We start from the raw sequence: 70,623 nt of genomic DNA on the forward strand, positions 1-70,623 counted from the left end.
TGAAAAATAATATATATAGAGAGAACAGTCTTTCTGAGCTAGGATTTCTATGTCATGCCCTTTAGTTTAGCCTATTTACGGAATTTGCAACCAGCCTTTCAAAGGTGTTTTGAATAGAATCATTCCAGCTTTTGAATACTCCCAATGGCATCTGTGTCCCGTTCACCCCTTCCATGTCCTTTTTCTCACTCTGCCTCTCAGTCAGTTGCTTCTGGCCCAGTTACGAAATGTTACTGTGTGTGCTGCTGTCCAAGGAGACATGGTCATTTCTGCTTGTCTGCCTGGTGTTCTGACCCCAGCAACGGGAGGAGACATACTAGTGAGGAGAAGGAGCCACAAACATGTTTTCATCAGCTGTTTTTATTCTACATTATGGGTGTGAGTGGGAACAGGGCCAACCATCTACTTCTATTGGAAGCTGACTGTGTTTCTGGAAGAACAATCAGGAGAAGTCCGTCCACCTACAGGGGTTGCAGGACTAGGCCAAATCTGTCGGGACGTGGTTTCAAAGCTGCAGGCTTAAGCTGCGGCAGCCAGGCCCAGCTGATTGTTGGCTCGGTCGAAGACGGTGAAGTACTGGCGGATGAAGACGTCACCCAGGATCCAGAGCTCGCCAGTGTAGGTGTCGAGGTTCATGCCCTCAAAGCCACTAATGCAGGCGTCATCTTCCTGCAGAGCAGAGAATAGCACAGGAGATGGGGAACAGGGTGAGGGTTATAAGCACTGGGAGATAACCATGAATGGCTCCTGCCTCTGGCTGCAAGTGCCATGCCAAGAGGGGATTTGTGGCTCATTTTCCAGGGATGTGGCTGTTGCTGGGCTGGGATCAGCCTGCAGAAACCAATCCCTGCACTCTTGATGGGACGGATTGCCAGGCATTGTATGCTGCCATTGGCAGACACAGGAACCCTGACCTCAGTACCGGGGTTTAGGCAGAAGTTGAAGTCAGATTCTGGGAAGGAGATTTGGATTCCCTGAGGGTGCAGCCACTTTTCATTATTTCTGTTGCCACCCGTGGCACAGCTGCCAGCCAGGGGTTCCTCCTCCTTCCTGTGTTACTCTGCTCAGCCTTGGCTGCAAGGCTGCACTTGCCTAGAGAAGGCACCAGGTGTGAATACTTCTCACAGAGTAAGCTCAGTGCATGTAGTAGGAAGCAAGGAGTTTCTTGAAGGTCGTTGGACTGAATTGTGCTCAGTCTTACCAAACCCCCTAAGTGCACACATGGGGGGATGAGCTGACACCTCCAGTTTTAGCTGAGGAAATGAATGCTGAGAGGACATGCACCTTGATCAGAAATGATGGGCAGGAGATTGGGACTAGGGAGTCAGATACAGCTCTAAATATCAGAATCCTCCCCTTTTTTATTTTTTGACAGGCAGAATGGACAGTGAGAGACAGAGACAGAGAGAAAGGTCTTCCTTTGCCGTTGGTTCACCCTCCAATGGCCGCTGTGGCCGGTGCACCGCGCTGATCCGATGGCAGGAGCCAGGTACTTATCCTGGTCTCCCATGGGGTGCAGGCCCCAAGCACTTGGGCCATCCTCCACTGCACTCCCTGGCCACAGCAGAGAGCTGGCCTGGAAAAGGGGCAACCGGGACAGAATCCGGCGCCCCGACTGGGACTAGAACCCGGTGTGCCGGCGCCGCAAGGTGGAGGATTAGCCTAGTGAGCCGCGGCGCCAGCCAGAATCCCCTTTTCACACCATCATCTTTTGCCTCACTTTTCCTTTAGGGGCTTCCTCCAATTCTCGCTCCTGCATGGATGTGATAGGCTCTTTTTGTCTACTGGCCATGCAGAGCAGGGGTCAGTCTGCCTCTTGGCATCAGCAGAGAGAAGTGTGAATTCCCTCCTGCAGAGGGCAGTGTGCAGCCTCCTTTTGTGTGGCCCGTCTGGCGCCTGGCCCAGTGCTCCCTTACCTCCAGGATGTAGGCACTGGCGGGCACAGGGTACTGGACTCCATTGATGGTGAAGACAATGTTGGGCAGGGAGTACATGGATGAGCAGCTGACGATCATCTGGAAGGTGTGAGTGTGGGGGTTAGAAGGGGTTCATTCCTTGTGCATGACACTCCCCCCACCTGAGTCTAGAAGAGAGCATTTGGGGCTGGACTTGCCTCGCCATCAGAGTTCTCAGAAGCTCCAATGTAGCTCTGGATGTTGGAAATGGCACTGGTGGGGCCAGCCAGCAGAGAGGTGCCCGTGTCCACAATGGCCTGGCAGCCATCAGCACAAGCGATGGTCTCTCCATCCATGGTGATGCTGAGGGTGAGATGCAAGGAAAGGACCCTTGAGTTCTCAATGGTTACACATGTGTCCCTAGTAGACCCTCTTGAGGGGTCAGAACAACTGGAATTCAGGCTTTAAAGGGCCAGGGCATGCTTGTTCTGTGAAAATTTTTCAGTCATTCACCCTAATACTGGACAGCCAAATGCAGTCTTGCTATAACGGCAGATTGTGTGCTGCTTTCTAGGTCCACTAAATACTGAGAGGTATGGACAGGAAGGTTTGTTAACCCTTCCTGGGTGTGCTGTGATGTGGTCATGTTCTTAGAACACAAGGAAGTGGTTGTTCCATCGTTGTTGTGGAGCTGGGCTCCCAGACAGCCCTCTCCTCCACTTCAAGTGAGGTGCCTTTTCTGGGCTCTCAGTAGCTTGACCAGTTTCCAGCTCTCCCCTGTACTGGCTGTTCCAGGTAGATCTGGACATCAGATCAACAACAAGTCCATAAAGATGTGGGATCAGGGCTCAGCCCAGGATAACATGCAGTGGGGCTGTCTCACCTGTCCAGAGTGATCTGCCAGTAGCCTTCATAAGAAACAGGCACCCAGTTCAGGCTTCCAGTGTAGTAAGAAGAATCAATGCCACCAAACATCACAACGCTGCCACTCTCGTCATCACTGTGGAAAAAGGAGGGGTAGGGGAGAAGACAGGAATTCACTCATTCATGGTTTGCATATCTGCTGTGTACAGCCTACGAGATACCCTTGATGGGGATACTATTCAGTGCCAGCTGTGCTGAATGTGTGACTGATGTGGATTCTTTCAATGTAACACCAGGTCCACACAGTGGTCTGTATCATTATTTAGACTCTATAAGACACTGTGTCTCATAGAAGTAAGGCAACTTGCTCGAGTTCACATAGTTGTGTAGTTGCAGTCAAGCATAGAACCTAGAAATTTGGGTTCCCTCCTGTATGGTTTGCACCCTGATACTCATTAAGTTTCCCTGGGGTCCACAAGTGAAGTGAATTCAGGCAGTTTGGGTATGTGAAGACTTAATGGTGGCGATCACTCTTTCTCAACCAGGGCTAGTGTGGCTAATATCCAGAGACATTTCTTCTTATTGTTGTTGGTTGGAGGCAGGGGTGCTACTGAGGTACAGTAGGTCAGGGTCAGGTCCATGGGACTGCCCAACAACATGCAACTACCTGCCCTAAAAAGGCCATAGAGCTGACTTCTAGAATCTCTGTTAGCTGGGGAGATACAGTGACCCACAGAGATGCTTAAGTACTCACGAAAGCACGTTATGTTTAAGAGGCACCTGAAGATTGAGTGGCCAAGGGCACAAAGGATAAAAGAACTCTCACAAAGGAGCCTTTGATATTGCAGAGTCCATTGGCTAAATCTGATGTTTCAGGTTAGATAGAAAGCAGGTATAGATGGTAACAAGAAATTAGTCAAAAAATACTGACCATTTCTAAGACTCAACCTCACTCACATTTACCCACCCAGTTTATAGTAAACATGTTAGTGCACAGTGCAGCACCTATAAGAATATTAATGCCTGAAGCAAAATATGACTGTTGGCCAATGGTGTCATGGGGAGGCTATGAGAGACAGAGAAAAGTTGAAGACAGCCTCGGCTACAATTTGGCAAAAGTGTACACAGCAAAACCCACCTTGGGTTATTCTTCTATCATTTTTAGAACTAACTAAATAAAAAGAAACTTGCTTTCCTTAGTTTGAAATGTCATTGTTCAAGATATATGAGGGTATTTCAAAATTTTCTCAGAAAAATAAAATTTAAGGGAATTTATATTGGTGCAAAATATTTTGGAATCTGTACATACAAGGAGCTTGTAAAATGTTCTTGGAAAATGCATGCTATTTGACAGTGAGTTTGCAAATCTCATTCTTCTAAGATCCTCCCAGCCCACCCAAACTCAGTTAGGTCCCTTGCTGGACCAGGTGAAAATAGTCCATGTGGGAAAGGCCCCAGGCTAGCCAAAACCTACGAGCTCAAGTAGACGGAGAAGAGGTCCTCAGACACCAGGCCCTCGTTCCACATGTTGTCAAAGACAGGCGTGGCATCAGAGGAGGAAATGCTGGGGTAGGCAAGACCCAGGATGCCATCGAAGGGAGCGTAGTACAGGAAGGAGCCAGGCTCTGACTCACTCAGCCCAAAGATCTGGTTGGTGTCCTCGATGTTTCCAACCTGTGTAGGGGGCAGAGAGAGGAGGTCCACAATGAGCACCTGTTCATGGAGCACTTCTGGGCTCCAGCCCTGGACTCAGAGCGATCCTGCTTCATCTCTTGGAGGACTTAGCTCCCAGGGAACAAGACAGAAAGCAGGAAGAGGGACAATCCCCTGAAATTCTTGACTCTCCATTGGGCAGAACCTTGGCAGCTGCTGTCAGGTGGCCACAGTGTGTGACTCACTGTGAGATATTGCTGCAGGATGGATAGTCACTGTGCGTTTGGATTTCGGTTGGGCAGATGGAAGGCAGACTCCAGCAACCTGGAGCACTTTACCCCTGCCATGCCCTGGAGATTTGTGGAGCTCATGTGACTAGAGGAAGGAGGAGGCTGTGGAGGAGATGCTGAAAGAGAATTGAGCGACTGTGTCCCCTCTCCCCACTTCCTCCATTCAGCACTGAGCGTGGCTGAGTTTCCCAGGCAGCACTCCCATTATGCTCATATGGTTAACCCCTGAGTGTGTGTGACAGCTCTGCCACCTCCTCCCTGCACTGCCTGTTAGATTTCTGGTGTGATCTCTGAGATCCATACTGTTAGAGTGAACTTGCTTTGGGACATTTACTGTGGTCCCCAAGTCCTTGGAAAATGGCCCGAGGCACAGGCTGTGTGAGGGTGCATAGCCCCCAAGTGCTCACTTTCACAGTGTCGTATCCCAGGAAGCCTGTCATGCTGCCAGTGCCATAGGTGATGGAGAGAGACTCGCTGGTGGCCTGGAAGGTGGAGGAGTCCTCAGGGTTGAACTGGTTATGGACGCCTGCAAAGGTAAAGGGTGACATCATTAACTTCCAGAGGGCAAACAAGGGTGGTGGAATGGGCATATCTTCCTGGGATGGGATTTCTTGGCTTGGGTGGGACTATGGAGGAGAAAGATGACCTTTGCTACAGGATGACCTTTAAGGTGGCCTTTGGATGGCAGAAATTCCAGGTTCCAATCGCAAGTTTTTGGCAGTCAGCACCATCTCTCTGGTGGATGATCCCAGCCTACCACAGTTCCTCCCAAGGCACCCAGGCAAGCACTGAGCACTGCAGTGTGGCTGTCCATGGTGCTGAGTGCTTTCACAGCCAAGGCTCTTGTTAGGGCACCCCTGATTCTACTGACAACTCTTCTTAAAACTCGGCCAGAAAGCAGGAAGAGTTTGGAACTTTAAACATTGTGGTGAATTCCAACGACAATGTCTCCTTCATTACCAGAGCAGTGATTTGTCTCTGTGTTTTTAATTGAGTTACACACTCATCTCAAGAGTCTCAGTCCAGCTTTTAGCCCACTGTGTCACATGGGACTCGGCATGGCTGGCCAACAAGCAGCACTTCATCCCTTCCTTGCTTTAAAATTCTACAGGCTTTCCAGTAGAAGATGGCCCAAGTGCTTGGGCCCCTGCACCTACATGGGAGACCAGGAAGAAACACCTGGCTCCTGGCTTCGTATTGGTGCAGCTCCTACAATAGTGGCCATTTGGGAAGTGAACCAATGGAAGGAAGACCTTTCTCTCTGTTTCTCCCTCTCACTGTCTGTAACTCTACCTCTCAAATACATAAATAAAATAAAAAATGTTTTAAAAAATACTATATGCTTTCTCCTCCAGGAGTCTAACTCTCCATTTCTGAGTCATCACTTTATGCCCTGAGCACCTGTGCCTACTGCTAGCTCCTTGAAGCTGCCTGGGGAAACCTGTGCCTTGAATCCCTGAGTGACTCCTTCAGGCTTGAAGCGGGTGCTGTGAGAAGTCTCTGAGTGGTCAGGGAAAGCATGGGAAAACAGGACAGGGCATGGCAGGCACTCACTGCAGGCAGCACTGGAACAGTAGACAGAGGGCACCCACAGGTTGGAGGAGCCAGTGTCAAAGATGACGGTGAAGTCCTGAGCGGGGGTTCCGATGCCGATGGTGCCAAAGTACTCTGTCTGCAGGGGACGGGAGAGCACAGTTCAAAGACCTGCAACTCCCCATCTGGGCCTCCCTCCAGAGCAGCTCCTCATCCAAGTCTCCATCGTCTCTTCCTCTCTTCTCACTTCCCCATGAAGTCCACACTCCTTCAAATCCCAGCCCGCCTCACACCTCCCTGATATCTTCCTGCTCCCTGATTGCCTCTGATGTTCTCTGCTAAGAACATTCATTCCCCAGGCAGATCTGCTGTCCTCTCTCCGCAAGTGCCCTGCCCATGTCAGTCTCACCCTCCTGGGGAGCACACCTTCTCAGAGGGTAGGGTGTAACCTATGGCACCCAACCAGCTAGGCCTCAGATGCTTGTCCATTAACTTGCTGATCTGGAGACATGCAAGTCAGTTAAACAAGGGAACCCATGGGAATCTCTCATTCCCAAACTTCAGTGTGGACAGCAGATTTTAAGAAAGGAAACTCAGTGTTTTATTCTCAATGCCAACACTTTCCCTTTGGTAGATCGTCCCCAGTTTCCATATTTCTATACTATTCTTGGACAATGACAAGCTCTATCCGACCCCAGGGACTTTGCTCTGGCTGTTTGTTGTGCTGTGAAAATGTATGTTCCTGGACCATCCCTTGGCTGACTCCTTCATCATTCAGAGCTCTTGTCCAGTGTCACTTTTGCCAAGAAGCCTTTCCTGACCACTTTAACCAAAGTGTCCCTCCCCTTCTTCTCCTTTTCCCACTAGTTAATTAAATAATCATGCTTTATGACCCCTATCATGATCATAATTCATCTCACATGCTGGTTTGTTTGTCTACCTTTCTTGAATATAAGCCCTCAAACTTTGGCTTTCTTTCCACAGCAAATGTTGAGCCTCTGGCATTTAGTATGTCTTCATAAATATCTGTATGATGAATAAATGGGATGGTGTTTCTGAGCTCTACCAAGAACCAGCTGGGGCCTGTGGGAAGCACACCCAGAAGCTCTATGGTGGTAATGATTTGCAACCACCCATGGATGGTGACCGTGAGTGGGTCAGTTCTGTAGACGAGGATGCTGAGGCTCAGAGAACATGAACAACTTGCTCAAGATTACCAGGTCCATATGGACTAGAGCCCCCTTTTGTAGTGGGTCTTATGTATCTCAGAAGTGAAGCCCTTGACCACAGGAAAGGCAATGTCTATTGTAGGCCAGAGTATGTCACTGGTTCCAAGTAAGAGTCTGAGTGTACCACTCCAGTGTTTTTGGTCAATCTGTGGCAATTAGGGTCTCAGCTATGTCAGTCCCTGGCTTCTGTGTGACCGGTCCCACTCAAGGCCCCTAACCTTACTTGGCACACCCTCCTTCCTTCACTATTATCACACACTCTTTTATTCCTTCCTCAAATGCACATAGCTCACTATGGGAACAGACTGAGTACAAGCCCTCCTGTTCTAGAATTTCCTCCCTCCTCTTGGAGATACCTGTTATTCTTTGGCAGCTCCCAGGAGGACTTACTGTCCTCCAGGAACCTCTCACTCAACAAGTAACACCTCCTTTGGTGGACCTCTTCCTAACCGTGATTGTCACTAGGTGTTGATGCTAAGTGAGTTCATATTTCTCCCCCTATGGAACTGTGACTTTGCTCCCTGCTGCCCCCTGGAACAGGCGCAAGGCCTGACACCTATCAGGACATTCAGGATAAATAAACATTGAAAGAACAAATGAATGATGAACAAATGACAGCAACAGTTATGATTCTGAGTTTCCTCGACTGCCATGGGCTGCGAGATCCAGGGAGCAGAACCTGGCTGTCATTCGTGTCCCCCAGACACCCTCTCTGTTCCTGGCTCAGTCCTTGGGGCTGCCCCTTCCACCTGCCCATGACTCACATCCAGGTAGTTCTCCAGGGTCTCAGTGGGCACTGAGTCGAAGGCAGCTTTGGGCAGGTACTTGGTGGCCAGGTTGGGGGTGTGAGTCTTCAGGTAGTCCTTCAGCAAGCCCTTCTCAATCAGGTTCTTCCTCAAGGACTTCTTTCTGACCAGGGGGACCCTGGGGCAGAGCATTGGTGCATGCATGGTTAGAGAAGGTGAGGTTAATGGGCAAGGGTCCAGCTCAGAAGATGCTACAGAAGCCAGAGAAGGACAAGGAAACTAGTTTAGGAGAAGTGAAGATAGGAGGAGGGGAGAAGCTCCGTACAGTGCAGAGGCAAGGTTACAGATCACCAAGATATGGTTGAAACCAACCACGGCTGCCTCCCCATGGGAGTAGAAACAGATACAAAGAAGGGAGACTGCAGATGGGAAGAAGAGAGAGTGAAATATGATAGATAGGGAGGCAGCAGCGGGCTGGGAAGTTGCCCCTTGAGGCATTCTTCCCATTGCTGGTCACCAGGCTCACTTGTGGATGATGCACTCAGAGAGTGCCAGCAGCCCGAGCAGCAGCAGCCACTTCATGGTTCTTCCTGGCTCCCAAGACACTGGAGAAGGCAGGACAAGTGGAAGGTGTGCAGAAGCAGGCAAGAGCTGCTGCTTATATATGGCCCTTGTCCCGACTGTAATAGCCCTTATCAGCCTGTAAATGCTACCTGTTATCACAATCTCAAACAGAACTCTTCCTGATAAGATTCTTCTGCTCAGAGTCACGTTCTGAGAAGTTGCTAGTTGAGTAGCTTTCCACTAACACTGCATCGCACAGTTGGAGTGCACCTGGCAAGAGCTAGACATCCATTAAGTGGTGGCTGAGCCTTATGAAATGAGAGGGTCCATGTACAACTTCCCAAGCTCAGTGTTGTGGCAAGATTGGTCAGCAGTGCTCGGAACACAGCATTGATGTTGTTGCTTGCTGGCTGGGGTTCTTTGAGAGCAGCTGCCCACTTAGCAATGGTTTGGGTTGCTGTATGTACCACTCCAGATCTTGTGAGCATTTGGTTATTTGGGGATCAGGACTCATCCCTCTCTAGATGACTTCATTTGGATGTGATATTATGGGACCTGACTATTTGTAGATACATTTGGTTTCTTCTCCCTGGTTCCTAGTTCATCACTAACTCCTCAAGGCACAGAATCTAGACTTATTCTTCCCGTGGTGGGTCATAGTAACTCTAATCTCCCTGCCTTTTGCCAGCCATAATGAAATTCTCTGCTATGTGATTGTAACATAGTAGGTGCTAAGACCCACCTCATTATAGAGGGTTCCTGTGAGTTGGGTGGAGGGAGTTTGAAGAATCCATGCTGAGATATCCACTCAGCCTACCAATAATCAAGCCAATGAAGACCCAAACACTTCCCCAAATAGAGTGTTTCAGGGTTCTGGACAATGGGTTATTGGGAGTATGTGAATGTAAACAGAAAGTTATCCCTCTGCTGGGAGGGGGTTCCCCAATCCAGATGGTTGGGCTTTGTGCCCCTTCCAGCCCTTGCCCTCTCCATCTTCTCATCTGGATGCCTATTTTTATCCTTTAAAATGTGCAGCAACAAGCTGACTTACCTCAAACGGTAGAGTTAGAAAGATACCAGGGGATTCCAATTCAATCCCATCAAGGTGGCATGTACCAATGCCATCTCACTAGTCCCAGTGATCAATTTCTGTTCACAATTGATCATAATGATAGGACTAAGAACCAAAGGGATCACATAAACAAGACTAGTGTCTGCAAATACTAGCTGATAGAATCAAAAAGGGAGAGAATGATCCAACATGGGAAGTGAGATACACAGCAGACCCATAGAATGGCAGATGTCCTAAACAGCACTCTGGCCTCAGAATCAGCCCTTAAGGCATGCGGATCCGGCTGAAAAGCCCATGAGAGTATTTCAGGCATGGAAAGCCAAGACACTCTGGGGGAAAAAAAAAACCTAAATGAAAGATCTCCGTTAGTGAGATCCCAGTGGAAAGAACGGGTCATCAAAGAAGGAGGTACCTTTCTCTGAAGGGAGGAGAGAACTTCCACTTTGACCATGGCCTTGTCCAAATATGATCAGAGTCAGTGAACTCAGGGGGCTTCCATAGCCTTGGCAGCTCATGACAAGTGCCTAGGATGATTACTGATGCCATAAAGAAGAGTGTCAATTTGTTAAGTCAACAACAGGAGTCACTGTGCACTTACTCCTCATGTAGGATCTTTGTCCTTAGTGTGCTGTACATTGAGATTTAATGCTATAACTAGTACTCAAACAGTATTTTTCACTTTATGTTTCTGTGTGGGAGCAAACTGTTGAAATCTTTACTTAATGTATGCTAAACTGATCTTCTGTATATAAAGAGAATCAAAAATGAATCTTGATGTGAATGGAAGGGGAGAGGGAGTGGGAAAGGGGAGGGTTGTGGGTAGGAGGGCCGTTATAGGGGGGGGAAGCCATTGTAATCCATAAGCTGTACTTTGGAAATTTATATTCATTAAATAAAAGTTAAAAAAAATTTTAAAAAATTAAAAAAAATGTGCAGCAAAATGGGTTTCCCTTAGGCCCATGAGCCAATGATCAAATTACTGAACCTGAGGAAGGGGCTGTGAGAACACAAATTTGTAGCTTGTCAGTCCTCAGCCTGGCCCTGAAGTTGGCGGGCTGGTGCCTTGACCCTACTCATTGGATCCTGTGCACTCCTCTGGTCGATGGGGGCAGAACTGAATCCTGCTGAATGGGAGGTCACCCAGATTGTGTCAACTGCTTCAGAACTGGTTTCTGGGGTGTGGAGGATGTCTCTGTACATCTGGCTTGACTGTGAGCTGTGTCTAGAGAAAGCTCTAGGAAAACCCAATTTGAGACCTTGCGAGGGTCTTTGTAGGCATTGTCTGCACACAGTTGGTGTCAGTAGAGGGGTCTACCAGACTGGCCTTGACTCAAGAGACTAAGGGCTTGGGAGGTCAGAAGGTAGGGGAGGAACATGTGGTTTCTGGGTTGCTACACACTCACATTGGGTTTGGCAGCAGTTCTGTCTCTGCAATTTCTGGATGCTGAGTCTTATTGGAATTTTATGGTGGAACCAATCCCTGCAGAGCTGGTTCACTGGATGTGGAAGAAAGTGCAAACCTAAAAACAAAACAAAACAAATCTTGCACCATCCTATGGTTATTAATCTCTGTAGCAGATCAGAATAACAGGTAAGAGACTCCTGCTTGCACAGGTCACTCATATTCCTATGGCCTAGTTGGGTCTCTGGACACCACTCACTGTCCTTGGAAGAGCATGCCCAGAGAGACAGGATCGACCCCAGTGTCCTCATCACATTTCCCTGACACAGAGTCAGCCATGATGAAGCCAGAACACACACCTGTGTTCACTGCAGATGTCAAGGCCAAGAGTTCAAGGCCAACTGACTACATAGTCAGTTCAAACTGACTATGAAGAAGCTGCACTGTGACACTGATGTGCCAAGGTCAACACCTTCATGAGGTCTGATAAAAGGAAGAGTGCACAGATTCCACTGGCGATGATTATTATATTTTTATGTTGCCAACGTAATTGGCATCATCTATTTTTTTTCTTTTTTTTTTTTAATTTATTTATTTTTTTGACAGGCAGAGTGGACAGTGAGAGAGAGAGACAGAGAGAAAGGTCTTCCTTTGCCGTTGGTTCACCCTCCAATGGCCGCCGCGGCTGGCGCGCTGCGGCCGGCGCACCGCGCTGATCCGATGGCAGGAGCCAGGAGCCAGGTGCTTTTCCTGGTCTCCCATGGGGTGCAGGGCCCAAGCACCTGGGCCATCCTCCACTGCACTCCCTGGCCAAAGCAGAGAGCTGGCCTGGAAGAGGGGCAACCGGGACAGAATCCGGCGCCCCAACCGGGACTAGAACCCGGTGTGCCGGCGCCGCTAGGCGGAGGATTAGCCTAGTGAGCCGCGGCGCCGGCCACGTAATTGGCATCATCTAAATGGAGCACTGCTGGCTTATGATAAATACATGTTGTTTCCCCATTTATCAGTGGTTTTAGAACAACACTGGGTGGCTAGAAGTCCCCAAGGAAACTCTTACAGGTCATCTGACATTGGATGATTGCAAACAAGTTTGCTGCAAGAACTCCAGTTGGGAGCTTTAGGAAGTCAGAAGATCCAATGGGAAATCTATTGTACCATGGTCTGGGGCAGCTGTTGGTCATTTCTTCAAGACGTGATGAACAAAAGAGCCAAGGTCTGTTGGCTCCCAGTGGGGTTGGAGAAGTCTATGGGATTGGAACATACAGACATGCACCTGTGATAGGACATGGGATGTGCAGTCTTCAGACAAGCTTTGGATGAAGTTGTTTCCTTTACCTCAAGTTGTTATGAGAGCAGATACGATATCTGTCTGGGGAACAAGCCCTTCCCTTATGTGGTATTGTTGCCCAGAACCTGGTGATGAAGTTCTGCTGGAGGCTGCGGTCAGTAATGTGCAGGTTGCTGGAATCAGAACAGGCTCCCTGCAAAGTGGCCACCTGACTTTGCTCGGCTATGTTATGGGATGGATGTTGGTTCTGACTCTAGCGTTCCTTACATTCTGTTCTAAATCAGGAGGCAGGGGAATCTGCTCTTCCAGAGATTCCACTGGAGGTACCACCTGGGAGCCAGAAACTTTCCTTGAGCCCACAGAGTGTGGCTGAAGTGCTGCACTGGAGGAACACCCTCCCTGTGTGTTGTTTCCATGTGCAGCCTCAACTGGAGCTAGAGGCAAGAGCTTATGAGCAGCTCCCAGCACCTTGTTGTGGGTCTTGACTGGAGCTACCACTGTGACTATTACTGAGGAACCTGAAATGATCTTGACCCCTAAAATACTGTAAATGCCCAGGATCATGTTAGGGAATCTATAATACTGCGGCCAGGAACAGAAGGTCTATAGTAATATGGACATGCCTTGTACAAGGTCAGGCTATAGTGGTAAACGTACCGAAATCTTTACTTATTATAGAGTTGGTCTTTGTATATAAAGATAAGTAAAAATGAATCTTAATGAAGAATGGGATGGGAGAAGGAGTATGAGGTGGGACGGGAAGGAGTTGGGAGGGTGGGTATGGGGGAAAGAACTGCTGTGTTCCTAAAGCTGTACCTATGAAATTTGTATTTATTAAATAAAAGCTTTCTAAAAAAATAAGTAAATTACTGTTTCTGCTGTATCACCATCTTGTAGTTGAGGGGATAGGTGGTCAGAGCAGGTTCTCATAACCAAGTGTGAAACTGTCAGGACTGGACCTTGGGTCTCAGAAGAGCTCTTTCCTTAGAAGAATGTCCTATCTGGTTTCTGCCCCTGGGTCAGAATGTATTTGGTCATTATGTGATGACCACACCAGGGGCACCCAGAGAAGCTGTCTTCATGGTTCTCTTTACCTGAAATCTTGGGAGACAGAGAGGAATCCTGATTCTGGGCTATCTGATGCACCTCCAGGGTTGATCTAGTGTTGGTGGCAAAGAAGCCACCCAATCTCACTGTACCAGGCTGGCCCAGCAAAGAGATAAGACAAGAAAGTTTACCCTGTCATTAGCCCTGCCTGGCACTCAGTGTGCCAGTGCCGTGCCTGGCCTTTGGGGCACTGAGGATAGAGTTTCTAATACAGGCCACCAATGCCAACATCCCATGTGCTCAGCAATGTTCCATGAATGTTTCAGGTTAAGCAAAGGAATGAGGTTGAACAAATCATTCCTGGCAAGCCAGAGATGGAGTCTTGTGGCAGGTACTATGGAACTTAAGTGACTGGCCTTGCAACAGCTGGTCCCTGGCACTGTCCAGCTTGTTCTGAGCCCAGGGCATGGTCTTCCAACCACACAGGAGCACTGTGTGCTCTACTTCTCAGCCCCAAACCTTCTGCTCTTACAGAGATGTAGGCAGGTGTTAGGATTCCATTTACAGGCCCATTGGTTTTGGTTCAAGTGTGCACATAACATGAAGGGACTTCAACTAGTTCATGGAAAAAATAGAAGCAAAGATACATTTATGTGAGTCAAAAAATTTTGAGTTATGTGTATAGTTTTTCGTAATACAGTTTTCCAAGAATATGTTTTATCAGTAAATAAAAATTGGGGGAGCAGATGTTTGAAGCAATGTTTTTTTTTATCTTTTATTTAATGAATATAAATTTCCAAAGTACGACTCATGGGTTACAATGGCTTCCCCCCCAATACCGTCCCTCCCACCCACAACCCTCCCCTTTCCCACTCCCTCTCCCCTTCCATTCACATCAAGATTCGTTTTCGATTATCTTAATATACAGAAGATCAGCTTAGTATACCTTAAGTAAGGATTTCAACAGTTTGCTGTTGGTTCCAGGTCTTGGCTATTGTGAATTGTGCTGCAATAAACATTAGGGTGCAGACCGCTTTTTTGTTTATCAATTTAAACTATTTGGGTAAATTCCAAGGAGTGGGATGGCTGGGTCGAATGGTAGGGTTATATTCAGGTTTCTGAGGAATCTCCAGACTGATTTCCATAGTGGCTTGACCAGTTTGCATTCCCACCAACAGTGGGTTAGTGTCCCTTTTTCCCCACATCCTCGCCAGCATCTGTTGTTGGTAGATTTCTGTATGTGAGCCATTCTAACCGGGGTGAGGTGAAACCTCATAGTGGTTTTGATTTGCATTTCCCTGATTGCTAGTGACCTTGAACATTTTTTCATGTGCCTGTTGGCCATTTGGATTTCCTCTTTTGAAAAATGTCTATTGAAGTCCTTGGCCCATCTCTTAAGTGGGTTGTTGGTTTTGTTTTTGTGGAGTTTCTTGATCTCTTTGTAGATTCTGGTTATTAACCCTTTATCTGTTGCATAGTTTGCAAATATTTTTTCCCATTCTGTCGGTTGTCTCTTCACTCTCCTGACTGTTTCTTTTGCAGTACAGAAACTTCTCAATTTGATGCAATCCCAATAGTTGATTTTGGCTTTGACTGCCTGTGCCTCCCGGGTCTTTTCCAGAGATTCTTTGCCTGTGCCAATATCTTGAAGGGTTTCTCCAATGTTCTCTAATAACTTAATGGTGTCAGGACGTAGATTTAGGTCTTTAATCCACGTTGAGTGGATTTTTGTGTAAGGTGTAATGTAGGGGTCTTGCTTCATGCTTCTGCACGTGGAAATCCAGTTTTCCCAGCCCCATTTATTGAATAGACTGTCCTTGCTCCAGGAATTGGTTTTAGATCCTTGATCAAATATAAGTTGGCTGTAGGTGTTTGGATTGATTTCTGGTGTTTCAATTCTGTTCCATTGGTCTATCCATCTGTTTCTGTACCAGTACCATGCTGTTTTGATTACAACTGCCCTGTAGTATGTCCTGAAGTCTGGTATTGTGATGCCTCCGGCTTTGTTTTTGTTGTACAAGATTGCTTTAGCTATTCGAGGTCTCTTGTGCCTCCATATGAATTTCACCATCATTTTTTCTAGATCTGCGAAGAATGTCTTTGGTATCTTGATTGGTATTGCATTGAATCTATAAATTGCTTTTGGGAGAATGGACATTTTGATGATGTTGATTCTTCCAATCCATGAGCATGGAAGATTTTTCCATTTTTTGGTATCCTCTTCTATTTCTTTCTTTAAGGTTTTGTAATTTTCATCGTAGAGATCTTTAACGTCCTTGGTTAAGTTTATTCCAAGGTATTTGATTGTTTTTGTAGCTATTGTGAATGGGATTGATCTTAGCAGTTCTTTCTCAGTCATGGCATTGCTTGTGTATACAAAGGCTGTTGATTTTTGTGCATTGATTTTATATCCTGCCACTTTGCCAAACTCCTCTATGAGTTCCAATAGTCTCTTAGTAGAGTTCTTTGGGTCCTCTAAGTACAGAATCATATCGTCTGCAAAGAGGGATAGTTTGACTTCTTCCTTCTTGATTTGTATTCCTTTGATTTCTTTTTCTTGTCTGATGGCTCTGGCTAAAACTTCCAGAACTATGTTAAATAGCAGTGGTGAGAGTGGGCATCCCTGCCTGGTGCCAGATTTCAGTGGAAATGTGAAGCAATGTTTAAGATGCTGCTTGGGATGCCCAGACCCCGTATTGCAGTGCTTGGGTTCCAGTCCTTGTACTCTCAGTTCCAGTCTCCTGAAAGTGCACAGCCTGAGAGCCATTCGGTGATGCATCAAGCCCTTTGGTCTTGCCACCAGTCTCTGATTTCTGGGCTGCTGTCTTCAGCCTCGCTCAATCACAAGCATGAACCAATAGAAGAAGAATCGCTCTCTCTCTCTCTCTCTCTCTCTCTTTCCATGTGTGTGTGTGTGTTTCTCAAACTGACTCTTTTTGAATAATTTAAAATATATTTAGCACCAACGCTGTGGCATAGTAGGTAAATCTGCCGCCTGCAGTGCTGGTATTCCATGTGGGCATCGGTTCGAGTTCTGGCTGCTCCACTTTGGCTACAACTCTCTGCTATGGTCTGGGAAAGCAGTGGAAGATGGCCCAAGTCCTTGGGCCCCTGAGTATGCCTGGGAGACCCAGAAGAAGGTCTTGGCTCCTGGATTCGGATCAGCTCAGCTCCAGCCATTATGGCCATTTGGGGAGTGAACCAGCAGATGAAAGACCTCTCTCTCTGTCTCTCTGCCTCTGACTCTCTGAAACTATGCCTTTCAAATAATCAATAAATAAATCTTAAAAATGTATTTAAATATCTTTTTAAAAAATCCATTAAAATTTATTATCTCAGAATTCTGTCAGTGATCAAAAATCTAGGGGAGCTTGATTGATTTGTCTTCTTCAGTTCAAAGCTGAAATCAAGTTGTCAGCAGTCCTAGGCTCTTATCTGGAGGCTGTGTGTCTGTGTGTATGGGGGAATCACCACATGCTCATTAGTTCCGTGTAGCATGGCTGTGGTCTCTGTTTCATTCCTGGTTTTCAGACTGTCTGTTAGCTCCTTAAGGTACCTGTATTGCTCTTCATTGTCCTCTTTTCATCTTCAAGCCAACTATGGTGCCTTTTATAGTGTTTCTCTTGATCTGAATTCCTTGAATACCTTTTTTCCAAAGAAAACTTTTATTTAAGGAATACTGCTTTCATATATTTCATAACTACAACTTTAAGAACATGGAGATTCTTCCCACCATACCTGCCCTACCCACCCCACTTTCTCCTCCCTCTCCTATTCCCATTCATACTGTTTACTAATCTTTTTTTAAAGATTTATTTATTTGTTTGTTTGTTTTTTTTTTTTGACAGGCAGAGTGGACAGTGAGAGAGAGAGAGAGAGAGAGAAAGGTCTTCCTTTGCCGTTGGTTCACCCTCCAATGGCCGCCATGGCCGGCGTGCTACGGCCGACACACGGCCATGCTGATCCGAAAGCAGGAGCCAGGTGCTTCTCATGGTCTCCTATGGGGTGCAGGGCCCAAGGACTTGATGTGAATGGAAGGGGAGAGGGAGCGGGAAAGGGGAGGGTCGCTGGTGGGAGGGCAGTTATGGGGGAGAAAAGCCATTGTAATGCATAAGCTGTACTTTGGAAATTTATATTCATTAAATAGAAGTTAAAAAAATTATCTTCCCTTAGAATAGAGCAGTAAGAACCCTCCCTATTCCACCATCTTGGAAAACCATTTCTAAAATGTCTTAGAGTGACTCAAAACCCTGTTATCCAGTACAAATGTTGTAAATAAATTTATTTATTTCCCTGTAAATATGGGACTATACAGTAGGGGACATACTTGCCTCCTGCTTTTTAAATTTTTAATTTAAAAAGCTTTTTAAAAAATTAAATTTTCATGTAATTTCCAAGTGACTTTATAAGTCTAAATCAGCATGGCAACTTTTAAATATTTTTAAAATACATTTTCTAAAAATCAGAATGATCGTTGTGTCAGGAGAAATCATTGATCTGCTGGTTCACATCCCACATGGCCATAATGGCCTGAGCTGGCCCATGGTGAAGCCAGGACACCAGCCCCACTGGGGTCTCCCAGGTGGTTGGCAGGAGCCCAAGTACCTTTTCATCTTCCACTGGTTTCCTTGGCACATTAGTAGAGTGTTAAATGAGAAGTGGAGCAGCAGGGACTTGAAACTCTGCTCTGATATGATCTATCAGTGTGAGAGCTTTTGGCTTCACCCACTGCCCCTCAACACCAGCCTCGAAACTTTTCTTGAAATATAGTATGTACACAGGAAGATGAATGTTATAAGACTTAGGTACTTTCTCTTTAATAGATTTAAGTTGTATTTATTTGAAAGAGTTACAGAGAGAGAAGGAGACACACACACACACACACACACACACAGGGCGGGGTAGTGAGAGAGAGCGAGAGAGAGCGAGAGCGAGAGAGCTCTTCCATCTGCCGATTCACTCCTCAGATGGCCACCACAGCTGAGGTTCTGCAATGCAGAAGCCAGGAGCCCAGAGCTTCTTCCAGGTCTCCCATTTTGGGGCAGGGGCTCTGGCACATGAACCACCTGCTGCTGCCTTTGCAGGCACATTAGCAGTGAGTTGAATTGGAAGTGGAACAGCCAGATCTCAAACTGGCTCCCTATGGGATGCTAGCATCACAGGCAGTGGCTTTACATGCTATGCCACAATGCTGGGCCCAGATTGATGGGTTTTCACAAACTGAGCACCTCTATTCATGTTAGTCAGGTTTCCATTATTGTAACAAAATACTCGAGGCAAGCTAACAATAAAGGAAAGGGATGTATTTTGGCTCATGGTTTTGGAGATTCATAGGCCAAGGTTAGGCAGGCCCATGTTCTCAGACCCTGGTGATGGAGTCCTCAAGAACTTGGCTTCTTGCCCCCATATGGGAGACTCACTGGATTCCCAGGCTCCTGCCTTTAGCCTGTCCCAGCCACAGCTGTTGCAGGCATTTGCAGAATGTCTCTGTTTCTCTCTGTGTGTCTTTCACATAAATAGAAGTTAAAGTATATAAAAAATGATGCATAACCCCATTATCCATAACTAACCACTTCTAATTTTATAAGTGAATATTAATTTTTTTACAAAAATTGGGCCACATCATGTAGAACACAGTCTCACACTTGTTTGTTCAATTTTGGTAGATTGTATGTGTCCAGGAATCTATCCATTTCTGATAGATTTTCCTGTTTGCTGGCGTACAAGTCATTGTAGTAATTTTTGATGATTCTTTTTATTTCACATAAATAGAAGTTAAAGTATGTAAAAAATGATGCATAACCCATTATCCATAACTAACCACTTCTGATTTTATAAGTGATATTAAATTTTTTTACAATAATTGGGCCACATCATGTAGAATACCATCTCACACTTGTTTTTAAAAGGAAAGTAAAGTGGTTTATTATTTTCCAAATGATTTCTTGTAAGTCTATATCAACTTTTAAACTTTTATTTTTTTGTATTTATTATTCATTTGAATGGCGGAGTGATAGGGGAGAGAGAGAGAGAGAGAGAGAGAGAATGTTCAATCCACTGGTTTACTCACCTAGTGGCCACAATGCCCCAGGCTAGTCCACCCTGAGTCAGAGCAGAAACTATACCTTGATCTCCAATGAGGGTAGCAGGATCTCAAGTATTCATGCTTCCTCCACTACTTTGCCAGGCATACTAGTATGGAATTGAATTTTAAGCAGAACAGCTGGGACTTGAACCAGCGTAAAGATAGCATTCTGGCAACTCAGGAAAACCACAGTCTAAGATGGGGTAGTTCCCACTGGCTTAGCCCTAGTGATGGCGTATTCTCTGGCAGGGGGATTTTTCCACATACTTGTCCACACTCTTTGAGGTCTGCAGTACTCATCTGGGTTTTATTACTCTAAATAAAACCCCGAGGAGAGGTAACATTATACAGGAAAGAGGTTTATTAGGTTCACAGTTTTGCAGCTTAAGTTCATGACCTATGAATGGTCTCGGATCTCACGAGGACTTTCCTGCTGGCAGAGACCTGGCGCAGCACAGGTGTGGCACCCTGAGAGGTGACATGCAGGTCTGTGTCTCTATCTGGGGTCTCTTCATCATCTTAAAAGGCCTGGGGAGTCAATCACAGGTGCTTTCCCAATAACTTTATCAAAACTGAATCACTTCCCAAGGGGTCCCCTCTGAACACCAAATCTGAGTATGTCTCTACCCCTTTCAAATCTGGGACTTATGACTTGGGAGGGTGAAACTGCATGTGTGAGTGGGTGGCGAGAGGTATTCAAACTGTATTCAAAGCACAGCAGTAGCTCCTGGGCTGCCTGCTTGCCAGGCCTGTAGCAGGGACCACCCAAGGACCCTGCTGGCATCCTGTCTGACTCCTCCCTGGCACAAGAAGGCTCATGGAGAAGAGGAGCAGGAGCCATCTGCAGAGGATCTTCGGCAGGGTCAAGGCCTCCCAGGGGAATGGAACACCTGTTCTGCCCATAGCACACCTCTGTGTACATGGCTCCCTGCCCAAGTCTGGCTACCACCAGAGGGCGCCAGACCATCATGAGGACCATGGCTGGGCATAAACTGCTCTTCCTGAGATGAGCTCTAGTGTGAATTCTCTACAGCCTGAACTCAGACAAGCAGAGTGCTGAGGTAACCACTGTGAGGGAGGCTTGGGTAAGGGGGGGGTCAAGTGTGGCAGGGAAGGTACAGAAGAAACAAGAAATCCAACTGAAAATATGTTGTTTTGTTCCTAGTGCAATTGCAAGGCATTCATTGAAATTTTAAGCAAAGGAGGGATTTCATCAGCTTTACGTTTCTGCAATATTATGTACCTGTGCAAATGGTAGAGATGATGGGACTGACACTGACACTTGGCATATGGGTAGAGTTGGTGGGACGGACCCTGGTACGGCCTGGGTACTGGTTTGCAGAGTTCACACTAGCACATCCCAGGGGCCAGCAGCAGCCCTCAGATAAGCTTCTCTGGCAGAGAGCCTGGGTCATAGACAGCACGTGAGGGAGCTGTATTGACTTTTCCAGTGTAGTTGCCAAGGGGCACAGGACCAGTTGTGTAGGTTTCCTAGCACAGGAGGAAGAAGTGAACTCAACTGAAAGAGAGCTAACATGAAACAGATCTCGGCAAGGCTTCTTAGTGTTTGGCACCTGTGCCTTGAGAGACTTGAAGAATGTAGGATGTTCCATACTTATTTTGAAGCTGTGTTGTTCATTAAATAGTTTGCTAGAAAGCCCACTCTAAGAAATGTTACTCTAAATCCCTCTGGTTTATGTTTCCCAAAGAACTTATGCTAATGAACGTCACTCTAAAATCAAAAACCTACCCCGGGAAGTGGAATCATCTGCTTTACATTATTGCTTCCTACTTTTTTTTCCTTTCTTCCTTCCTGTTTTTTTTTTTGAAGGATTACAGAGAGAGAGAAGGTGAGAGAGGGAGAGACTGAGCCAGAGACACAGAGACATACATTCCATCTGCGGGTTCACTCCCCAAATGCCTGCAATAGCTGAGGATCTGCCAGAAGGAAGCCTGAAGCCTGGACCTCAGTCTGTTTCTCCCCTGTGGGTGTCTGGGACCCACGCACTAGAATCACCACCTCGTGCCTCCCAAGGTGTGCGTTAGGAGGAAGCTGCAACTGAAATCATAGCTGTGTTTTGGACAGGCACTCTGCTAGGGGATGCTGTATCCCAAGAGGCATCTTACTGTTGTACCAAATACTCACCACAAACTGTCTTCCTAAATTACAGGTGAGAAAAGGATCAGTTTGTGGTCTTACACTTGGAATCTTAGAAGTTTCCACTTGTTCTCAGTGCTCATCTCAAAGTGTAGCCTGGAAGATCTTGAGTGTTGGCTCCTGTGCTTTCCTGGCCATGTCTTAGAGACAGCACAGCCTCCTCCTGGCTCACGGGGACCATCACCATTGTAGCTCCTCCCCTTGATTCCCGAATTTGCTCATGGTGTCTGGTGTCTCTGTGAGAATTTGACTCCCACATGCACAGGCCTACGTGCCCTCCTCTATGTGGGGAAAATGAGCCCAGGCTTTCTGGTTCCCAGGTCTTTTTCTGACACTCCCAGCAGGACCAGTTAATGCCCACTTGTCGTCCTTCCCTGGTATGAAATGTCACTGTGGTTGACCATGCCTAGAGGACATGTTTCTTTCTGCATGTCTGACTGGTGTAGTGACCCCAGTGATGTGAAGGAGACGTACTAATGAGGAGGAGTCACACCCACATTTTCACGAGCTGTTTTTATTCTACTTTATGGGAATGGGTGGGAACAGGGTCAGCATCTACTACTATTGAAGGTGACTGTGTTTCAGGAAGGGCAGTCAGGAGAATTCTGTCCATCTAAGGGGTTCAGGGCTGGGGCCAGATATCTCTGGATGTGGCTTCAAAGCTGGAGGCTTAGACTGCGGCAGCCAGGCCCAGCTGATTGTTGGCCCGGTCGAAGACGGTGAAGTACTGGCGGATGAAGACGTCACCCAGGATCCAGAGCTCGCCGGTGTAGGTGTCGACGTTCATGCCTTCCAAGCCACTGGTGCAGTCGTCATCTTCCTGCAGAACAGAGGGCAGCACAGCAGTCAAGAGGGAGGGTCAGGGTGACAGGGGCTAGGTATTCAACATCACGGCCTCCCTGGTCTGACTGCAAGGCTGAGGCAGAGGAGGGCCTCCTGGCTCTGTGTCCCGGGCTGTGGTTGTTGCAGACCTGGGGTGTAGCAGCAGCTGCTTACTGCACTGCTGGTGCACAGGGATTCTGGGTGTTATCTGGTGCCTTTGGAAGACACAAACCCCTGACCTTAGCAAAGGAGTTTAGGGGAAGTCAGCTTCTGCTAAGGTTGTCTGGGAACACTGATGATGCGGCTGCTTCTCAGTATTCTCCTCCTGGCCAGAATCAACCTGGGGAGAGGCCTGCTGGTGAGTCCTTCTCACTCAGGCGAGGCAGTTCACTGGGAAGACTGGCTTTGCATGTCACAGGAGAGTGGATGGCAAGGAGAATTACTGTGTCTCGTAGGATTAAAATGTGGTCACTCTCATGCAGTTACTGCAATTGCCCTAACCACACTGTGAGAGTGGATGGAGCTGTCATCGCTAGTTTTAGAAGAGGAAATGAAGGATGAGCGATGCTGCAACTTCTCAGAAATAATGGACAAGACATTGAGACTCGGGGCTCATACACAGTTTTGTAGGTGGCCATAGTCTTTTTTCATGCCATCCTCTTGTGCCTTATGTTTCCCTAAGAGGTTTTACCAAAATTATTCATGTATTGCTTGTGCATACACTGCAGACCATGTTTTGCGGGTATTACTCTGCCTCTTGGCTTCAATTGGGAGAAGTGTGCCTTCTCTCAACAGAATGGCAGTGTGTGTCCACCTGGGGGTAGGCCACTCCTGGGGCTGGCCCAGGGCCACCTTACCTTCAGGATGTAGGCACTGGCAGGCAGAGGGTACTGGATTCCGTTGATGGTGAAGACAATGTCAGGCAGGGAGTCTATGGCAGAGCAGCTGATGACATTCTGAAAGGTGGGAGGGTGGGAGGGTTACCAGGGGTTCCTTCTGCTGCATGGCACTCCTACCACTTGATCTAGAGAAGAACATTTTAGACTTGACTTGCCTCGCCCAATAAGTTCTTGGAAGCTCCGATGTAGCTCTGGATGTTGGAAATGGCACTGGTGGGGCCAGTCAGCAGAGAGGTGCCGGTGTCCACGATGGCCTGGCAGCTATCAGCACAAGCGATGGTCTCTCCATTGATGGAGACGCTGAAGGAGAGATGCAAAGAAGCGTCCCCTGAGTCCCCAGGAGTTACACCTGTGACCCGGATTGTCACTCCTCAGAGGACAAAGCAGTTGGGAAGTCAGACTAGAACAGGGCCAGGACAGGTATGTCATTTGTTCCTAATCCTAGTCCGCACTGACATTCATCCTAGAGAGTGATGTTGTTTGATGCTTCCCAGGTTCCCTAAATGCTGAGATGTATGGACATATGGGTTTGCTAAGCCTCCCCATGGGTGCTGGGAGGTGGGCCTGCCTCCTGGAACAAAACAGAATGGCTGTGTGATCCTTGTAGGAGAACGGGGCATCCGGTCAGCCCTCCCTTTCGACTCCTCCCAGAGGTGACTTTCCTGGGCTCTCTCTGGCTTGGCCAATTTCCAGCTTCCTTCTGTGCTGGGTATTCCAAGCAAATCCAGACAGGGCCTCACCTAAAAAGAATGGGACCAGGCCCAGGACCGGATGTCATCCAGCAGTGAGGTCTCACCTGTCCATGGTGATCTGCCAGTAGCCCTCATAAGAAACAGGCACCCAGTTCAGACTTCCAGTGTAGTAAGAAGAATCGATGCCACCAAACATCACCAGGCTGCCTTTCTCATCATCACTGTGGAAAGTAGAGGGAGACAGACAGGAATTCACTCATTCATGGTTTGCATAGCTCTTATGTACAGCCTAGGAGCTACCCTTGATGGTGTACTCATCAGTGCCAGGAGCTGTGCTGAATGTGTCACAGACATGAGTTCCTTTCGTGTTGTACCAAGTCCACACCATGGTCAGTATTATTATTTGCACTTTACAAAGACTCTGAGGGTCAAAGACATAAGGACCCTTGCACAGGTTCACACAGAGGGGTACAGCAACCAAAAGTAGAGCCTAGAAATTGTGGTTCCCAAATGTGTAGTTTGAACCTAGATACCCATTATACTTCCCATGGGGACCACCACAGAAATGAATACAGGACAGTACCCTGTGCACACCCAGGGCTGATGTTTCAAATGTCTGGACAAATTTCTTATTGTCATGGTTGTGTGGGAGTAGAGGGGATACTGTAAGGGGTCATGGTCAGGGTCAGGGATCTGCCACACACTGTAAACAGAGCATAGGTCAGCCTGGACAATGCTCTGAACCAAAATGTCCATTCTGCTGAGCTGGAGCAGCCTTTGTCTAATGGGATATTCACTGACCCACAAGAAATAATTTAGCTCTCACGGAAACAGGTGGTATTTAAGAGAAACTTGAATACCGAGTGTCCTAGACCCACAAAGAATAAAAGAGCCCTCATATTGGAGGCTTTGTTCCCACAAAATTAATTTTCTAAATGTCCACCATTTCAGAGTAGATCAGGATGCAAATATAGAGGTAATATGAAATTAGTCAACGACTGGCCATTTATGAAACACAATCCCACTGACTTTAACCCACCGAGCTTTGCTGTAAACACGTGAGCGTGCAGTCAGCATGTAGCAGATTAGTTACTACCTGAGGGAAAACATGAATGGTGACCAACAGTGTCAAGAGGAAACTGTGAGTGGTAGAGAAAGTTGTTGACAGCCTTGAACCTGCGTAAAAGTCTACTCAGCCAAAACCTACCTGGTCTATCCTTTGTTCGTTCTTTGACCTACATTTTGATAATTAAAAAGAAATTTACTGCATTACTTTATAATTTCATTGTTCAAGATATACAAGAGTACATCAAAAAGTTCTCAAGGGGCAGCTCTGTGGTGTAGTAGGCTAAGCCCCTGCTTGAGGTGCCAGCATCCCATATGGTGGCCAGTACATGTCCCAACTGCTCCTCTTCCAAACCAGCTCTCTGCTTATATCATCGGAAAGCAGTAAAGGATGGCCTGAGTTTTGGGGTCCCTGCACTGCATCCATGTGGGAGACCTGGAAGAATCTCCTGACTCCTGGCATTGGATCATCCCAACTCCGGCTGTTGTGGCCACCTGGGAGTGAAACAGGGAATGGAACATCTTTCTTTCTGTCTCTTCCTCTGTCGGTCCATAACTACCTCTCAAGTAAATAAATAAAATTAAAATTAAAACTCCTGGAAAAAATAATATAAAATACTGTATATCAGTGCAAAGGAATTTAGAATCTGTTCATGCAAGGGGTCTGCATAATATTCAAGAAAATTGGTGTTATAAAAACACTATGCAGTTCTGTTGCATGGCATTCCTACCACTTGATCTAGAGAAGAATATTTTAGACTTGACTTGCCTCGCCCAATAAGTTCTTGGAAGCTCCGATGTAGCTCTGGATGTTGGAAATGGCACTGGTGGGACCAAAGTTGTACCAAAGTTAACTTTTTTGGTTTGAATGTCAGACTGTTAGGGAGAGACTTGACAAGGATCATCCACTCCTTCAGTCCCCAGTGTCCCCAGCTGCACACATTCGCTCAGGTGGAAATCAAAGCATCAGGGCTCAATCTGAGTCTTCCAGGTTGGAGGCAGAGACCTGAGCCCTTGAGTCACCACATACTGCTACCCAGGTGGGCAGTACGAGGAAACTGAAGCCCAAGCAATGGACTCTGGACTCACACCAGGTACTCGATATAATGTTCCCCAAAGCAGTGACGTAACCACTGGAACTAACACCCACTCCCTAAATGCATCTTTGAGTTTCATTTTCCATAATTTTTGAAATCCTAAGTTGCAATCAAGTCTTGATATATTTTCTGTGAATCTTGAGCCCTGTGTTAGGTGGACTGGCTCTACCTCACGTCTTTTGAAGACCAATGATGAGGGAACCAATACCAGAGAGCACCTGACTATGATGCTAGAGTTGAGTAAGTCCAGGGACAGGATATATGCTGGTAAATGACAATGAATGAAGACGGTTTGAGAAAGAGAGAATGAGAACAAGAGCAAGAGTGAGAGACAGAGAGCGAGAGCGAGAACACATGTGGGCACAAAATTTCTGCATAAAGCCAACTTTCTCCAGACTTTGGGGTTGACTTTGAAAGATCTTATTCATCTAAGATCCTCTCCAGCCCACTCAGCCCTGGACAAGTTCCTTGCTGGGCCATTGAAATTGGTCCATGTGGGAGAAGCCCCAGATAGCCAACCTACGAGCTCAGGTAGACGGAGAAGAGGTCCTGGGACACCAGGCCCTCGTTCCACATGTTGTCAAAGACGGGCGTGGCATCAGAGGAGGAAATGCTGGGGTAGGCCAGACCCAGGATGCCATCGAAGGGAGCAAACAAGAAGGTGAGGCCGGGCTCTGTCTTGCTCAGGCCAAAGATCTGGTTGGTGTCTTCAATGCTTCCGACCTGTATAAGGGGGACAGAGAAGATGTCCACTGCGAGAGCTGTCCATGGAGCTCTGCTGGACCCATAGGCATCCTGCTTCATTTCTTGGAAGACTCAGCGTTCAGGGCATCAGGATGGAAAGCAGGGAGAGGAACTTGGCCCTGGAACGCCTGAGGCTCCCCACTGGACGGGTCCTGGGAACTGATGTCCAGATAGCCTCAGTGTGTGATTGCTGTGAGATTCTGCTACAAGACGAATGGTGACTGAGAATTTGCTCATCATTAGATGAGCAGATGCAAAGCAGACCCTAGCAAATTAGGGCCCATGACCACTGTCTACCCTGTGGGGTTTGCGGATCTCAAGTGACCAGTGAGAGGTGGTGGAAGAGGAGAAGATAATAGGCATTTTAGCCTTTCTGTCACCATCCCTGTTCCCTCCATGACATTCAGCGCTGAGATTCGCAGAGATCTCCAGGTACCACTCCCTTTATGCACATAAGGTTCAGCCCTCACAGTGGGCGACAGCTTTGCCATGGCACTCCCTGTACCACTTAGTTAGCCTGTGTGATCTCTTAACCCATCCTGCTGAAATGAATTTCCTCTGGGGGATTCACTGTGGTTCTCCATGTCCTGGAAGCTAGCCCTAGGACTGGGCATGTGATAAGGAGGGACTGCAGGTACTCCCTGGTCCCCAAAGCCCCTGGAAGCTCTCCCTAGGACTGGGCAGTGTTAGGGGGCAGAACCACAGGTGCTCACTTTCACAGTGTCGTATCCCAGGATACCAGTCATGCTGCCAGTGCCATAGGTGATAGAGAGAGTCTCGCTGGTGCCCTGGTAGGTGGAGGAGTCCTCAGGGTTGAACCGCTTGTGGAGGGCTGCAAAGCAAGAAGCCACATCATTAACCTCCAAAGGACAAGCAAGCAAGTGGGCAGGTAATGTCTTCTTTACATTGTGTTTCTTGGCTTCGTTTGGGGTTTGGAGGAGAAAGGTGACCTTGGCCCCAACAGGTCCTTTAGAACCCTGGTCCTCTCCTGATTTTGTTGTCAACACCATGTCATGGTGGACAGTCCCAGGCTACTCCATGTCCTTCAGAGATTCCTCCAGCAAACCCTGAGTACAGCAGCCAGTACTGTCAAATCCATCTGAGCACATCTATTCATCCTTTCATCCCACAGAGCACGTGTCCCAAACACTGATCCTAGTAACTGCCCAGAGAAGGCATCTTGTGTGAATGTCTGAATGGCTGCAGCAGGCTGAAGTTGGAGCTGTGAGAAGTCCCTGAGTGGTCAGGGTTCCCAGTGTCAGCTGGTGTTGGGCAGCAAAGGCCAGGCAGGCCAGGCAGGCCCAGGTACTCACCACAGGCAAGACTGGAGCAGTAAGTGGAGGGCACCCACAGGTTGGAGGAGCCCGTGTCAAAGATGACGGTGAAGTCCTGAGGGGGGGTTCCGATGCTGATGGTGCCAAAGTACTCAGCCTGCAGGGGTCAGGACAGTGTAGCTCAAGCACCTGGTCACCCCATCCATCCTCCCTGGGGGCCAGCTCCTCAGTCAAACTCTCCATCATATCCTCTATTCTGACCTCCTCATCCAGTGCACCCTCCTTCAAAGCCCAGTCCTGGCCTCCATTCCCTCCTTGAAGTCTTCTCCAGTTGCTCCCTGATTGCCTCTGACTGCTCTCTGCTAAGCCCGTTTGAACCAAGGCTGATCTGCTGTACTCTCAGCAGGTGCCCTGCCCGGGTCAGTCTTGCCCACCTGGAGAGCACACCTTCCCAGAGGATGAGGCGTACCCTGTGGGCACCCAGCCAGTCAGGCCTCACAGGCTTGTTCATTAACTTGCTGATGGGGAGACACACAGTCACTTAAACATGAGAACTAATGGGAATCTCTTGGAGTTGCCCGTGTTTTTGTTCTCAATGTCTGCACATTCCCCCTGGCTAGCTCTGCTCTAGTTACCCTGGTCTTTGTGCCTTTCACGGACCAGAACAAGCTCCTTCCCATGCTAGGGCTTTTGCAGTGACAGTTCTTCAGTAGGAAAATTTTTTCTGGATCATCCCCTTAGCTTCCTCCTTAATCATGAGGCACTCTCCTCCAATGTCAGCTCTGCCATGAAGCCGTCCCCACCACTTCATCCAAATAAACACACACCCCATGTTTCTGAGCAATAATCATGTAATACATTATACTGTGCATTCAACTGCATGACTTGGCTTCATCTCAAGCGCTGGTTTGTTGTCTTCCTCTCTTGTATGAAAGCCTCAGGTCCTTGGCTTGTTCACTGTTGTGACCTCAGAGTGCGCTAGCCTCTGGCACTTAGCAGGTGCTGGGAAGTACTGTGAAATGAATATTGAGCTGATGTTTCTGAGCTCAATTTAGTTCCTGCTGGGCCCTGTGCTAAGCACTCCGAGCAGCTCTATGCTATTAATGACTTGCAGCCTCCAATTGCAGTGAATGATGGCTGTGAGTGGGTTGGTTCTCTAGACCGGCACCTTGGGGCTCAGAAAATGTGAACGGCTTGCCCAGGATCAAAAGGAACAGAGGCATTACAGCCCCCATTCGCAGCAGGTCTAGTGGCTCTTGGAGCTGAAGCCTTGACCACTGGTAAGGGTATTTCTACCCTTGACTCACAGAGGACACATGGTGTCTACTGGTGGTCACTATGTGTGAAGCATGCCAAATAAAAAAGAGAGGCCTTGAGACTAAAATCTGATTGCACTTCCCCACTGACTGAGATCAATCTGTGGAAGTTAAACCACTTGTCTTCTTGAACCCTGGCCTCTCTGTGGTCTGCCCCACCCATGGCCCTGCACAGTTTATTGGAACCACCCTTTTCATGCACTCTGCTCTTTCTTCAAATGCAATTGGCTCCTGTGCCCAAGGTGGCCATGAGCCCTCCTGCTCTCTGGAGTCCCTCAACCTCTTAGAAACCCCTTTTCTTATTTCAGTGCTCCCAGGAGTCAACTCTGCCATTGAAGGCACTAGTTCACTGAGTGACGCCTTCACTTGGTGTCCCACATCCTAGTCTTGCTTCTCATCTGATGCTGAGACCAAGTGAGGTCGTCTTTCTCCCCCACCCAACAATGCCTTTATTTACTGTTGTCTCCCTGAGATCAGGTGGAGTCTCTGGCTGTCACCCAAGCTCCCTGTTCATGGTCTGGCTCAGTCCTTGGGGCTGCCCCTTCCACCTGTCCATGACTCACATCCAGGTAGTTCTCCAGGCTCTCAGTGGACACCGTGGCGAAGGTCTCTTTGGGGAAGTATTTGGTGGCCGGGTTGGGGGTGTGAGTCTTCAGGTAGTCCTGCAGCAAGCCCTTCTCAATCAGGTTCTTCCTCAAGGACTTCTTTCTGACCAGGGGAACCCTGGGGCAGAGCATTGGTGCAGGCATGGTTACAGGAGGAAGGACAACTGGGCAAGGAATCTGCTCAGAGGGTGCTACAGAAACCCAAGAAAGGTGAGGAACCTGGTTCCACAGAAAGCAAGGAAGGAAGGGGGGAAGCTCCCATCTATTACCTTATAGTGCGCATAGAGAAGTGACTGCTGGCCAGGGGCGGGGCTAAAACCAAGCCCTGGCTGCACTCAGGACCTGGGCTGTAAACCATGCCTCAGTGTGGCCTCCTCATAAAGGCAGAGAGAGATACCAGAAAAACTCAAGAAGTTGGATCCCAGGGAAGAAGAGAAGGAGATTCAGGACAGACAGGAGGCTGGGAAGTTGCCCCTTGAGATACTCCTACCACTGCCCAACCCCAGACTCACTTGTGGACGATGCACTCAGAGAGCGCCAGCAGGCCGAGCAGCAGCAGCCACTTCATGGTTCCTCCTGGCTCCCAAGACACTGGAGAAGGCAGGACAAGTGGGAAGTGTACAGTAGCAGGCAAGAGCCACTGCTTATATACTCATGGTCCAATTCCCACTATAATAGCTCTTATCAGTCTCTCAATGCCACCTGGATCACACTCCCAAACAGAGCAATTCCTGATAAGACAGTCCCGCCTGGAGTCACGTTCTGAGAAGTTGCCTGTTGAGTAGCTTTCCACCAAACACAGCATCCATCAGTTGGAGTACACCTGCCAAGGATCTGCAAGATGCTGAGTATTGGCTTTACTTTCAGAATAAGAAGGGACCTTGCATGACTTTCCAAGCTGAGTGTTTTCACAGAATTGGTCAGAAGTGCACAGAATACAGCATTGAACTGATGTTGCAAGAGCTCATTGTATCCCAATTTGTCCCAGTGCTACTGATCACTGGGGTTCTTGGAGATCAGCTGCCAAACTTAGCCATCAATTCCATTTCTGTATCTGCCACCCTCGAGCAGGTGGGCAGTCAGAGGTTTGAGGAGCAGGACCCACTTCCCTGTGTAGATGGCTTCAGGCAGATATGACAGTAGGGGATCTGTGTATGTGCAGGTTATTTGGTTTCTGTTCCTGTTTCTTGGCTCATCACCTCTTCCTCAAGGAACAGAAATAAGAAATTTCTTCTCCAAGGTGGTTCTTAGGAACTCCAGTCTCCCTGCCTTCAGTTGGCCATAATGAAATTCTCAGCTATGCAAGTGTCCTATAGTAGGTCCTCACCACACAGGGGTCCTGCTGCACCCACAGCTGGAAGGGAGGCAGAAGAGTTGATGCTGGCATTCCTACAAGTTTATCAGCAACCAATAAACACAAACAGGAAGTTATTCACATGCTGGGAGTGAGATGACAGCTCCTGAGGACGGAGTCCATGTTTTCAGGGCCCTTCCAGCCCTCAATCGCCACATCTCCTCATCTGGCTGCCTATTTCTGTCCTTTAAAATGAACCACAAAGGCTGTTTCCCTGAAACCATAAGACACTCAGCCAATTAACTGAACCTGAGGACTAGTCCATGGGAATCCCAATTTGTAGCCTGTCGGCCTTGTATCTGCCTCAGAAGTAGGATAGTACTGTGGACTTGGCCTTACTAGTGTGATTTTATGCTCTGTCCAGGGACACATATAAAGGAGAATTCACCCAGCTCATGTCAGCTACTGTAGAATTGGTTGTTGGGAGTGGGCAAAGTCCACACACGTCAGAAACACATCAGATGTGAGCTGTGTGAGAAACCGAGTCTGTGGCTGTGTAAGGGTGTGTGGCCCTTGTCTACTGACGATAGTCCTTCAGTTTTGTGGCTTTAGAATTTTATTTATTTGAGAAGCAGAGAGAGAGAGAACTCCTATCCACTGGTTCGCTCCACAAATGCTTGAAATGGCCAGAGCTGAGCCAAAGCTGGACCCTAACCGTCACTGAGAGCTGGTAATACAATCCAGTCTCCCATATGGGTGGAAGGAACCCAACTAATTCAGCTATCAGTGCTGCCTCCCATGGTCGGCCTTAGACAGAAAGCTGCAGTCAGGAGTAGAGCTGGGACTTGAATCCAAGTCCTCTGATGGGATACATCAGCATTTAACCTGTGAAGTGTCAGTGTCAGTGAAGTGGGACCTAGTAGAATGGCCCTGACTCAAGAGCTTCGGGGTTTGGGAGGGGAAAGTGTCAGATGGTGAAGGATCGTGGCTACATGATCATCTCTGGTGTGGGCAGCAGTACTGCTTCAGTCAGTTGCTGGAGGTCAAAATCCCATTGGAATTTAGGGGTGGAACCAACCTCTAGAGAGCTGGTTGCCTGGATGAGGAAAGGAGTGAAAACTTACAGGACCAAAAGCAAAATGCACCATCACACGGTTATTGCCCTCTGTGGAAGCTCAAAAAAAGGGGAAAAGGCTGATGGCAATGAATTACACACCTGTGTGTTGCCGAAGACTCTGTGACTGTGAAGACTGCCAAAACATCCCTGAAAGTCTGCACCATGGGGAAAAAACCTAGACCTGGACCTGGGCCATGATGACCTCATCAAGTTCCCCTTCACCCTGACAGTCATGATGAAGATAGAGAACCACATGCCTTTGTTCCTTGTGATTGTCAAGGCCAGCAGGCACCAAATCAAACAGACTACGAAGAAGCTGCTCTGTGACACTGATGTGACAAAGTCAGCCCCCTGATGAGGTTTGATGGAAGGAAAAGGGCCCAGTTTGCATTGTCTCCTGATTGTAATGTTTTGATGTCACCAACACTATTGACATCATCTGAACTGATTCCACGTGGATTACTCTAAATGCATCTTCTTTCCCCATTATCATGGTTTTAACAACACTGCAAGGCAGGATGGACCCAAGGAAGTCTTTTTCAGTTCACCTAACTTTAAACATATCCAATCAAGGGTGCCGCATGTTGTAGGAGATACAGGAATGAATTTAGAACATGAAGAAGATTACACTGAGAAATCTGCTCTGACATGGGCTTATAAAGCCACTAGGCAGATTAATCAAAACAGCAATGGACAGATTTGCTAGAGTCTCTTAGCTATCAATGAGGGTGGAGAAATCTATGGGACTGGAACATACACAAGTATGTTGGTTAGGACATAGAAGGTAGAATATTCAGACTGACTATAGGTGAAGAAGTTGGGTTTCCTCTAGCTGAAGACCTGATGGGAAGAGATATGAGGTCCAGCTGGGGAACAATTCCCCTCCCAAACTCAGTGTTATAACACAGAACCTGGTGATGAAGTCCTACTGGAGGCTGCAGACTGGAAAGTGAGTGTTGATGGCACAAGGTAAAATTCTATGAGTCCACTAGGGCATGCTGCCTGTGAAGCAGTTGCACGGCTTTCCCCTTGTTGTGTTCTAGGATGAATGTCAGATCTGACTGGGGAATGTTCTTCCACCTCATGTTGAAAACAGTAGGCACAAGAATCTTCTCTTCTAGTGATTTCATTTGAACGTGCTACCTGGGAGTCATGAACTTTGCTTGAGTCCACCGAGTGTGGAGTAGAGGCAGCAGCATTGGGGTACAGGGCATCTTCTCTGTGGGGTGGCCCCATGTGCATCCTAGCCTGAGCCTGGAACAATAGCCTGGGTCCCCCTCCCAGCAACATCTACTGGGACTGGAGAATTACCCACTGAAGGCATTTACTACTTGTTGTGAATCCCTGACTGAGCATACCACTGTGACTGGAAGTCCTGAAATGATCTTGACCCCTAAAATATCCAAAATGTCTAAGAGGATGTCAGAGAAACTCCCTCATGTGGCTGTTAGGCAAATAAGGGTCCATAATAATGTGGACATGGTTTGTACAGGGTCTGGCTATAGTGGTAATACAAGGCAGAGAACTGTGCAGGGAGTCCATTTGCCTCCAAGATGGACTCTGTGTCTGTGTAGGGAGCCACAGGGTTCTAAACTGCATACAAAAGAACTCAGGAAAGGGTGATGTGGGGAGAGGGAGGGACCTTCTTGCCTTCATACCTTCAGGAGCTGAGGACCACACTGAGGGACACTCTTGGATCAGAAAGACAAGTCTTCCCAATGAGAGATTTTGACTTCCAGAGGGAGGCTGGCATGCTTAGGGACCAATTCCAGGAGCAGGGCAGACTTTCTCTAGGATGGCCATGAAATGATTTGGATAACCCTTGGGTGCTGAATACCCCCTAACTCCCATGTGTTCTATGCTGGTCCCCAAGGTGGTGCTATTGGGAGGAGGTGGAACCATTAGGACTGAGGCATGGTAGGAGGTCCTTGGTCACTGGGTTATGCCTGTGGAAATCATCCCTCAGGATAGAGCTACTGTAAGCCTGAGTTTCAACCCGGCCACTCTCTCTGGAATCTGGGTCACCTTTTTATCCTTCTGCACTCACTTCACCGATCCACTGTGGGCCCCTCACCAGACCCAGTCCTCCCAGTGTCACCAGGACTTTGAATATTTAACACATGAGCTAAATAAATCTCTACCTCGTAAGAGGCTTGGCTAAAATATCTTGTAGTAGTGAGAAGCTGACTACCACTGCCCGAATTATCCTTTCAATGTGCATTGATGCATCTGTGAAATCCACTCCCATTGAACATGGGCAGGACCCTTGCTTGCTTCTAAACAATAGAAAAAAGCAAAACAGATGAGAGACATCATCCTGGAGTTGTGTCCTGTAGGATCAAAACTTCTTTTATGGCCTTCCTCTCAGATGGCTCTGAGGAAGCAAGCTGCCCTGTGGGGAGGTCCACACATCAAGACATTGAGGGTGTCCTCCTGGAACAGCCAGAGAAGCTGGTCTCACAATCCACAAGGGACTGAATTCTCCCCACACCCAGTGAGCATGGAGGTAGATCCTTCTCCAGTTAAACTGCAGGTGAGAACACAGCCTTGGCTGACTGATGGTTGCAGCCCTGTGAGATCCTGACAGAGTGAACCCATCTTCTGGTTCTGGATTCCTGGGCACAGATGCTGTGAGATCAGAAGTGTGAGGTGTTACAATATGTGTTAATTTGTCATCAGCAATTAAGTACTCCTAAGAAATCTCCAAGGGCTGGCAACCTCCTGAGATGTCTTAGAAGGCCCGCCTGGATGCCTTGCAGTCTTCCCCCTTGGGGCCATTTCCAGAGCATGTGAGCGTTCTGAGAACAGGGAGGTGACATCATCAGTGGCTTATCTGTACACCTTCTTGAACATAATATTTGAATTTCATTGACCCTTTCTGTTTTTCTGAATACTTTGATACCTGTGTTTTTCCCTTTTAAATCACCACGGCTCTATCACCATTGATGCAGTTGAGTGGTTAGTTCTTCAGTGAAGGTTCTCATAACCGAGTAGTGATACTTCAGGACTGGTCCCTGGATTTCAGAGAGTTCTGTCCTTGGAAGGTTCTTGTCCACCTGGTTTCTGTCCTGGGTTACAGTGTACTTGTGCATTTTGTGATGGCCAACTCAGGGGTGCCAAGAAAAGCTGTCCTCATGTCCCCTTTACCTAAACTCTTAAGAGACTGAGGGGAATCCTGACTCTGGGCCATCTGATCAGAAGCCAGGGCTGATCCAGTGCTGGTAGCAAAGAAGCTGTGTAATCTCACTGTACCAGGCTGGCCCAGCAAAGATAAGACAAGAACGTTTACCCTGCCATTAGCCCTGCATGGAACTCAGTGTGCCAAGGCCTAGTCTTGTGGTGCACTGGGCATAGAGTCTAATGCAGGCCTCCCATGCCAAGGGCCCAGGTGTTCAGCAATGTTTCATGAACATATCAGATTATTCAAAAGAATGAGGTTGAAAAAACCATTCCTGGCAAGCCAGAGATGGAGCACGTAAGTGTGACAGGTGCTATGGAGCTGATAGGCCTTGCAACACCATCACCCAGAGCTTTCCATCAAGGTCTTAGCTCAGGGCTATGTATTTTCCAAGTAATTTATTATCAGTCTGCATCAACCTTTAGCATTTAATTTTTGAAATACTTATTATTTGTTTGAATGCAGAAAGAGAGACAGAGAGGAGTAGCAGAGAGTGAGAATGATCTTCATCCACTGGTTTACTCTCACTGAAGGTACTTTATGCTCATAGCAAATGGAGAGAGTTGAAATCCTAGCATCGAGGGCACATGGGGAAGGGGCACCAACCCAGGAGTTTCCTCTCACTAGGAGCCCAACCCGGACTGTGCCATGGGCTCAAGAAACTGATCCTGATGCCCCTGACACAATCACTGCCCTATACACACAAAGTCCAGGTGAGCACTTGGTTGTTCACCACCTTCCTGCCCTCATAGTTGCAGCCACAGAGGCACAGGACACAGGGGCCTGTGAGGGCCATAGCCAGCAAAGGAGCCTTGGATGGGGTAGCTGGTCTCACCCTGGCTTCACTCACCCTGGCATACTGAATAGCACTACCTATTAGGGTGGAAAGGGTAGGGGCAATTGATGGGGCAGTCCACTGGTGTATAGGCTTTTGAGTCCAGCTGTAGGACACAGAAATACACAAAGTTCTTGCTTATGGCACTTGATGGACACACAGAAAAGCACAGATGAAGAGCCAGGCTGGTGCAGCTTGAGCCAGGAGCAGAAACTCTACCTTGGTTTCCAATGTGGGTAGCAGGGACACAAGTCATCCTCCACTACTTTATCAATCAAATTTGTAGGGAATTGAATTTTAAACAGAGTGTCTGGGACTTGAACCAATGCTTAAAGTGGGCATTCTGGCTTTCCCTACTGTGTCATCACCACACCTTGAATTTTTTACAGACATATTATGTTTATTTTAATATACAGTTGTAGTAAGTTTAATAGACAGAGTCAATTTCCATCATGAATCCAAAAGAGTTTTACAGACTGATAAGATGAAAAAGATAACTGAGTTGAAAAATGGGCTAAAACATGAAAAGGAAATTCAAAAGCAAAACATATATAGGTGTTGATTCTCTGTATTAGTTAGGAAAATGCAAATCAAAATAATAATAAGATGCCATTATTTTATCCATAGAATTGGCAAAAGTTAATTCACTTTTTCATTCCTTCGGGTGTTGTAGAGTTTTTTAAAAGTTTTTTATTTAATGAATATAGATTTCATATATACAGCTTTTATGGTTATAGTGTTTCTTTCCCCCATTCCTGCTCTCCCACCCCCACTCTCATCCCACCTCCTACTCCCTCTCCCATTCCATTTTCCATTAATATTCATTTTAATTGACTTATATACAGAAGACGAACTGTATACTAAGTAAAGATTTCAACTGTTTGCACCCACACAGACACCTAAAGTATAAAGTACTATTTGAGTAGTAGTTTTACCATTTATTCTTATAATGCAACTCATTAAGGACAGAAGTCCTGCATGGAAATTTAGGGCATAGTGACTCCTGTTGTTAATTTAACGATTAACACTCTTGTTTTTTGACGTCAACACCCAAGGCTCTTGACATGAGCTGCCAAGGCCATGGAAGCCTTTTGAGTCCACAAACTCCATCGTTATTTAGACAAGGCCATATGCAAAGTAGAAGTTTTCTCCTCCCTTCAGAGAAAAGTACATCCTTCTTTGATGGCCACTTCTTTCCACTGGGGTCTCACGCACAGAGATATTTCATGCAGAGCCATTTTTGTCACAGTGTCTTGGCTTTCCATGCCTGAAATGCACTCATGATATTTTCAGTCAGATACGAATGCCTTAGGGGCTGATTCTGAGGTCAGAGTGCTGTTTAGGGTGTTTGTCATTCTATGAGTCTGGTGTGTGGACTGCTTCCCATGTTGAAACTTTCTCTCCTTTGTAATTATATCTATTGTCATTACCAGACACTTGGTCTTATTTATGTGATCCTTTGGACTTTTGGCCCTATCTATATAATCAATTCCACACTTAATATGATCACTTTATTACATAAGGTGGGATAAGTTCCATCCAGCTAAAAGGGATTTGGAGTCCCCTGACAAGTTTTTAGCTTCACCATTAGGGGTAAGTTTGTGGGATTGTGTGCTTCTCTCTTCATCTCCTCTCTCTCTCACTCCCACTATTATTTTTAACTGGAATCTATTTTCAACTGACTTAATACATCTATGATTAACTCTATGTTAAGTAATGAGTTTAATCAATGATATTAAGTAGAGAAAAAAAGAATAAAAAGATAAATAAAATGAAATAATAAACTGTTCCTTGGGAGTCAAGACAAGGACTGTTCAAGTAATTGCTTCTCGTAGTGTCAGTTAACTGCTACAGGTTACCTTTTAGGTGCTCTGTTAGTTATCACAGAGCAGGGAGAACATGTCATTTATCCCTTAGGGATTGGCTTATTTCACTAAGTATGATGTTTTTCAGATTCATCCGTTTAATTTCAAATGACCAGATTTCATTTTTTTAACTGCTGTGGTGTATTCCATAGAGTTCATATCCATAATTTCTTTATCCAGTCTTCTGTTAATGGGCATTTAGGTTGATTCTATGTCTTGGCTATTGTGAACTGAGCTACAATAAACATGGAGGTACAGAAGACTCTTTTATTTGCTGATTTCATTTCCTTTGGGTAAGTTCCAACAAGTGGGATGCTGAGTTGTATGGTAGGACTATCTTCAGATTTCTGTGCTATCTCCAAATTGTCTTCCATAGTTGCTTTACCAGTTTGCATTCCCACTTACACTGGATTAGGGTACTTTTTCCCCCATTCCCTGCCAGCATTTGTTGTTTGTTGATTTCTGTATGAAAGCCATTCTAACTGGGGTAAGGTGAAACCTCATTGTGGTTTTGATTTGTATCTCCCTGATGGCTAGTGATCCTGTGCATTTTTTCATGTGTTTTTAGGCCATTTGGATTCCTTTTTTGAGAAATTTCTGTGTAAGTTCTTTGCTGATTTCTTAACTGGGTTGTTTATTTTGTTGTTCTGGAGTTTCTTGATCTCTTTATATATTCTTGTTATTAAGGCTTTATCAGTTGCATGGTTTGCAATTAATTTCTCCCATTCTGTTGGTTGTCTCTTTACTTTCCTGTTTCTTTTGCTGTACAGAAGCTTCTCAGCTTGATGTAATCCCACTTGTTAATCTTGGTTTTTATTGCCTGTGCCTCTGGAGTCTTTTCCAGGAACTTTTGTGCCTAGGCAATGTCTTGCAGAGTTCCTCCAATGTTCTCTAATAATTTGATGGTATTCAGTTGTAGATTTAGGTCTTTTTTATTTTTTTAATTAATTTATTTGACAAGTAGAGTTACAGACAGTCAGAGAGAGAGACAGAGAGTAAGGTCTTCCATCAGCAGATCCACGCCCCCCCCACCCCCAAATGGCTGCAATGGCTGGAGCTACGCTGATCCAAAGCCAGGAGCCAGGTGCCTCTTCCTGGTCTCCCATGTGGGTGCAGGGGCCCAACCACTTGGGCCATCCTCCACTGCTTTCCTGGACCACAGCAGAAAGCTGGACTGGAAGAGGAGCAACCGATACTAGAACCCAGTGCCCATATGGAATGCCGTCGCTGCAGGTGGAGGATTAACCTAGTGCGCCACGGCACCAGACCCATAGATTTAGGTCTTTAATATATGTGAATGGATTTTTGTGTAAGGCAGTGGTCTTGCTTCATCCTTCTGCATGTGGAGATCCAGTTTTCCCAGCACCACTTGTTGAATAGACTGTCCTTGCTCCAGGGAATGGTTTTAGCTGCTTACTCGGATATAAGTTGCTTGTAGATGGTTGGATTGATTTCTGGCATTTCTGTCTACTCCATTGGTCTATCCATCTTTTTTTGTACCAGTACCAGGCTGTTTTCATTATAATTCCTTGTAGTATGTCTTGAAATCTGGTATTGTGATGCCCCTGGCTTTGTTTTTGTTGTACAAGATGGCTTTAGCTATCTTAGGTCTCTTGTGTTTCCAAATGAATTTCAGCATCATTTTTTCTAGATCTGAGAAGGATGTCTTTGGTATTTTAATTGGTATTGCATTGAATCTGTAAATTATTGTCAGAAGAATGGAGATTTTGATATTGATTCTTCCAATCTATGAACATGAAAGTCTTGTCCATTTTTTATGTCTTCTTCTATTTCTTTCTTTAGAGTTTTATCATTCTCATCCTAGAGATCTTTGACCTCCTTGGATAAATTTATTCCAAGGTATTTATTTTTTTAGGCTATTGTGAATGGGATTGATCTTAGAGGTTCATTCTCAGCCTTTTCATTATCTGTATATACAAAGGCTGTTGTTTTCTGTGTGTTGATTTTACATCCTGCTATTCTACCAAACTCTTTTATGGGTTCCAGTAGTCTCCTAGTGGAGTCTTTCGGTTCCCCTAATTATATAATCATATCATCTACAAATAGGGATAGTTTGACTTCATCTTTACCAATCTGAAATCCTTTGATTTCTTTTTCTTGCCTGATGGCTCTGACTAAAGCTATTAGGACTCTATTGAAGAGCAATGGAGAGAATGGACATCCTTGTCTGGTTCCAGATTTCAAAGGGAATGCTTCCAGCTTTTCCCCATTCAATAGGATACTGGCCATGGGTTTTTCATAAATTGCCTTGATTATGTTGAGGAGTGTTCCTTCTAGACTGAATTTGTTTAGAGTTTTCATCATCAAAGGGTGTTGTATTTTATCAAATGCCTTCTCTTCATCTATTGAGATAATCATATGGTTTTTCTTCTGCAGTTTGTTAATGTCGTGTATCACATTGATTGATTTGTGAATGTTGAACCATCCCTGCATACCAGGGATAAATCCCACTTGATCGGGTGAATGATCTTCCCGATGTGTTCTTGAATTCAATTTGGCCAGAATTTTGTTAAGGATTTTTGCATCTATGTTCATCAGGGAAATTGGTCTATAGTTTTCTATCTCTGTTGCATCTTTTCCAGATTTAGGAAATAAGGTGATTTTGGCTTCATAGAATGAATTTGGGAGGATTCCCTCCCTTTCAATTGTTTTGAATAGCTTGAGAAGAATTAGTTTGTTCTTCTTCAAATGTTTGGTAGAATTCAGCAGTAAAGCCATCCAGTCCTAGGTTTTTCTTTGTTGGTAGGGCTCTTATTACTGACGCGGTTTCTGTCTCAGTGATGGGTCTGTTTAGGATTTCTGGCTTCAACTCAATTTAGGTAGTTTGTATGTCTCCAGGAATCTGTCCATTTCTTCTAGGTTTCCCAGTTTGTTGGCATATAGCTATTTGTAGTAATTTCTGATAATTCTTTTATTTCTGTGGTGTCTGTTTTACATTTCCTTTTTCATCTCTAATTTTATTGATTTTGGTCTTTTCTCTCCTTTTTTTTTTTTGGTTAGCTGGCCCAATGATGTATCAATTTTGTTTATTTTTTTTTCAAAAAGCCAGCTCTTTATTTTGCTGATCTTTTGTATTTTTGTTTCAATTTTGTTAATTTCTTATCTAATTTTAATTATTTCTTTCCTTCTACTGGTGTTGGGTTTAGTTTTCTGGTTTTTTTTTCTTTTTCTAGATCCTTGAGGTGCATAGATAGTTCATTTATTTGGTGCCTTTCTAGTTTCTTGGTGTAGGTGCCAATCGCTATTAAATTTTCTTCTTAACACTGCTTTTGCTGTATCCCACAAATTTTGGTATGTTATATTGTCATCTTTGTTTCCAGAAATTTTTTGATTTTTCCTTTGATTTCTTCTATGATCCACTGTTTATTCAGTAACATGTTGTTCATTCTCCATGTATTTGAATATGATGTGTGGTTTCTTGAGTTGTTGATTTCTAGCTTCATTGCATTGTGATTCTAGAAGATGCCTGGTATAACTTTGATTTTTTTCATTTGGTGAGACTTGCTTTATGGCCTAGCAATGTGGTCAAGGCTAGAGCAAGTTCCATGTACCAGAGAGAAATATGTGTACTCTTTGGCTGTAGGTTGGAAGGTTCTGTAGATATCTTCCAGGTCTGTTGGTCTATGGTGTCGATTAACTCTGTGTTCCTTATTGATTTTCTGTTTCATTGATCTTTCCATTGCTGAGATTGGGGTAGTTAAGTCCCCCATTTCTGTTGTATTTGGATCTAAATCTTGCTTTAAATCCTTTAACATTTCTTTTAAATAGCCAGGTGCCCTGTGATTGGGTGTATATACATTTATAATGGTCACATCTTTCTGTTGAATTGGTCCTTTGATCATTATATAGTGTCCTTCTTTGTCTCTCTTGATGGTTTTTGCATTAAAGTCTATCTTGTCTGATATTAGGTTGGCCACACTAGCTCTTTTTTTCCTTTTAGCATGGATTATCTTTTTCCATCCTTTCGCTTTCAGTATGAGAGCATCTTCGTGGGTAAGATGTGTTTCATTTAGGCAGGAAATAGGCGGGTTTTCTTTCTTAATCCATTCAGCCAATCTGTGTCTTTTAACTGGGGAATTGAGACCATTTACATCCAGTTTTACTGTTGTTAAGTACCGACTTTGCCCTGCCATATTTCTGTAAATAGTTCTGTTTATGTACTTTGGAGTCACTTTTTCTTTTGCTGGGTAATTATCTACTTTTCCAGTGGTGTTCCTGTTTCTGTGTTTTTGTGTGTATCGTGTGTTTGAGCATGTTTCCTAGGGCTGGGTGAGTACTTATAAATTCTTTCAACTTCTGTTTGCTATGGAAGATCTTTATTTCTCCTTCATTCATAAATGAGAGTTTTGCAGGGTACAGTAATCTGGATTGACAATTTTTTCTCTTAGGACGTAGAGTGTGTCTCACCATTCTCTCCTTGCCTGTGGGGTTTGTGGTGAGAAGTCTGGGGCCAGTTTAATCGGGTTTCTTCTGAATGTGATTTGGCTTTCTCTCCAACACATTTTAGGATCTTTTCTTTATGTGTTACCGAGGAGAGCTTTGTCACTATGTGTCGAGGCGAGGAACTTTTCTGGTCTTGTCTGTTGGGAGTTCTGCGTACTTCTTTTTTTTTTAACTTTTATTTAATGAATATAAATTTCCAAAGTACGGCTTATGGATTACAATGGCTTCCCCCCCGTAACGTCCCTCCCACCCGCAACCCTCCCCTTTCCCATTCCTTCTCCCCTTCCATTCACATGAGGATTCATTTTCAATTCTATTTATATACAGAAGATCAGTTTAGCATACACTAAGTAAAGATTTCAACAGTTTGCTCCCACACAGATACATAAAGTGAAAAATAATAGATGATTTTTAAAATGATGATGAAATCAGATCAGACCTATTGTCATGTTTAATCCTAGTGAGAGTCAAGTTGGGAATTGCTAATTTCTTCTTTTTTTAACAGAAGATCAGTTTAGTATACATTAAGTAAAGATTTCAACAGTTTGCACCCCCATAGAAACACAAAGTGAAATATACTATTTGAATACTCGTTATAGCATTAAGCCTCAATGTACAGCACATTAAGGACAGAGATCCTACATGAGGAGTAAGTACACAGTGACTCCTGTTGTTGACTTTACAAATTGACACTCCTGTTTATGGCATCAGTAATCCTCAATACAATCAAAGCAATCTATGAAAAACCCACAGCCAACATCCTATTGAATGGGGAAAAGTTGGAAGCATTTCCACTGAGATCTGGTACCAGACAGGGATGCCCACTCTCACCACTGCTATTCAATATAGTTCTGGAAGTTCTAGCCCGAGCTATTAGGCAAGAAAAAGAAATTAAAGGGATACAAATTGGGAAAGAAGAACTCAAACTATCCCTCTTTGTAGATGATATGATTCTTTATTTAGGGGACCCAAAGAACTCTACTAAGAGACTATTGGAACTCATAGAAGAGTTTGGCAAAGTAGCAGGATATAACATCAATGCACAAAAATCAACAGCCTTTGTATACACAGACAATGTCATGGCTGAGGAAGAACTTCTAAGATCAATCCCATTCACAATAGCTACAAAAACAATCAAATACCTTGGAATAAACTTAACCAAGGACGTTCAAGATCTCTACGATGAGAATTACAAAACCTTAAAGAAAGAAATAGAAGAGGATACCAAAAAATGGAAAAATCTTCCATGCTCATGGATTGGAAGAATCAATATCATCAAAATGTCCATTCTCCCAAAAGCAATTTATAGATTCAATGCAATACCAATCAAGATACCAAAGACCTTCTTCTCAGATCTGGAAAAAATGATGGTGAAATTCATATGGAGGCACAAGAGACCTTGAATAGCTAAAGCAATCTTGTCCAACAAAAACAAAGCCAGAGGCATCACAATACCAGATTTCAGGACATACTACAGGGCAGTTGTAATCAAAACAGCATGGTACTGGTACAGAAACAGATGGATAGACCAATGGAACAGAATTGAAACACCAGAAATCAACTCAAACATCTACAGCCAACTTAGATTTGATCAAGGATCTAAAACCAATTCCTGGAGCAAGCACAGTCTATTCAATAAATGGTGCTGTGTACTTCTTGAACTTGAATGTCTCTTTCTTTTCAGAGGGTGGAAGTTCTCTGCTATTATTTCATTCAAAAGGCCTTCTAATCCTTTCTCTCTTTCAATGTCTTCTGGAATTCCTAGGATCCCCATGTTGGATCGTTTGATAGAATCTTGCAGATCTCCAACTTGTTTTTCGATTTCCTGATTTCTTCTTCTTGTGTTTGGTCTGACTGTATTATTTGCAGAAATTTGTCTTGTAGTTCTGATATTCGTTCTTCTGTTTCATTTATTCTATTTTTGAGACTATCCACTTTATTTTTATTTGCTCTATTGAATTCTTCATATCTAGAATTTCATTCTGATTTCTTTGCTCAATTGCGCGGTGCACAGGCCACAGCGCGCTGGCCGTGGCGGCCATTGGAGGGTGAACCAACAGCAAAAAGGAAGACCTTTCTCTCCGTCTCTCTCTCTCTCACTATCCACTCTGCCTGTAAAAACAAAACAAAAACAAACAAACAAACAAACAAAAAAGAGACAATATGGTTTCTCCCAGCCAGCTGCAGGTCCGGTTGAGGGGAAGGGGAGGCATGGATGGGCAGAGGTATAACTGAACTTATCGAAGTCCCATCATGCATCTCTGACTCCTAAGCTGGACTGCCACTCAGAGTGAAAAAGCACGTTAGGCAACATTATAATTTTTAATGGGAAAAATGAATACAGATTCTTGTTCCCTGCTGTGGTGAAACTGGCAATGCAGACGCCGCACCTCTCCAGGTGTCTGGAGCTCAGCTGCCTACATGCTGGAAGGGACCAGGTCCACAGAGAGACTGAGAACCACAGGGCACTCATGAATATAGCCTCTAGGGGCCAGCTGTATTTTGGCCCTGTTGGCTTTCAGCCAAATGCTTTTTCTGGGCCCCTCTTTCTCCTGGGTGTTTGGTGCTTAATTTTCCTGGGCAGTTCATGCGTTTGTTCCACAGGCACCTGCTGATAGGGGACATCACAGACAAGGCCAGGACCCTGCACTCATGGGATGCATGTGCCAGTGAGAAGATGGATCTCATTGGTTGACGCCTGCACCCCGTATGCCTGTATACCCTGACATTGGCTGCTCTGACAGGCACCTGTGGGCTCCCTGAGTGCCCATAAGCTGCCATGAGCAAGGACTTTGTGCATTTTCCATGTCCTCACCTGGACTCGGAAGCCTGTTCACACATAGATAGCCTTATCACCTGCCCCTACCCTTTCTACCCCACAGGCAGTGCTGCCCAGTGTGCTGGGGTGAATGTGAGCAGAGTAAGACCAGCTGCCCCTGTCCACGGATCCTGGATAGGCCACGGCTCTCATCATCCCCTTGTCCTATGCCTCTGCTGGCTGCAACGATGAGGGCAGGAAGGTGGTGACCAGCCAGTACTCACCTGGACCATGTGGGTATAGGGCAGTGACAGGGATGTCAGGAACAGTTCCTTAGCCCATAGCATAATTCCAGATGGGCTTCTAGGGATCCTGAGTGACACCGCTTCCCCATGTGCCAATCACGCTAGGATTTCTTTTTTATTTAACAGAGTTAGACAGTGATAGAGAGACAGAGAGAAAGGTCTTCCTTCTGTTGGTTCGCCCCCAATGGCCACTACGGCCAGAGATATGCCAATCCGAAGCCAGGAGCCAGGTGCTTCCTCCTGGTCTCCCATGCGGGTTCAGGGGCCCAAGCACTTGGGCCATCCTCCATTGCCCTCCCTGGCCACTGCAAAGAGCTGTACTGGAAGAGGAACAACTGGGACTAGAACCCAGTATGCATATGGGATGCTGACACCACAGGCGGAAGATTAACCAAGTGAGCCATGATGCCAGCCCTAGTGCTAGAATTTCAACTCTCCCCATTTGCCATGTGTATAAAGTACCTTCAGTGTGGCTGATTTTACACTTTGTAAACTTTTAGGAAAATGGTGAATTTTTTCTTTGATAGCTGGAATTTATTCTTAGAAAATCTGTCCATGTAAATTCCATTGATATCTGAAAGGTATATTCTGTCTGTGGGCAACTCTGCAGCTCTGTGGGTGATGGATTTCTGTTAGCGCTGTTGGGCTGGAAACCAACAATGAGTCTAGACATCCTTTAGGTTAAAAATGATTAGATACTGCTTTGTGATTTTTTGTTTTTATTTTTTTTATTTAGTAAATATAAATTTCCCATTTCTATGAGTCTGCTATGTATCCCACTTCCCATGATGCATTGTTCTCTCCCTTTTTAATTCTATCAGTTAGTATTAGCAGACACTAGTCTTGTTTGTGTGATCCTTTGACTCTTAGACCTATCAATGTGATCAGTTGTGAACTGAAATTGATCACTTGGACTAGTGAGATGGCATTGGTACATGCCACCTTGATGGGATTGTATTGGAATCCCCTGGCACGTTTCTAACTCCGCCATTTGGGGCAAGTCCGATTGAGCATGTCCCAGATTGTACATCTCCTCCCTATCTTATTCCCACTCTTATATTCAACAGGGATCACTTTTCAGTTAAAATTTAAACACCTAAGAATAATTGTATGTTAATTACAGAGTTCAACCAATAGTACTAGAACAAAACAAATAAAAAAAATACTAAAATGGATAACGTATTACATTGTACATCAACAGTCAGGACAAGAGCTGATCAAGTCACTGTTTCTCATAGTGTCCATTTCACTTCAACAGGTTTCCCTTTTGGTGCTCAGTTAGTTGTCGCCGATCAGGGAGAACATGTGATATTTGTCCTTTGGGACTGGCTTAATTCACTCAGCATAATGTTTTCCAGATTCCTGCATCTTGTTGCAAATGACCGATTTCATTGTGTTTTTTTACTGCTGTATACTATTCTATAGAGTACATGTCCTATAATTTCTTTATCCAGTCTACTGTTGATGGGCATTTGGGTTGGTTCCAGGTCTTAGCTATTGTGAATTGAGCTGCAATAAACATTAATGTGCAGACAGCTTTTTTTGTTTGCCAATTTCATTTCCTTTAGGTAAATTCCAAGGAGTGGGGTGGCTGGGTTGTATGATAGGGCTTGATTCAGATTTCTGAGGAATCTCCAGACTGACTTCCATAGTGGCTTAACCAGTTTGCATTCCCACCAACAGTGGGTTAGTGTCCCTTTTCCCCCACATCCTCTCCAACATCTGTTGTTGGTAGATTTCTGAATGTGAGCCATTCTAACCGGGGTGAGGTGAAACCTCATTGTGGTTTTGAATTGCATTTCCCTGATTGCTAGTGACCTTGAACATTTTTTCATGTGTCTGTTGGCCATTTGGATTTCCTCTTTTGAAAAATGTCTATTGAGGTCCTTGGCCCATCCTTAAGTGGGTTGTTTGTTTTGTTTTTGTGGAGTTTCTTGATTTCTTTGTAGATTCTGGTTATCAACCCTTTATCTGTTGCATAGTTTGCAAATATTTTTCCCATTCTGTCGGTTGTCTCTTCACTTTCCTGATTGTTTCTTTTGCAGTACAGAAACTTCTCAATTTGATGCAATCCCAAATGTTAATTTTGGCTTTGACTGCCTGTGCTTCTGGGGTGTTTTCCAAGAAGTCATTGCCAGTACCTATATCTTGTAGGGTTTTTCAAATGCTCTCTAATAATTTGATGGTGTCTGGTCATAGATTTAATTCTTTAATTCATGTTGAGTGGATTTTTGTGCAAGGTGAAAGGTAGGGGTCTTGCTTCATGCTTCTGCACGTGGAAATCCAATTTTCCCAGCACCATTTATTGAATAGACTGTCCTTACTCCAGGGATTGGTTTTGGACCCTTGATCAAATATGAGTTGGCTGTAGATGTTTGGGTTGATTTCTGGTGTTTCAATTCTGTTCCATTGGTCTATCCATCTGTTTCTGTACCAGTACCATGCTGTTTTGATTACAACTGCCCTGTAGTATGTCCTGAAATCTGGTATTGTGATGCCTCCAGCTTCATTTTTGTTGTACAAGATTGCTTTAGCTATTCGAGGTCTCCTGTGTCTCCATATAAATTTCAGCATCATTTTTTGTAGATCTGAGAAGAAGATCTTCGGTATCTTGATTGGTATTGCATTGAATCTATAAATTTCTTTTGGGAGAATGGACATTTTGATGATATTGATTCTTCCAATCCATGAGCATGGAAGATTTTTCCATTTTTTGGTATCCTCTTCTATTTCTTTCTTTAAGGTTTTGTAATTCTCATCGTAGAGATCTTGAACGTCCTTGGTTAAGTTTATTCCAAGGTATTTTATTGTTTTGTAGCTATCGTGAATGGGATTGATCTTAGAAGTTCTTCCTCCACCGTGGCATTGCCTGTGTATACAAAGGCTGTTGATTTTTGTGCATTGCTTTTATATCCTGCTACTTTGCCAAACTTTTCTATGAGTTCCAATAGTCTCAGTAGAATTCTTTGAATTCCCTAAATAAAGAATCATATCATCTACAAAGAGGGATAGTTTGACTTCTTCCTTCCCAATTTGTATCCCTTTAATTTCTTTTTCTTGCCTAATAGCTCGGGCTAAAACTTCCAGAACTATATTGAACAGCATTAGTCAGAGTGGGCATCCTTGTCTGGTACCAGATCTCAGTGGAAATGCTTCCAACTTTTCCCCCATTCAGTGGGATGTTGGCCGTGGGTTTTTCATAAATTGCTTTGATTGTATTGAGGAATGTTCCTTCCATACCCAGTTTGCTTAGAGTTTTCATCATGAAAGGGTGTTGTATTTTATCAAATGCTTTCTCTGCGGCTTTGTTATAACAGGTGAACATTCCACTGCAAGTTGGTCATTGTCATTGCCCCAGAGTTTTTGAGATGAACTGGTGCTGCATATACCAAGCATTTTATGTGTGTTATATCACTCAAAAACTCTCAGGAGTGTCTAGCACAGATGCTGCTACTCTGTCTATTTGCAGGTGGGCAAACACAGGCTCTGGTGGTGGGCAGGGTTGGACTGAAGCCCAGGCCTCTGTCTTTCTTATTCCTGACCTGGTACTCTTTTGTGCTCTGCTTTCCACCAAGTTGGGAGACTGAGGCCCAAAGAGAGGACTTAGAGAGCGGCACTGTAGCATAGTGAGTTAAGCTTCTGCCTGTGGTGCTGGCATCCCATATGGGCACCACTTCAAGTCCCAGCTGCTCCAATTCCAGTCTGCCTCCCTCCCTTCTGATGGCCTGGGAGGGCAGTGGAAGATGGCACAAGTGCTTGGGCCCCTGAACCTGCGTGGGAAACACAGAAGAAACTCTTGGCTCCTGGCTTCCGATTAGTCAAGCTCCACTGTTGCAGCTATTTGGCTGTTGAACCTGCAGATGGAAGACCTCTCTCTGTCTCTCCCTGTCCCTGTTACTCTGCCTCTAAAATAAATAAGTAAATTTTTAGTAAAAGAGAGGGGGAGAGAGAGAGGCTTACAGAGCCTAGCACCATTCCCTGGAACACACTGCTTAGGCTGTGTTTGCTGCACACTTCTTTCTAACAAGAGCTCCCTTTAATGAAAAGCAATTTTGTATTGACATAGAATCTGAAATGTTAATTTCTAATTATTGAAAATCATATATATAGAGAGAACAGTTTTTCTGAGCTAGGATTCCTGTGTCATGCCCTTTAGTTTAGCCTATATACGGAATTTGCAACCAGCCTTTCAAAGGTGTTTTGAATAGAATCATTCCAGCTTTTGAATACTCCCAAATGGCATCTGTGTCCCGTTCACCCCTTCCATGTCCTTTTTCTCACTCTGCCTCTCACTCAATTGCTTCTGGCCCAGTTACTAAATGTCACTGTGTTTGCTGCTGTCCAAGGAGACATGGTCATTTCTGCTTGTCTGCCTGGTGTTCTGACCCCAGCAACGGGAGGAGACATACTAGTGAGGAGAAGGAGCCACAAACATGTTTTCATCAGCTGTTTTATTCTACATTATGGGTGTGAGTGGGAACAGGGCCAACCATCTACTTCTATTGGAAGCTGACTGTGTTTCTGGAAGAACAATCAGGAGAAGTCCGTCCACCTACAGGGGTTGCAGGACTAGGCCAAATCTGCTGGGACGTGGTTTCAAAGCTGCAGGCTTAGGCTGCGGCAGCCAGGCCCAGCTGATTGTTGGCCCGGTCGAAGACGGTGAAGTACTGGCGGATGAAGACGTCACCCAGGATCCAGAGCTCGCCAGTGTAGGTGTCGAGGTTCATGCCCTCGAAGCCACTAATGCAGGCGTCATCTTCCTGCAGAGCAGAGAATAGCACAGGAGATGGGGAACAGGGTGAGGGTTACAATCACTGGGAGATAACCATGAATGGCTCCTGCCTCTGGCTGCAAGTGCCATGCCAAGAGGGGATTTGTGGCTCATTTTCCAGGGATGTGGCTGTTGCTGGGCTGGGATCAGCCTGCAGAAACCAATCCCTGCACTCTTGATGGGATGGATTGCCAGGCATTGTATGCTGCCATTGGCAGACACAGGAACCCTGACCTCAGCACCGGGGTTTAGGCAGAAGTTGAAGTCAGATTCTGGGAAGGAGATTTGGATTCCCTGAGGGCGTAGCCACTTCTCATTATTTCTGTTGCCACCCGTGGCACAGCTGACAGCCAGGGGTTCCTCCTTCTCCCTGTGTTACTCTGCTCAGCCTTGGCTGCAAGGCTGCACTTTCCTAGAGAAGGCACCAGGTGTGAATACTTCTCATAGAGTAAGCTCAGCCCATGTAGTAGGAAGCCAGGAGTTTCTTGAAGGTTGTTGGACTGAATTGTGCTCAGTCTTACCAAACCCCCTAAGTGCACACATGGGGGGATGAGCTGACACCTCCGGTTTTAGCTGAGGAAATGAATGCTGAGAGGACATGCACCTTGATCAGAAATGATGGGCAGCAGATTGAGACCAGGGAGTCAGATACAGGTCTAAATATCAGAATCCCCTTTTCCCACCATCATCTTTTGCCTCACTTTTCCTTTAGGGGCTTCCTCCAATTCTCACTCCTGCATGGATGTGATAGGCTCTTTTTGTCTACTGGCCATGCAGAGCAGGGGTCAGTCTGCCTCTTAGCATCAGCAGAGAGAAGTGTGAAATCCCTCCTGCAGAGGGCAGTGTGCAGCCTCCTTTTGTGTGGCCGTCTGGCGCCTGGCCGAGTGCTCCCTTACCTCCAGGATGTAGGCACTGGCGGGCACAGGGTACTGGACTCCATTGATGGTGAAGACAATGTTGGGCAGGGAGTACATGGATGAGCAGCTGACGATCATCTGGAAGGTGTGAGTGTGGGGGTTGGAAGGGGTTCATTCTTTGTGCATGGCACTCCCCCCACAAGTGTCTAGCAGAGAGCATTTGGGGCTGGACTTGCCTCGCCATCAGAGTTCTCAGAAGCTCCAATGTAGCTCTGGATGTTGGAAATGGCGCTGGTGGGGCCAGCCAGCAGAGAGGTGCCCGTGTCCACAATGGCCTGGCAGCTATCAGCACAAGCGATGGTCTCTCCATCCATGGTGATGCTAAGTGGGACAGGCAAGGGAGGGTACCCTGAATCCCAAGAGGTTACAGTGGTGACCCTAGTTGGACCCTCTTGAGGGGTCAGAATCACTGGAATTCAGGCTTCAATGGGTCAGGGCATGCTTGGCTGGGACAGTTTCCTAGCCATTTTGCCCCAATCCTAGACTGCTAGTGATATTCTTACTACAGAGGCAGTTTGTGTAATGCATTCTTGGTCCCTTAAATGCTGAGAGGTATGGACAGGTAGGTTTCTGTATCCTCCCAAATTTGCTGGGTGAGGGCATGCCTCCTGACCACACGGAAGTAGCTGTCCCATCCTTTTTGTGGAGCTGGGCTCCCAGACCGCCCTTTCCTCCCCTTCAAGTGAGGTGCCTTTTCTGGGCTCTCCGTGGGTTGACCAGTTTCCAGTTCTCCCCTGTACTGGCTGTTCCAGGTAGATCTGGACATCAGATCGACAACAAGTCCATAAAGAAGTGGGATATGGGATCAGGCCAGGATGCTATGCAGCAGGGCACTCTCACCTGTCCAGAGTGATCTGCCAGTAGCCCTCATAAGAAACAGGCACCCAGTTCAGGCTTCCAGTGTAGTAAGAAGAATCAATGCCACCAAACATCACAACGCTGCCACTCTCGTCATCACTGTGGAAAAAGGAGGGGTAGGGGAGAAGACAGGAATTCATTAATTCATGGTTTGCATATCTGCTATGAGGATACTTCATTTTTCCTAGAAAAATAGAATTAAAATAATTCATATTGGGGCAAAATATATATTGGAGTCTGTGCATACAAGAAATTTGCAAAATGTTCCTGGAAAAATGCATGCTATAAAAAACCATGATGTGTTTCAAAATTTTTGCACTAAAGTAAACTAATATTTTATGTATTTTTAATTTGAAAGAGAGATTGAGAGAGACATTCAGGCATCTTCCATCTACTGATTGATTATGCAAATGTCAGCACCAGCCAGGGCTGACCCAGAATGAATCCAGCATCACAGAACTCAATCTGGGTCTTCTATGTGGATGACAGTGACTTAAGTACTTCAGTTTTTGCTTGCTCCTTCCTTGGGTGGGCAGTATGATGAAGCCGCATCTAAAAAGAGGAGCCAGGACTCAAACCAGTCACTTGATAAGAGATGCGGGCACCACACAGAGTGACTTAAACACTGAACCAGGCACCCACTCCCTAAATGTATTTTTTATTTTCACTTTCCAGGAACTTTTTTATGTCCCTTCATATGCTCTAATCATGTCTTTTCATTTTTTTCTGTGAATCTTGACACTCTTTTAAAAGGGTTCACTTTAAGTAGTGTCTTTTGAGGGCCAAGATTGAAGCAACTGGCCCTGGCAAGCAAATGGCTAATGATTATTGAAATTGAAGAAATCAAATGACAAAAACTTATGCTGGCAATAACAATGAATGAAGACTGTTTGTTTGTCAGAGAGGGAGAGAGAGGGAAGGAGAGAGAGAAAAAGAGAAAGAGAGAGGGAGGGAAGAAGGGAAGTGAAAATGGTCCATGTGTGAAAGGCCCCAGGCTAGCCAAAACCTACGAGCTCAAGTAGACGGAGAAGAGGTCCTCAGACACCAGGCCCTCGTTCCACATGTTGTCAAAGACGGGCGTGGCATCAGAGGAGGAAATGCTGGGGTAGGCCAGACCCAGGATGCCATCGAAGGGAGCGTAGTACAGGAAGGAGCCAGGCTCTGACTCACTCAGCCCAAAGATCTGGTTGGTGTCCTCGATGTTTCCAACCTGTTTAGGGGGCACAGAGAGGAGGTCCACAATGAGCACCTGTTCATGGAGCACTTCTGGGCTCCAGCCCTGGACTCAGAGGGATCCTGCTTCATCTCCTGGAGGACTTAGCTCCCAGGGAACAAGACAGAAAGCAGGAAGAGGGACTATCCCCTGAAATGCTTGACTCTCCATTGGGCAGAACCTTGGCAGCTGCTGTCAGGTGGCCACAGTGTGTGACTCACTGTGAGATATTGCTGCAGGATGGATAGTCACTGTGCGTTTGGATTTCGGTTGGGCAGATGGAAGGCAGACTCCAGCAACCTGGAGCACTTTACCCCTGCCATGCCCTGGAGATTTGTGGAGCTCATGTGACTAGAGGAAGGAGGAGGCTGTGGAGGAGATGCTGAAAGAGAATTGAGCGACTGTGTCCCCTCTCCCCACTTCCTCCATTCAGCACTGAGCGTGGCTGAGTTTCCCAGGCAGCACTCCCATTATGCTCATATGGTTAACCCCTGAGTGTGTGTGACAGCTCTGCCACATCCTCCCTGCACTGCCTGTTAGATTTCTTGTGTGATCTCTGAGATCCATACTGTTAGAGTGGACTTGCTTTGGGACATTTACTGTGGTCCCCAAGTCCTTGGAAAATGGCCCGAGGCACAGGCTGTGTGAGGGTGCATAGCCCCCAAGTGCTCACTTTCACAGTGTCGTATCCCAGGAAGCCTGTCATGCTGCCAGTGCCATAGGTGATGGAGAGAGACTCGCTGGTGGCCTGGAAGGTGGAGGAGTCCTCAGGGTTGAACTGGTTATGGACGCCTGCAAAGGCAAGGAGTGACATCATTAAACTCCAAAGGAAAGGCAATGGTGGTGAGATGTGCCTTTCTTCTTGGTTTGGAGTTTCTTGTGGAGGAGAAAGATGACCTTTGCTACAGGATGACCTTTAAGGTGGCCTTTGGATGGCAGAAATTCCAGGTTCCAATCGCAAGTTTTTGGCAGTCAGCACCATCTCTCTGGTGGATGATCCCAGCCTACCACAGTTCCTCCCAAGGCACCCAGGCAAGCCCTGAGCGCAGCAGTGTGGCTGTCCATGGTGCTGAGTGCTTTCACAGACCCTGCACAACCAAGGCTTCTGTTAGGGCACCTCTGATTCCTGGCATCTCTTAATTGAAGCTCAGCCCCAACAGGAAAAGGTTGGAGCTTGAAACAGTGTGGTGACTTCCAACGACAATGACATTGACATGTTCAATGACAATGTCTCCTTCATTAGCAAAGCAATGATTACTCTCCATGGGTTTCATCTCTGCCTCAATTTGAACTACTACAGGCTTTCTCATCCATGAATCCATCTGCCCATTTCCAAGTCATACCTTTATCTCCTGATCACCTTTGCCCAATGATAGCTCCTAGAGCTGCCTGGAGAAACCTGTCCCTTTAATCCCCAAGTGACTCCTTCAGGTTTGAAGTGGGTGCTGTGAGAAGTTGCTTAGTGGTCAGTGTACCCAGCATCAGCTTTTTCTGGACTGCATAGGGCAAACAGGACAGGGCATGGCAGGCACTCACTGCAGGCAGCACTGGAACAGTAGACAGAGGGCACCCACAGGTTGGAGGAGCCAGTGTCAAAGATGACAGTGAAGTCCTGAGCGGGGGTTCCGATGCCGATGGTGCCAAAGTACTCTGTCTGCAGGGGCCAGGACAGCACAGTTCAAAGACCTGCAACTCCCCATCTGGGCCTCCCTCCAGAGCACCTCCTCATCCAAGTCTCCATCGTCTCTTCCTCTCTTCTCACTTCCCCATGAAGTGCACACTCCTTCACATCCCAGCCCGCCTCACACCTCCTTGATATCTTCTCTGCTCCCTGATTGCCTCTGATGTTCTCTGCTAAGAACATTCATTCCCCAGGCAGATCTGCTGTCCTCTCTCAGCAAGTGCCCTGCCCATGTCAGTCTCACCCTCCTGGGGAGCACACCTTCTCAGAGGGTAGGGTGTAACCTATGGCACCCAACCAGCTAGGCCTCAGATGCTTGTCCATTAACTTGCTGATCTGGAGACATGCAAGTCAGTTAAACAATGGAACCCATGGGAATCTCTCATTCCCAAACTTCAGTGTGGACAGCAGATTTTAAGAAAGGAAACTCAGTGTTTTATTCTCAATGCCAACACTTTCCCTCTGGTAGACCATCCCCAGTTTCCATATTTCTATACTATTCTTGGACAATGACGAGCTCCATCCCACCCCAGGGCCTTTGCTCTGGCTGTTTGTTGTGCTGTGAAAATGTATGTTCCTGGACCATCCCTTGGCTGACTCCTTCATCATTCAGAGCTCTTGTCCAGTGTCACTTTTGCCAAGAAGCCTTTCCTGACCATTTTAACCAAAGTGCCCCTCCTCTTTTTGTCCTCTTCCCACAATTATTAATTAAATAATTATGCTTTATGTCCCCTCTCATGATCATAATTCATCTCACATGCTGGTTTGTTTGTCTTCCTTTCTTGAATATAAGCCCTCAAACTTTGCCTTGCTCTCTGTTGTGTCTATAGCAAATGTCGAGCCTCTGGCATTTAGTATGTCTTCATAAATCTCTGTGCGATGAATAAATGGGATGGTGTTTCTGAGCTCTACCAAGAACCAGCTGGGGCCTGTGGGAAGCACACCCAGAAGCTCTATGGTGGTAATGACTTGCAGCCACCCGTGGATGGTGACTGTAAGAGGTCAGTATTGTAGACCAGGACACTGAGGCTCAGAAAATGTGAATGGCTTGACCAAGATCACCAGGTGTGTATGCAGTAGAGCCCCCTTATTTAAACGGTCTTGTGTATCTCATAAGCAAAGCTCTTGACCACAGGCAAGGCCACTTTGTACTCTTGGTCATGTTCTACTCACACCCAGGACACACCATGTCTATTGAAGACCAAGGTGTGCCATTAGTCCCACGTTAAGAGTCTGAGTGGACCACTCCAGTGATTCAGATCAATCTGTGGCAATTAGGGACCAGGCTATGTCAGTCGCTGGCCTCTGTGTGACTGGTCCAACTCATGGCCCTTGACTCACTTGGTACTACCCTCCTTCCTTCTCCACTTTTCTCACACTCTTTTCTTCTTTCCTCAAATGTCAAGGCTCAATATGGGAACAGGCTGAGGACAAGCCCTCCTGCTCACAAGAATTTTCTCCTTCTCTTGGAGACACTGCTATTCCTTCACTACCCCCCAGGAAGCCATACTGTCCTCCAGGAACCTCTCACTCAACAAGTAACTCCTCCTTTGGTGGACCTCTTCCTAACCGTGATTGTCACTAGGTGTTGATGCTCAGTGAGTCCATCTTTCTCCCCCTATGGAACTGTGACTGCTCCCTGCTGCCCCCTGGACCAGGCGCAAGGCCTGACACCTATCAGGACATTCAGGATAAATAAACATTGAAAGAACAAATGAATGAATGATGAACAAATGACAGCAACAATTATGATTGTGAGTTTCCTCGACTGCCATTGGCTGCTGAGATCCAGGGAGCAGAACCTGGCTGTCATTCGTGTCCCCCAGACACCCTCTCTGTTGCTGGCTCCGTCCTTGGGGCTGCCCCTTCCCCCTGCCCATGCACTCACATCCAGGTAGTTCTCCAGGGTCTCAGTGGGCACTGAGTCGAAGGCAGCTTTGGGCAAGTACTTGGTGGCCAGGTTGGGGGTGTGAGTCTTCAGGTAGTCCTTCAGCAAGCCCTTCTCAATCAGGTTCTTCCTCAAGGACTTCTTTCTGACCAGGGGGACCCTGGGGCAGAGCATTGGAATACACATGGTTACGGGAGGAGGGGCAACTGGGTAGGGATCCTGCTCAGGAGATGCTACAGAGGCCAGAGAAGGACAAGGAAACTGGTTTAGGAGAAGTGAAGTTAGGAGGAGGGGAGAAGCTCCGTGCAGTGCAGAGACGAGGTTACGGATCACCATGATGGGGCTGAAACCAAACCACGGCTGCCTCCCCATGGGAGTAGAAACAGAGACAAGAAAGGGAGACTGCATATGAGAAGAATGGAAGGTGAAATATGATAGACAGGGAGGCAGCAGCGGGCTGGGAAGTTGCCCCTTGAGGCATCTTCCCATTGCTGGTCACCAGGCTCACTTGTGGATGATGCACTCAGAGAGTGCCAGCAGGCTGAGCAGCAGCAGCCACTTCATGGTTCTTCCTGGCTCCCAAGACACTGGAGAAGGCAGGACAAGTGGAAGGTGTGCAGAAGCAGGCAAGAGCTGCTGCTTATATATGGCCCTTGTCCCGACTGTAATAGCCCTTATCAGCCTGTAAATGCTACCTGTTATCACAATCTCAAACAGAACTGTTCCTGATAAGATTCTTCTGCTCAGAGTCACGTTCTGAGAAGTTGCTAGTTGAGTAGCTTTCCACTAACACTGCATCACACAGTTGGAGTGCACCTGGCAAGAGCTAGACATCCATTAAGTGGTGGCTGAGCCTTATGAAATGAGAGGGTCCATGTACAACTCCCCAAGCTCAGTGTTGTGGCAAGATTGGTCAGCAGTGCTCTGAACACAGCATTGATGATGTTGCTTGCTGGCTGGGGTTCTTTGAGAGCAGCTGCCCACTTAGCAATGGTTAGCATTGCTGTATCTGCCACCCCAGACCTTGTGGGCATTGGTGGTTTTGGGCCAGGACACAGTTCCATGTGTGGATGACTTCATGCTGGTGTGATTTATGGGATCTTCATATATGTAGATACATTTGTTTTCTGCCCCCTGGTTCCTGGATCTTCCCTACCTCCTTGAGGCACAGAATTTAGAATTTGTATTCACCTGTAGGGTCAGAGTAACTCTAATCTCCCTGCCTTTTGCCAGCCATAATGAAATTCTCTGCTATGTGATTGTAACATAGTAGGTGCTAAGACCTGCCTCACCCCAGACGGTTCCTGCTGCTTGAGTGGAGGGAATCTGAAGAATCCACGCTGAGACATCTACTCAGTTTATCAATAGTCATGCCAATGAAGACCCAAAAACTTCCCCAAATATACAGTGTTTCAGGGTTCTGGACAGTGGGTTATTGGAGTTATTTGAATGTAAACAGGAAGTATTCCCCCTGCTGGGAGGGTCTCCCCAGTCCAGATGGTTGGGCCTTGGGCTCCTTCCAGCCCTTGCCCTCTCCATCTTCTCATCTGGCTGCTTGTTTGTACCCTTTAAATTGTGCAGCGAAATATATTTCCCTTAGACCCATTAGCCATGGAGTCAACTAACTGAACCTGAGGAAGGGCTGTGAGATCCCAAATTGGTAGCTTGTCAATGCTCAGCCTGGCACTGAAGTGGGGCGGGCTGGTGCCTTGATCCTGTGCACTCATCTGGAAGATGGGAGTGGAACTGAATCCAGTTGAATGGGAGGTCACCCAGATTGTGTCGACTTCTGCAGAACTGGTTTTTGGGGTGATGAGGATGTCTCTGTACATCTGGCTTCACTGTGAGCTGTGTCGAGAGAGAGCTGTAGGAAAATCCGATTTGAGACCTCGTGAGGGTCTGTGTGGGCATTGTCTTCCCACAGTTGGTGTCAATGGAGTGGGGTCTACCAGACTGTTCTTAACTCAAGAGGCTCAGGACTTGGGAGGTCAGAAGGTGGGTGGAGGAACTTGTAGTTCCTGCATGGCTACATGTTCATCTCTGGTGTGGGCAGCAATTCTGCCTCAGCAGTTACCAGATGTCAAATTCCCATCGGAATTTTGGGGTGGATCCAATCCCTGGTTCATTGGATGTGGAAGAAAGTGCAAACCTAAAAAAATAAAAAAAAATAAAAAAAAAAAACCCTCACCATTCCTGTGGTATTAATCTCTATAGTAGATCAAATAAATAAAGGGGAAAGAAACTCCTGCGTGCACAGGTCACTCATATTCCTATGGCCTAGCTGGGTCTCTGGACACCACTCACTGTCCTTGGAAAAGCATGCCCCAGAGACACAGGATCGACCCCAGTGCCCTCATCACATTCCCCTGACCCTGAGTCAGCCATGATGAAGACAGAGAACCACGCACCTGTGTTCGTTGCGGATGTCAAGGCCAAAAAACACCAGTTCAAACAGGCTGTGAAGAAGCTGCACTGTGACACTGATGTGCCAAGGTCAACACCCTGATGAGGTCTGATAAAAGGAAGAGTGCACAGATTCCACTGGTGATGATTATGATATTTTGATGTCACCAACATAATTGGCATCATCTAAATGGAGCACTGCTGACTCATGATAAATGCATGTTGTTTCCCCATAAATCAATGGTTTTAGAGCAACACTGGATGGCTGGAAGGTCCCAGGGAACTTTTACAGGTCATCCAACATTGGATGATTGCAAACAAGTTTGTGCGGAAACCCCAGTTGAGAGCTTTAAGAAACTGAAAGGTGAAGATTCCAATGGGAGATCTGTTGTACCATGGTCTGGGGCAGCTGTTGGTCAGATTCATCAAGACAAGATGAACAAGAGTACCAAGGTCTGTTTGCTCTCAGTGGAGGTGGAGAAGTCTATGGGATTGGAACATACAAACCTGACTGTGGATAGGACACGGACAGTAGAATGTTCAGACAGGCTTTAGATGGAGTTGTGTTTCCTTTACCTCCAGTTGCTGGAGAGCAAGTTCTTCTCTTACTCAGTGTTATAACCCAGAACCTGGTGGTTGAGACCTGCTGGAGCCTATGATCAGTACTGTGTGGCTTGACAGCATAAGATTAAAAATTATGAGTACATCAGAGTGGGCTCCTTGTGAAGTGGTCACATGGCTTTCCTCGACTATGTTGTGAGATGGGTATGGGATCTATTTAATATTCCTTATCTCTTGTAAATCAGGAGGCAGGGGAATCTGCTCTTCCAGGAATGCCACTGGATGTACTCCGGGGGATCCAGAAACTTTCCCTGAGCCCATAGTGTGGCTCCAGAACTGGGCTAGGGGAACATCCTCCCTGTGTGGTGGTCCCATGTACAGCCTAGACTGGGGCTAGGGGCAACATGGGTTGAGTACCTCCCAGCACCTCATTGTTGGTCCTTGACTGAAGCCACCACTGTGACTGTATCTGAGAGATGTGAAATGATCTTGATCCTGAAAGACCTGTCTTGTCCAGGATGATGTCAGGGAGATTCTAATGGGAGATATGGTACACAGATTCCAGTTACATAGGAACGGTTTGTACAGGGTCAGGCTATCCTGGAACTACAAGGAAGATATATGAGCAGGGAGTTCCTTTGCCCCAGGAGTGACTCGATGGGGAAGTGGGAGGGAGGCCACTTGCTCTCCCACCTGAGGGACTCTGGATCACAGTGGGGGAAGCTCTTGGATTGTGAAAGCCAATTAAGTCTTCCCACATGAGATATTTAGACACCCAGAGGAAAGCCGACATGCTTAGGGACACACTTCAGGACAGACTGTTTCTAGGGTGGTCCTGTTATAGTTTGTATATTAGTGTAGATCTTGAACATCCCCCAAAGTCCCATGTGTTAAAGGCTTGGTCCCCAGGGGTGGTACTATTGATAGAGGGTGGAACCATTAGGGAGACAAGGCCTAGTGCAAGGTCTTTGTGTCATTGGATTCATGACCATGGAGGTCATTTCTCATGTGAGGGCTGCTAAAAACCTAAATTTGGGCCCAGCCGTTCTCCGGTGTCTGGCTTACCATGCAATCTTTCCTCTGGACACAATTTCCCATCCACCCTGGACACCTCACCAGAACCAAATCCTGCACCATGCCCTTTGGACTTGGAATATCTAACACACAAACTGAATAAGTCTCTTTCCTTTGTAAGTAGCTTGGCTCAGGTATTTTGTTGCAGTAGTGAGGAGCTAACTAAAACAGCCCCCAGTTGTCCTAGTCCTTGGGTATTCATGCATCTCTGTAACCCAGTCTTGATGATTGTGGTCAGGACCTGTGACCTGCTTTTAACCAATAGGATACAACAAAGCAGATGCACCATCACGCTTGGTGTTGCAATGTGTAGGATTGGTGCTTGTTTTGCTGGTCAACTCTGTGTTGACTTTCTCCCTGCCAGTTCTTAAGGAGCAAGCTGCTCTATGGAGAGGCCCACACAGCAAGGCATTGAGGGTGGCCTCAGCCAACAGCCACAGGAACTGAGGGTCCCTGTCTGATAACCCACAAGGAAATAAATTCTGCCAAAATCCTGTGAACATAGAAGTAGATTCTTCTCCAGTCAAGTCTCAGGTGAGACCACAGCCCTGTCTAACCCATGGTCAGCAACTTTGTGAGATTCTGAACCAGAGAACCCGTCTGAGCTGAGCCTGGATTCCTGAACCCCAGAAACCATGAGATAATCCATGTGAGTTGTAGGAAGTTAAATGTGTGTTAATTTGTGATCAGCAATGGGGAACAGGTCTGGAAACCTCCTGAAAAGTCTACCATTAAAAAAAAGAAAGTTGCTGGATACAAAAGTAAAAAAAAAATAAATAAATAAATAAATTTTATTTTTATGAACTATAAAAAAAGTCCGCTATGACCCACCTGGTTTTTTCTCACTCTTCCCCACATGGGGCCATTTCCAGACACTGAGAATGATCTGAGAAAGGGGGAGGCTGACATTACTGGTTGGGTTATCTGCAAACCATCATCAATACCATACTAGAATTCCAGTTAACTTTCTGCTTTCCTTTTTAAAAAAGACTTATTTCATTTACTTGAAAGGCAGAGTGATATATATATATATATATATATATATATATATATATATATAGAGAGAGAGAGAGAGAGAGAGAGAGAGAGAATTGGAGAATTGCTCACTGTTCCATTCACTGCTTCACTCCCTAAATGGCCACAAAAGACTGGGGCTGATCCACACTGAAGCCAGGTGCCCAGAACTCATTTAGTCTCTCACATGGGTGGCAGGACTAAGTACTTAGACCATCCTTGACTCCTTTCCCAGGCACATTAGCAGGGAGCTGAATCAGAAGTAGAACAGCCAGAACTCGAATTGGTGCTCTGATGTGGGGTGCCACTGTCCCAAGAGGTGGCTTAACCTGCTGTAGCACAACGCCAGCCACTCTGCTTTTCTGAACACTTTGTGATTCATGATGTTCTTTCTATTAAAATGACTCTGCTTTATCCCCACTAACATAGATGGAGGGGTTAAATGATCAGTTCAGGTTCTCATAACCAAGTAGTGACACTGGCGGGACTAGATCCTGGGTCTCAGAAAAGCACTGGCCTTGGAAGGCTCTTGTTGCACCTGGATCCTGTCAACATGTTAGAGTGTATGTGGGCATTCTGTGATGACCACCCCAGGGACATTCAGAGGAATCATCTCCATGGTTCCTTTCACCAGGACTCTTGGGAGACAGAGGGGAATCCTGACTCTGGGGCCGCCTGATCAGCAGCTTGGTTAATCAAGGCAGCCAGTTAGGAATCTACATAATCTCACTGTGCCAGGCTGGACCAGCAGAAAGATTAGACAACAACATTTACCTTGCCATTAGCCCTGCTGGCACTCAGTGTGGCAGTGCCTGGTCTTGAGAGACACTGGGGATGGAGTCTAATGCAGGCCGCCCCCTGCCAAGGGCCCAGGTGTTCAGCAATGTTCCATGAACATATCAGATTAAGCAACAGAATGAGGTTGAACAAACCATTCCTGGCAAGCCAGGGATAGAGCACTTTAGCGTGACAGGTGCTATGGAGCTAGGGTGATTGGCCTTGAGACACCTGGTCTCCCAGAGCTTTCCAGCAAGGTCTCAGCCCAGGACATGTATAGTTCATAACTCCATTATTCATAGCTAATCACCATTAATGATATAAATAAACATTTATTAACTTAAAAATATTTGACCATAGAGTACAGGACACACTGCCTTGAAACTTCGATTTAACAGAAAAATGAAGTGTTCATGACTTCTTATAAGTCTACATCATCATTAAAACTTTTCTTGAAAGATAGTATATACACAGAAATCACATATCATAAGGAAATAGTTTGATGGATTTTCTCAAGCTGAGCACATCCTTGACTATTAGGTTTCCATTGCTGCCACAAAATACCTGTAGCAGGCTAACTTCCTAAGGCAAGGGGATGCATTTTGGCTTGTTTCTGGAGATTCACAGTCTAAAATCATTCAGTTCCCACTAGCTCAGCCCTGGTGATAGAGAACTTGCTGGCCAAGGCGTGAGGCAGCCCAGGGCATTACATGGCATGGGCAGGGAGTGCGCATGTCTGTGTTTTCTCTTCTTTCAAAGTCACCAGCACTCAGTCAAGGGGGCTCCACTCTAGTGACCCAGTCTAGTCCATCACTTCCCGAAGGCCCTACCATGAACACTAGAGGTGGATGGAGATCCAGTTAATATCATTAATTTAAGAGCTTAGGGACTAGGGCCGGCGCCGCGGCTCACTAGGCTAATCCTCCGCCTAGCGGCGCCGGCACACCGGGTTCTAGTCCCGGTTGGGGAGCCGGATTCTGTCCCGGTTGCCCCTCTTCCAGGCCAGCCCTCTGCTGTGGCCAGGGAGTGCAGTGGAGGATGGCCCAGGTGCTTGGGCCCTGCACCCCATGGGAGACCAGGAAAAGCACCTGGCTCCTGGCTCCTGCCATCGGATCAGCGCGGTGCGCTGGCCGTAGCGCGCTGGCCGTGGCGGCCATTGGAGGGTGAACCAACGGCAAAGGAAGACCTTTCTCTCTGTCTCTCTCTCTCACTGTCCACTCTGCCTGTCAAAAAAAAAAAAAAGAGCTTAGGGACTAAAAGTCCTGCTTGTTCTAAGAGGGACAACCATGTTCTAACCATGCACCAGCAACCACATTCTAGATGTGCCCTGGGGTGTGCTCAGAAGAGCAAAGCCCCTTCCACCCAGCCAGGTCACTGGGGCCACCCTGAACTCTGAGTGGAAGCCCTCCGGGTCAGCCTGGGATAAGGAGGCAGAGTGAGACCAGCAAAGTAAGTCACAGACTCCCCTGGACATGATGATGGCTAACTTGGATAAAGGCTAATGGTTATCTGGATTAAGTCTCACTTCATTAATCCTGTGTGGTAGGGACTCCCCTTACTAATGCTTAGCTGATGAGATACAAAGAGGTCCTTTTCTTACAGGAGATGCCTATAGCAGTCAGAGAATTCACAGAGGCAGAAAGTAGAAAGGGGTAACCAATGGCTGGGGAAAGAGGGATGGGGAGTTGGTGTTTAATGGGTACAGAGTCCCAGTTGGAAATGGAAGGTGGTGATGATTGCAAAGTGTTAAGGATATATTGAACTCTTACAAATGTATTCTACAGGGGCCAGTGCCGCGGCTCACTTAGTTAATCCTCCGCTTGTGGCGCTGGCGTCCCATATGGGCACTGGGTTCTAGTACCGGTTGCTCCTCTTCCAGTCCAGCTCTCTGCTGTGGTCCAGGAGGGCAGTGAAGGATGGCCCAAGTGCTTGGGCCCCTGCACCCGCATGGGAGACCAGGAGGAAGCACCTGGCTCCTGGCTTCGGATCGGCGCAGCGCCGGCTGAGGCAGCCATTTGGGGAGTGAACCAACGAAACGAAGACTTTTCTCTCTGTCTCTCCCTCTCATTGTATATAATTCTACCTGTCAAATAAAAAAAATTTAAAAAACCAGATATATTCTATGGAGCCAGCACTATGGTACAGTAGGTTAAGCCACCACCTGCAATGTCGGAATCCCATATGGGCACCAGTTCAAGTCCAAGCTGCTCTACTTCTGATCCAGCTTCCTGCTAATGCACCTGGGAAAGCAGTAGAAGATGGCCCAAGCGTTTGGGCCCCTGCACTCGCATGGGAGACCCAGAAGAAGATCCTGGCTCCTGGCTTTGGCCTGGCCCAGCCCCAGCTGTTGCAGCCATTTGGGGAGTGAAACAGTGGACAGAACATTGATTCTCTCTCTCTCTCTCTCTCTGTAACTCTGCCTTTCAAATAAATAAATCCTTTTTAAAAGTATTCTACATTTGCAAGTGATTGAGATAATAAATTCAATGTTTTATGTATTTTGACACAAGGAAATAATTGAGGAAAAATCCTAAACTGCAAACCTGCAGGCCCTTGAGCAGGGAGAGAACTGGGAACCATGGCCAAATCTCTGAAGGGCGCTTCATGAGGCAGGGGGAAGCCATGGTTCCTGGGGGCAGGAATGTGCTGGTGGCCAAGTTCTGGGAAGGGGAGGGAAGGCCAGGAGGCCCAACCCAACCTCCCGACACCAGGCTGGTGGGCCCTTGGAAAGGTTCTTGACACCTGTATCAAGTAAAATACAAGAGAAGAGCTGGAGGAAGGCCGTGCAGGAACTGAATACTGAGCAGGGTAAGGGTTAACTGGATGTGGAAAAGGAAATGTTCAGAACTTTGGAATGGCAGGGGAAGGATGGAGTGAGGTTGAAGTCACAAAGCAGGGGGTAGAAAATCCCAGGAATGGGAGCATAGCCAAGGAATTGCCCTTGAGGTCCCTCAAGGGCTTCTGGGAAGGCCCCCCCAGCCCTCCCCTTCTCCCTCAGTGGCTACACTAAGCCACACCTGTCCGGGGCCCCAGAGTGAACCTATGGAAGCTGATAGCCTAGGGGTGAATGTCCCTTGGGAACAGAAGTTAACATTCTGCCGATAATGCGTCCCACTCCACATGGCCGGCCCTGGCTCCTTTGTCCTGGTATCGCTCATACCACATGACTCTCAGGTGTGTACTCGACCTCATAAGCTTTCCCTGATCCTGTCTGATCCTACCCAGGCCCTGTTCCATCCTCACCATGACCTGAGTTGATATTTCTAGCATGTGACTCTCTGCATTTGGTTACAGAGCAGGGAGGCTGGGGCTGTAGCCAGAGGATGTTGGAAGTGCTCATCCTGAGACTCTTGCCTCCAATGGGCAAAGCCACTGTTGGGGCAGCTGGGCCGCCAGGGGATTCGCAGCAGCCATACTGTGGCTTCATGCCTGCCTGGGGTGGGGCAGGGTAGCAGATCTGAGCAGAAGCCTTTGCCTCTGTCCCACTTCCTGTGTTGTGTCATCCGCCAATACACACACACACACACACACACACACACGAGAGCTCTCCTCATTTCTTTCCTCACTCGGTCATACATGCCAGGCAGCTGATGCAACAGCGAGGAGCCAGCTGTGGTTTTGCTGTCCGCTGGCTCATGTCGGAGAGAGAGAAACAGGAGCCCTACTAACGTCACCACAGCCAAGAACACAGCCCGAGAGCCACTGCAGTGATGGTAGTTAACAGGGGCAGGCTGCCACTGAAGGAACACAAGGGTCAACGTGCAGGGGATCCGCTAAAGTGCAAGGGTCCCTTCTGAACCTCATGTTCAAGTGCACATGTTGCCACAATGGTATTAAGGAGGAGCCTTTCAGAAGTGTAGAGGCATTAGGGACTCTGCCGGTGTGGGTGAATTCATGCCTTATTGGGAGAGTGGTTAGTTATGGAGGTTCTGGGTTCTGAGGAGAAGAATGACTGCCCCCTCACTCTCTCCTTTTATGTACTATTTTTATTTAAAATATTTATTTTTCATCTACTGAAAAGTAGAATGACAGAGAGGGAGAGAGAGAGAGAGAGAGAGGTCTTGTATCCATTGGTTCACTCCCCAAATGCCCACAACAGCTGGGATTGTGCCAGGAGGAAGCCAGGAACTCCATCTGGGTGTCTCATGTGGGTGGCAGGAACCAAAGTACTTGAACATCATCTGTTACCTCCCAGGCATATGAGCAGGGAGTTGAATAGAAAGCAGAGTAGCTGGGATTTGAACCAATGCTCTAATATGGGATGCCAGTGTTGCAGGCGGTGGCTTAACCTGCTGTGTCACAACACTCACCCTTCCTTTAAAACATGACATTTTTACTTATTTATAGAGTAAAAAGAAGGGGGTGCAGATTCAGAGAGACAGAGACCTCTAATCTACTGATTCACTCCCCAAATATCTGCAACACCTAAGGCTGGACCAGATTGAAGTCAGGAAACCAGAACTTAATACAGGTATCTCACATGGGTGACAGAGACCCAACTACTTGAGCCATCACTTGCTGCCTCCCAGTGTGTACATTAGCAGGCAGCTGGTATCAAGAGTGGAGCCAGCAATTCACAATAGCTAAGACATGGAATCAACCTAAATGCCCGTCAACAGAAGACTGGATAAAGAAATTATGGGTTATGTACTCTATGGAATACTACACAGTGGTAAAAAAAAAATATATGAAATCCAGTCATTTGCAACAAAATGGATGAACCTGGAAAACACGCTTAGTGAAATAAGCCAGCCCCCAAAATACAAATATCATATGTTCCCCCTGATCTGTGACAACTAACTGAGCACCTAAAAGGAAACTTGTAGAAGTGAAACTGACACTATGAAAAGCAATGACTTGATCAGCCCTTGTCCTGACTGTCAAGAAATAGCTTATTATTTTATTTTTTACTATTTTCTTTTTCTACTTAATACCATTGGCTGAACCCTTTACTTAACACAGAATTATTCATAGGTGTTTAAATCCAATTGAAAATTGATCCCAGTAAAAAAAATAAGAGTGAGAATAAGAGAGGGAGGAGATGTGCAGTTCGGCACACATTCCCACAGACTTACCCCTTAAGAGTAAAGCTAAAAACTTGCCATAGGACTCCAAATCCCATTAAGCTGGGTGGTACTAATGCCATCTTACTAGTTAAAGTGATAATTTTAAGTGCATAACTGATCATTCAGATAGGACTAAGTGTCAAAGGGATCACATAAATAAGACCAAGTGTCTGCTAATAACAATAGATAAAAAGGAGAGAACGTTCCAACATGGGAAGAAGGCCATGCAGCAGACTCATAGAATGACAAACACCCTAAATGGCACTCCAACCTCAGAATCAGCCCTTAAGGCATTTGGATCTGGCTGAAAAGCCCATGAATGCATTTCAGGCATGGAAAGCCAAGACACTGTGGCAAAAAATTGACCTATATGAAGGATCTCTGTGAGTGAGATCCCAATGGAAAGAAGGGGCCATCAAAGAAGGAGATACTTTACTCTGAAGAAAAGGAGAGAACTTCCACTTTGATTATGGCCCTCTCTAAATACTGACAGAGTTTGTAGACTCAAAAGGCTTCCATAGCCTTGGCAGCTCATGACAAGAGCCTCCGGTGATCACTGACGTCATAAATAAGAGTGCCAATTGTTAAATCAACAACAGGAGTCACTGTGCACTTGCTCCCCATGTAGGACTTCTGTCCTTAATGAGTTGTACTATGAGAATTAATGGTAAATTTGTCTTCAAACAGTACCTTATACTTTGTGTGTCTCTGTGGGTGCAAACAGTTGAAATCTTTACTTAGTATAGAGTTGGTCTTCTGTATATAAAGATAATTAAAAAGGAATCTTAATGAAGAATGGGATGGGAAAGGGAGTAGGAGATGGGACAGAAGTGGGGGGGGGCGGGAATAGGGGGAAGAACCACTATATTCCCAAAGCTGTACCTATGAAATTTGTATTTATTAAATAAAAGTTTTCTAAAAAAAAAAAAAAAAAAAAAAAAAAAAAAAAACTGTGTTCAGGACTCATACCCAGGCCCCCCAGCATGGAATATGGGTGTCCCAAGTGGCACCCCAAGCACTGTACTAGATGCCCCTGCTCCTCCCTGTCTTCCTCCCAGGCATATGAGCAGGGAGTTGGGTAGCTCTGTCTTGCCTGCTCTCTTGCCCTCCGTCTTGGACTTCCCAACCTCCAGTACTGTGAGCCACATGTACATCTAGTGTTTACAACTAGCCCAGTCTGTAGTGTCCTGCTTTAGCAACAGAAAATGGAGCTCACTTCCAGGAACCTCTGAGAGGCGGCCATGGAGGAGGAGGAGGCATTTGAACATCTCAACAGGCTATGGAAGCTGCAGTCAGTCCAGGAATGTGATCCTGCTTCCCAGAGACAGTCACATGCTTACAGGGATCTGCAGCTGGCCGAGAAGATGAGGAAAGGATAGGTGAGCAGGAAGCACCCAGCTGACTCCCCAGGGTGAGGTTTTGGCTGCTGGGATGGTGGCAGAGGCCTCTGGGTCTAGATGGAGGCTCCAAGATCTCACTGCTAGTGGAAGGGGAGTTCTCTCAGTCTCAGTAAGATTTGTGCCTGTTGTATGGGTGGCAGAGCCCTGCACCTGCCCCTCTGCCCCATCCACTGCCCCAGGACAGGCTCAGGTAATGGTGCAGGCAGGAATTTGTCAGTGGGTCAAATAGGGGTGAGTGTCGGGTTCAGAGGGAGATGTCACAGTTCCCGATTTCAGTATTAAGAGCTGGGACTGAAACAGCCTGCCTTCCTGCCCTCTGGTTGCCCTGGGCCATTTGAGTCCTCCAAAGGGCCCCACCTCAGGGCCTTGGCACCTGCTGTTCCCTTTGAAGGTGCTTCTCTCTTGACATCTGCTGGGTCAGTTGGAGTCCTTGCAGAAACAGATGATCTGCCCAGAGGTTGATTGAAAAGACCTAGTGAAGGGACTGTGTACAGGGAAGTGGGCAGAGGTAAAGGACCCATGCTAACCAGTTTTGCATCCCTGTAATGAAATACTGGAGGCAGGCTACTTTATAAAGGAAAGAGATTTTTGGGTTCACAGCTTTGGAGGTTCACAGTCTAAGATCAGGTGAGCCCCACTAGTGTGGCCCCTGGTGATGGTCTTTTTGCTGGCAGAGTTCCAAGGCAGCCCAGGGCATCACATGGCAGGAGACAGGGTACACACGAGTCAGTTGATTTCTATGTGTCCTAGAAACCCACCAGATTCAATCACAGGGGCCCTGCCCTAATGACCTAAGCTATCCCAGCCCCATCCCAAAGGCCCCACTTCTAAACTCTGTCATTGT

The 70,623-nt window shown here is 46.4% G+C and overlaps 3 protein-coding genes across 4 annotated transcripts; all 3 read right to left on the reverse strand.

Moving 5' to 3' along the window:
* Window positions 1-342: 342 nt before the first annotated feature.
* LOC149128287 (pepsin-3-like) lies at window positions 343-8,866 on the reverse strand. Its single transcript, XM_089308190.1, has 9 exons — window positions 8,737-8,866; window positions 8,229-8,388; window positions 6,257-6,374; window positions 5,110-5,228; window positions 4,234-4,433; window positions 2,779-2,895; window positions 2,114-2,258; window positions 1,917-2,015; window positions 343-669 (listed from the first exon to the last, which is right to left on the reverse strand). The coding sequence occupies exons 1-9, from the start codon at window positions 8,790-8,792 to the stop codon at window positions 520-522; spliced, it is 1,164 nt and encodes a 387-aa protein (XP_089164316.1). The 5' UTR covers window positions 8,793-8,866; the 3' UTR covers window positions 343-519.
* Window positions 8,867-22,426: 13,560 nt separating this feature from the next.
* On the reverse strand, window positions 22,427-30,942 carry LOC100328624 (pepsinogen II-4). 2 transcript variants are annotated; one of them, NM_001171085.3, is given in 9 exon segments: window positions 22,427-22,646; window positions 23,506-23,604; window positions 23,703-23,847; window positions 24,344-24,460; window positions 26,925-27,124; window positions 27,859-27,977; window positions 28,459-28,576; window positions 30,299-30,458; window positions 30,853-30,942. In NM_001171085.3, coding segments are annotated over 9 exon segments (1,164 nt in total). In that variant the 5' UTR covers window positions 30,909-30,942; the 3' UTR covers window positions 22,427-22,496.
* Window positions 30,943-50,590: 19,648 nt separating this feature from the next.
* Window positions 50,591-58,128, reverse strand: LOC138847621 (pepsin-3). Its single transcript, XM_089308198.1, has 9 exons — window positions 57,993-58,128; window positions 57,485-57,644; window positions 55,452-55,569; window positions 54,589-54,707; window positions 53,713-53,912; window positions 52,685-52,801; window positions 52,021-52,165; window positions 51,824-51,922; window positions 50,591-50,916 (listed from the first exon to the last, which is right to left on the reverse strand). The coding sequence occupies exons 1-9, from the start codon at window positions 58,046-58,048 to the stop codon at window positions 50,767-50,769; spliced, it is 1,164 nt and encodes a 387-aa protein (XP_089164324.1). The 5' UTR covers window positions 58,049-58,128; the 3' UTR covers window positions 50,591-50,766.
* Window positions 58,129-70,623: the final 12,495 nt, after the last annotated feature.

This window comes from Oryctolagus cuniculus, chromosome 1, assembly GCF_051225735.1.
Source record: "Oryctolagus cuniculus isolate XC-2025 breed Fujian yellow rabbit chromosome 1, ASM5122573v1, whole genome shotgun sequence".
NCBI classification, from domain to species: Eukaryota; Metazoa; Chordata; class Mammalia; order Lagomorpha; family Leporidae; genus Oryctolagus; species Oryctolagus cuniculus.

What these genes read in the sequence shown, in the direction of transcription:
- LOC138847621 (XM_089308198.1), bottom strand. Translation starts at nt 58,048, where the DNA reads ATGAAGTGGCTGCTGCTGCTCAGCCTGCTGGCACTCTCTGAGTGCATC. An exon ending in TGGGATACGACACTGTGAAA is followed by an intron (nt 53,913 to 54,588) that starts GTGAGCACTTGG and finishes CCCCCTAAACAG; the next exon opens with GTTGGAAACATCGAGGACAC. An exon ending in CCAGTGCCTACATCCTGGAG is followed by an intron (nt 50,917 to 51,823) that starts GTAAGGGAGCAC and finishes TCTGCTCTGCAG; the next exon opens with GAAGATGACGCCTGCATTAG.
- LOC149128287 (XM_089308190.1), bottom strand. Translation starts at nt 8,792, where the DNA reads ATGAAGTGGCTGCTGCTGCTCGGGCTGCTGGCACTCTCTGAGTGCATC. An exon ending in CCCTGGAGAACTACCTGGAT is followed by an intron (nt 6,375 to 8,228) that starts GTGAGTCATGGG and finishes CGTCCCCTGCAG; the next exon opens with ACAGAGTACTTTGGCACCAT. An exon ending in TGGCAGATCACTCTGGACAG is followed by an intron (nt 2,259 to 2,778) that starts GTGAGACAGCCC and finishes TCTCACCCTCAG; the next exon opens with CATCACCATGGATGGAGAGA.